A 72,089-nucleotide genomic window follows, 5' to 3' on the forward strand; every position below is an offset into this window, starting at 1 on the left:
TATGGACTTATGTCCTTAATTCCGGTATTGATAGGGCAACTGGGGGGTTCTGATAAAGTAGGTCTGTAGGAAATTATTTTCTTTCTTTCTATCTGTCAGTCATATGTTGCTTCCTTTGCGTGATTGGAACATATCCGACCTGGATTGCAACATATGCAACTCTAATTCTACGCACCTCCTTATCTATGAAATTCTTTCTATCTGTTAGCCATATGCTGTCCTCTCTGCGTGATCGGAAGATCCGACCTGGGACACAACATATGCAACATTCTACCTCTCAATCCCTCTATCTATGTTAGTCATATGTTGTTCCCTCTGTGTGATTGGAAGACATCCGACCTGGGATACAACATATGCACTTCTATATCTGACTTCTTTCTTAATGATTGAATACTCACCTAAAGTAAGGAGTTATTTGGAAGTTCTTGATTAGCGGGGTATATCGGGAAGTGGGGAACACGTTCTAGTGCAACTAAAACTGAACCATTTAATAGGTTGTCTGTAGATCTTGCTGCTTAATTTAAGTGGACAACAATATCCTTGGTCGTCGTCAGCTAAATGTCCATTTAGGAATATATATCACAATGACTTGTCACCTATAATATGTCCAAATTGTCAACATCCTTTGTGTTTAAGTGGACGACAATACCGGTGATTGACCAGATCTAGACATGCAGGCGTGTGCTGATAAACGATATTGGATTGTTTGACAACTTTGATCCCAAATATTTTTGTTTTTGTTAAATTTGTTCATAGTTTTCCTCTATGCACAAATTTATGGGGAGAATTAAAAAAAATCAAAATCAAAAATAGTGTTATATTTTGTTTTATTTCTTGTTCAAGAAAATCAAAAATCCAAAAATATTTTTGTTTCTGTTTTATTTTTTTTCAGAAATATAAAAACCCAAAATATTGTGTGCTAAATTCTCTTTTAGTTTTGTTTTGTCTTGAAAAGTGAATTCAGGTGAAGATGAAACTCATGGAGTTTGTGTCGAAGATTTCTGAGCCAAGGCTTCATCCGTGAGCATCGAAGAATTCTCATTCGAAGGAGCAAGAAATGAAGATTATTCTTTCGACATTCAATCTTTCAACCCCAGAAGCAAGGTGAAGCTGAAATTGAAGATTATGTGACGGATTGCATTGAAGCCTCCTCAATCAGTCTGCTGCTAACTTGAACCTGCTGAAGTGATCCAGAAGATTTGTTCTCTCTGACGTTCTCTCTGAAGATTCTCAAACTGAAAGCGCTATCTTTCAAGAATCAGTATAAGAAGCCTCCTCATCCAATGTGCGTTAAATGTCAAATTCTGAAGAAATGCCCAACTGCTCAAGATGAAGTCATTTATTGAAGATTCATCAAGTTCATCTTGAAGCTGTGAAGTCATCAAAGATAAAAGCTGAAGCCAAGCTCCCAATGAAGATTATCAAGAAAAGCCAGCTACTTTTTAGGGGGAGCTTGTTGGGTCATTTAAGAAAAGAAAAGAAAGCTATAAACCAAGGGGGAGATTGTTGGGTCAAAAATATGGTTTATACTTTGCTTTTCTAGGAAAATGTATTTTTATGTAATATTTTATGAGTTTACGGCCAGGGGGGTGTTTACGGCCGTAAACCCTGTTTACGGCCCAATGGGTGTTTACGGCCGTAAACCCATTTACGACCGTAAACCCATTCACGACCCATGTTCACCAAGCCCATATTCCCTTGTATATATATAGGTGTTAGGGGTGAGGAGTAGCATTTTGATGAACGTGAGAAGAGAGAAACTAGAGAGAAGAAGAGAGCATTTTGTGTGTGTGAATCTATTATAAGGAACTTAATTCTAATCATATCATTCAAGATTCATATTATTCTTCTTCTCCTTCTCTTCTATTTGATCTGACATCATCCAATTGATTGGGATTCCGCACCATCAATTGGATCTGATTGATACACAAGCATATTTGGGGACTTACACCTAAGTTATCTACAACAGACACAGCTTCATACACACCATCACAAGGTAATGCTTTAAAATAAAACACATTATTAAAGAAATCATTTATTCCACCAACTTCATTATCAAAAGAGAAGGTAAACCCTTGTTTGTACAAATCATGAAAGGAAAGAATATTTCTTGCCATTTCAGGCGAGTAACAACATTTATTCAAATCTAAAGTAGACCCACTACTTAGCAACAAAGTATAAACTCCAGTCTTGGTGACAGGTGAAGCTTTCCTATTCCGCATGATCAAGTTTATCTTTCGATGCTCCACATTCTCACTTCTTCTTAGTCCCTGCAAATCAGAACAAATATGAATACCACAGCCGGTATCAAGGACCCAAGAGTTAGAATACGGTGAGTTATTAGATAATATAGTGTAAATACCTGCATGGTTGGGTCAGAAGCATTCAGCCTCTTTCCCATCCTTCAAATCTTGCTGGTACTTTCGGTAGTTCCGCTTCCAGTGCGCCTTTTCATGGTAATAGAAGCATTCAGCCTCTTTTGGATCAGAAGAAGGAGTGACGAAACCTTTCTTGGTTCTGCTTGTAGAGGAGCCATCAAGGGTCTTATCCTTGGTACCCTTCGAAGGGTTGTTCCTCTTTTTCCCTCTATCTTTCCCGATTGCCAGGACAGGTGCGGAGTTTAGAGTAGGAGTAGGAGTGGTAACAACCGACTTACCTTTAAGACCTAATTTTGCGGTCTTTAGGAGTCCTTGAAGTTTGTTGAGGGTAACTTCCTCCTTATTCATGTGGTATGTCATGTGGAATTGATCATAACACGAAGGTAAGGAGTGCAAAATGATATCTATTTCCAACTCCTTAGGGAAGTTCACATTAAGTTTCAGCAAACGGTCCACATACTTTTGCATTTTCTGCATGTGGCCCGTGATGGGTTCACCATCCTTCATCATGGTCGTTATCATGGAGGAGATAATTTCATATCGCTCTTGACGAGCACTCTGATGGTAGCGGTCCATCAAATCCTGGTGCATCTCAAAAGGATAGTAGTCCTCATAGGACTTTTGGAGCTCGGCTGTCATAGTGGCCATCATGATGCGTGCCACTTTGGTAGCATATTTTTCATGTGCCTCATATTCAGCAAGCTCCTGAGGAGTAGCAGTTGGCTCGGGTACCTTAAGCTCCTTATCGAGAACATATTCTTTGTTCTCATACCGAGTGACCATCCTGATGTTCCTTATCCAATCTGTAAAGTTGGATCCATCAAAGATGACTCTCCCACAAAGGTTCATGAGAGAAAAGGAGCCGGTAGGGTTTGAGCCAGAAACAGCATTGTTGGAAGACATCTGAAAAAGAAGAAAAGATAAGTTTAGTTTAGATATAAAGATAGCCCTTAATAAAACACCCAAATGTAATATTAAGGCTAGGATCCAATCACAATATATTATAACTTAGAAGAGGGATGGCGTAATCTAAGCTAAAACAAATTTGAAAGGTAGGTGAATGACGATTCACCAATTTCCACCATGAAAAACAAAATATATAAATTATTAGGTTTTATTTGGTTTTAGAAACTCCTAGATTCTTTTGAGATTCATTGAACTTTTCAATGGCATGTTTCAATCTCGAGTGTGCCCTTCATGTTTTGTGACTGGGAAACCGAGGATCACAAAACAAGGTGTGAAGTAACCATGCAAATTACTTGGTACCCTTAATGTTTTTCACTTAATCGATGTGCCGGTTAACTACACGCGCTCCACCGACCTATGAAAAACCTTAAGTCACCCTTTGCCTACCTTGTTAAGTCCAAGTTAGTGTGCCGACTAATCACACACGCTCCACCAACGAATTAATCAAAGTGCAAAGTGTAATTTCATGGGTTAGCACCTTATTCACATTTTCCTAAAGTAACTAAGATTGGGAATTTATAAAAACATTTAGTTACTTTATAATAATCATTATACTTTTAATGAGAATTTTAAGTCATTGTTCTACCCGTTCGGCTAACGACCCTCCACCAGTCAAGGAAGCGGTGGGTGAGAGTGGACACCCATTAAGCTGCCATTTTATAGGCAACAACCTTATACCCCCCTTATAGACCGGCTTCGTGAATGAGGCCTACTAACGGTAAAACGACTTTGATCTTATACATATATATATATATATATATATATATATATATATATATATATATATATATATATATATATATATATATATATATATATATATATATATATATTATTAACTTATAATATTATAAAGTATAAGGGTTGAATTTTAACTTTTTAAAATTCTAGGGGTTGGAACTAAAGTTTACTAGATGACTTTACATGTTCCAAAACTTGAGGGCAAGTTTTGTAACTTTACAAAACCTTTCAATTCATAACTTATGAGTTATGAAAATAAAGACTCTTCATTTTGTAACTTATGTGTTCTTTTAATGGATTTAACACAAAGTGACTTTTGGTTATCCATAACTTGAGGACAAGTTATGGACTCCATTAAAACACATAAAGATCATGAATTCATCATTAAACAAGTAATTCCTATGATCTATCAAGAACTCATAAGAACATGAATAATCATATCAAAATTTCAAGAACATATGAACACATATAATCATGCAATTTTGATATTAGCCATTGTAAATGGATTAGAACAATCATTACACCATCTAAAACAAGTTTTAAAACACCAAAACAGTTTAGGGTAATGTTTCTAGTCCATTTCCAGCAGCAAAACTCAAAAAACTGCACTCAGGGGCTCCTACTCGTCGAGTGCAAGAACCTACTCGACGAGTAGGATGAGTTTACCCATGGACTCGGCGAGTCCCCCCATGGACTCGGCGAGTTCATGATTTAGAATGCATAAAAATGAGTTTTTTTCACAATTTTGCATCAAGTATCAAACAAACAAACCTAGGCTATGATACCACTGATGGGTTTTGAGCATTCTAACACTCCTAAGTGTACATGCAACCCTAGAAAAACTTTGGATCTATGTTTGTCTAAAATACATGCAAAATACTTTTTCCAAGGTTCATAATCCTATCTAGCATACATGGGGAACTTTAAACATAAAAGATGGCTAGAATTACATACCTTGTAGTTGATTTGATTCCTTGAAAAACCTTGAGAGCCTAGCACCCCAAGTGTGATGCCTCAAATGTTTCACACAACACCAAGTGCTTTGGAATGACTTTGAGAGAATGTAGAACACTTCTAAATTCGGCTTGCCCTCTTGTCTCACTAGTGTAGCCGATTTTGGTTGCTATAGGTATGCTTATATAGTATGTTGCATTAGGGTTACACCATGTAAACTCTAATGTAACATGGCTCTTCATTTCCATGACCCATGAGTTTATAACTCCCATGGAGCATCCTATGGACCTTAGCCCAACTTGATAATCCATGGAGCATCTAGCCCACTATACAAGTATGGATGATTTACACAATCAACCCATATATTTAATTAGTCTCCTTTGATCACTTAATTAATTCTTGATCAATACTAATTAAATAATATTATTAATATATTAGAACTTATAATATATTAATAAACCACAAGTGTTATTTCTCTCATTTAGTCTATCCAAAAGCATGATGCCATGCAACCCAAATGGACCATGTCGGGTCGGGTCAAGTACATACCAGAAATAGTTATGGACTTAGACACCTTATCCAACACGGGATGCGTCGGGTGATTATAAAAAGTTGAAAGAGATTTGGGAGAGATTTTGTTTGTGACTTTTGTTAGTGTTTAGACCCTTAATGCAAGTTTTGTAAACCTCATTATGCCTCGTTATGAGTGTTATACGCTCCCCGTAAGGTGTGTAGTTATGTTTTATGGAGTCGTTACATCAATATTCTGATTAGGACTTAGATTTCCTGAACACATGAAACCTCTAAGCGATACTTTGTAGTAAGATGGTGCGTTTTACAATAGAAAACATATTGTAAACCCTAATATACAAGGGTTAGATGAGTTGACCGGTTTGACTTGTTGACTTTCTTTGACTTTGACTTGACCAGAAAGTGACGGTTGTTACATATGCACCACACTTTTTGAAGATGTGCATTTTTTATTCAACATTTTAGTCAGCACATTCACGAATGTTACCACAAGTCCAGTTCTTCAAGATGTTCCAGTTTTCCTACAACAATAAAAATTCGATCTCGCCACTACTACCCCAGGGTAGTCTGTTCCCCCCCCCCCCCTTATTACTTTTTATTGCATTCGTAGCATACAATGAGGGCACTGTATGAAATAAGTGTGGGGTTGGGGGTCAAAAAAGGATATCAAGCAATAAATAATTAATTAATTATAAAAATGCTAGAAATTTTTAAAAATTAATAGGCTTGCATCAATAGTTTAATAAATCTAGTCGTTTTTAAAAAAATTAATATTGTTGCATATGGGCTAGTTTGCTAGTATTATCTGAGATGATTCGATGAGAACCCTAAGATTTAGTTGAGCAAAATATGTTATAGTGTATTTGTGGCTTCCTAGTCTTAGTAAAATCATGGGACAAAAATGCAGGCTTGCTTAGTTTGAGGTTCATAATATGTTTAGCATCGTGCACCTGAAATGTATCCAGGAGAGCTTATATGGTCATTGCACTTTAGACTAATGTCCCTAACCAATAAAGGTTGAAGTTAAGTTCCCTTGCTTAAGCATATGTTTTTTTAAAGATTTTTAGTTTTGAGTGAAAAAAGAAAAAACAATAGAAAAGAGGGAAAAAAAAAAGAAAATTGCAAAAGTTTGAGTGAATAAGAGTCTACAAAGCTATAACAATCAAGAAATACTATAAAGAAAAGTTCAAAATTTCCAATTAATGAAGACTTAAAGTTGAAGAAGTTCAAGAATAAGACAAAATTGTCAATTTATTTTTATTGTAATTTTTCTCTCTAGGTTATTTTGTCATATGTGTGCTTGGGCTTAACCAAAAATACATTGAGGTTAAGAAAGTTTTTTGGGGATGGATTCAGAAGGATGCATAAAATGAATGTTGTTCAAAATAACTGGGAGCGTTTATGAGTATTGTAAGTGTTTAAAGCTAGGAGGTAGTTAGGATTTAGACACAAATACATGCATTGCAGTAAGGCATAATTAGTGGGTTCAATTTGGGTTGTCTTGTGTGATATTGGTGGGCATGGTTCTATGTGATGTATTAAATATAAAGTTTTGCTTGAGGGCAAGCAAAAGGCATGTATGGGGTATTTTGAAATTACTATATTTATACATATATGTAGGCATTATTTTAATACATTTCAAGCTATATTTCGGTTATTTGCAAAGATATTTCATACTTATTGAGATAAATTACATTTTGCATCCAAAAAGAGCATTCTTGAAGAATAAGGCCCAAAAACAACAAATACTGGAACCTGGAAGGATTGGAGCTGAAGCAGGGAGCTTAATTGAGCTTAAAAAGAAGGAAAATCTCAATGATAAGCACAAAAACTGAGCTCACAGTGTGAGCATTATAATCTCACGTCGTGAGGAGAATTATTCTAGAAGATAACTATGTAGAATGTAGTTTCCTTACCAACACGATTTGCATTGAGCTCACAATGTGAGACCTTAATTCTCACGACGTGAGCTACGATTTTATGAAAACTATAAATACTCCTTTACATATCAACTTTAAGAGGTTGGAATCAATTTTTCAGGAGAGATAGTCAATTTTAGAGGCTAGATATCTACGAAAAACAACCCTTTGGAAGAGAGAACGCTTGGAGATTGAAGATTTGAAGATCACACATCACATTTGGTTTGCATTATATTAACTATGTCGAATTCTTATGTTTTGTGTGCTTAATTTCTGCTATGAGTAGATAATCATTAGACTTTTGTTTAGTGTAGATGAACCCTAATATAATGTATTAGTTTCTTATATTTGGATTTTATGAAGTTGGTTAATGCATGTGTTTGATTATCATTTCCTAGCATGTTAAAGCTTGCATCTTTGTTGCTTTGATTCAAATTAAGTGTAGTTTAATGACCAATATGAACTTGTTTACCTTGTAGTTTATGATCATTAAATTTCTAGAGCTAGGATTAATCATATCTTTTATTAAGTGATAAAGGTAACAACTTTAACTGTGTTGGAAAACATAATTGTGTTTGGTAATTTGTCTTAATCATAGTTAATTATCTTAGATATATCTTACATAGCCCAATTGCCTTTAATAATCACTTATGTGTTTACTTGTGTATGACCATTGCATAGTATTTTCATGAATTAGTGAAATATTAGAAGATCGGATCAAGACTGCTAATTACATCTAAATTGGTAACCAACTAAATAAATCCATACTTAGAAACTACACATAGGAAAATGGGGGGGGGGGGGGGGGGATTCGAAGCTAAACATAAGTGTCTTTCAAATCTTGTTTACAATCGTTTTTAGTTGAGTATTGACTTATAAGTTAATCTGAACTTGCAAAAATAGATAAACCACTTATTTACTTATTGTTTTTAGATTAAGTTTTAGTAATTATTTATTAGCTAAATTTGTTCCCTATGTTCAACACCCGAATTACCTGAACTAGATAGACTGCCTAAGTGCAATTAGTTAGTTAAATAGGTTAGGATTGTAAATTAAAACTAGATAGTATACAAATTGCACACATCAAACTCCGATTAACGAGATCTTCAATTATTGTTTAGATTGTTTCGGCTAAAAATCAACCGATCTAAAATTCGATGATCGATTCGGCTAAAAAGTAATTTATCAAAAATTTTGTGTTAGTTAATCGTGAAACTTCGAAGAAGCATAACTTCTTCATACGAAGTCGGATTTCGGGTTTATTTATATGTATGGAATCCCAGACACATATACAATAACTTTTTTTAAGATTATTTGTCATAAATAATGTTCCATCAAAAAGTCATTTTTAACGCTTATTATCTCTCAATTGACTAGCGCGACTCTGCGGGCGTTACAATATGTAACATTTATTTCTAGGTATTACTCTTAAGACCAAAGCTTTTTAATTTTAAGGGTTTTTATTGAATCTAGGGTTCCATGACATGGTGATGAATTTCACCACGACGTGGTAGCGCTCCATAAAGGAAAGTTAGTTTTCAATGATCACAATGTGGTAATGTAATGGCCACGACGTGGCGGCGACAGAATGAGAAAGCCTGATTTTGGGTCTTGAACCCTATTTAAACAACATTATGGATAGAGTTTGATCTCAGCTCCAGCCTCCACCCCTTTTAGAGAAACCCTAGAGTGTATGTGGGCATGTATTCTTGGTGAAAAAGTGTGTGTTCTTGGCCTTTCAAGGTTCTTTGAAGAATGATAGGGCGATTCAAGCTTGTAATGTAACTTGTTGCCATTGCAGGTTATTTCTACTTCAGTCCTTAAGCTCCAAGAGGTATAAAGTTCATCCATTTCCATTCTATAATTTACTTATGATGTGATTATGTCCCTTTTTGGCTTTTTAAAATGAATCCTTAAAGCTTGAAGCAACTCTAGGACATTGGCTAAGATCTATGCTATGCTTTGGACCTTATGCTCCTATAAAGTTTGTATCTTGATCATTAATCAACCATGCTTGAGCTTTCTAGCTAATTTGGTCCCTTTTTGAGTTAGGGTTTTAGATCTAGGCTTCTAGAGTCTAGAGAAGGGATAAAGTTGGAAACTTTATCCATGCATGGCCTTAATCGATCCAGATCTGAGCTTTGGAGCTCTAAAAATAAGGGTTAAGAGGTTGGACATGATGTAACCACGACGTGGTAAGGTTGATTCTATGACATGGCGACCAGGGTTGGAGCTTCAACATATGATTTGGGGGTCCGAAAATATAATATGTATAAAAAAATAGGTGAGCAGGGGGGCCACCGCCAAAATTTTATATTTTTTGGTCTAATATGTATAAAATTAAAGTATATGGGGCTATTTGTAACACAAAAAATCAGGGGGGCCACAGCCCCCCTTTGCCCTAATAAAGCTCTGCGCATGGTGGCGACGAGGGAGTTTGCGATTGTTTTGGCGTTTAGCTACCACGACATGACAATGGTGTTGGCCACGGCGTGGTGACTCAACTATTGACTTTTGGTCGTTGACTTTTGAACAAGTTTGACTTGAGGTCAAACTTTAGGGTTCAGGTCTTAGATTGAGGATTTATCTTTATTTAGCTAGGTTGGTGTGGACCCGGTTTATCGCGTGTGACGAGTTGTAGGGATTTTTTCTTTCGTCTGTAAGGTGAGTTTTATCACTATACTTTCTACTACATTATATATATATATATATATATATATATATATATATATATATATATATATATATATATATATATCATTTGTGTGTTAGGTTGTTGATATGTTGTGGTGATCTCTTAGACTGGTAGATTTTCTATGATTACCTGTGTTGGCATGTTATTGTATTTGCATATGTCGACATATTGTGGTTGGGTTGAGGCGGTCCTGCTTTGTGATGTAGGCTAAGAGACCCCGGCGGTCCAGTTCATACTGTAGGCGCAAGGGGAGCGACCCAAATTGGATGTTGTAGGTTACAAAATGCGGTCTAGCCTTGTGTTGTAGACCTTGAGTGCATGCATTGTATGTGTATTGTCGTGAGTTGTATTTTTTAAAAATCACTAAGGTTTAGCTTATAGTTGTAGATTTAATTGTTTCAGGTACTTCTGAGGACCGAGGCATGGCGAAGGCATGACTGTACACATCATCCAACGGTTTTTATGAGTTGAGATAAATTATGTTTTGATACTTAAATGTTTATGATATGTTGTGAATCAATGTTTTTGTTGACTCATGTTTATTTGGAAACTACTTTTATTCCTTTAAAAATGAAAAACTTTTAGTATGGTTTTTGGGATGTTACACCATAATTGTTTTAATTGACTAGTAATAAATAACAAGTATCAGATTGTTTCTGTGTTGGGATTTAATTTTGATATAAAGTGAAAATCACATATTTTTACGGTTCCAAGTTTGTGAGAAGTATTGAATATTGTTGTGAATTTTACACTGTTTATAATGCTTCTTTTCTTACTTGATTAACAGATTGTTTAATTAGGTTAGTAAAAAGTTAAGATTAATTAAAGAACTTATTTTGGTTAATTAATCTGGTAGTAGAGAACTTATAAGAGCTTGTTAGTAGTTTTCAGTTCTGCTTAGATTGAACGCATCTTAAATAACCAGATCTGAATTGATTGCATAATTAGGAAAGTCATAATAGAACTGAAACGCTCTTTATTATTGAATTTTATTAAGTTTATTTTCAGATTTAATTCTAAACAAAAGTCCATTTTTATATTTTATGTTATATGACTAGAATATGTCTTGCGCAAAGAGGCATTGACTGTTAGGTCGTGTCCTTGTGGATTCGACTTTGCTTCCCAGTGCTACCCATTAGTGCAAACAAGCAGTGATTTTTATTTTTTTAGATGTTTACCATGCGTTTTAACAATGCACTATGTTCCGAGTCCCTTTAAGTTGTATAAAACATGGCAAGCAATAATTTCTCCTTTTATCCGGTGAATTTTTCGTGACAGATGAATAATGAAATTCCTATTTATTATTTATATGTAAGGTTTCATGAACAATTTATCCATATAATGAAATCCATATTTATAATTTATGTGTAAGGTTTCCTGAATAATGTATCCAGATGGCTGATAGTAATTACCAGAGGTAAGTAAAAATGTCGAATTTCCTGAAACGAATTGATACTAATACCATACCCCATATTTTGGTTCTCATTTTTTGCCCTATTCGATTCGATTTCAGTGCTATCTTGTTCGGTCATGTTTTGGTATCACGCTTACCCCTAAATTCAAACAAAAGCTACTTTTTTGTAACTAAACTTGTACCATATTATATACTTTGGTTCGATACTCAGATAATACTTTTGGCAATATTCAGTTTTGATATTTTCCAGTTCGATCGAGTTTCGATACGTAGCTCACCCCTAGTAATTACTACATCCATCACATATTTATTGTCAACTTTTGACTTTCGAAATATTTATTCGTTAACTTTAATCTTATTTATTTTTCTTTTTGATATATAATACTTCAAAGTATATGAATGGATTGTGTTTTAAATTTTTTTCATTGTTATAAGTTTCATCAAGTAATATATAACACAAATAAAAATATTTAAGGTCAAAGTTGAAGAATAATGACTTCAAAAGTCAAAAGTGAACAATAAATATGGAACGAATGAAGTACTTATTAGGTTGTCTAGTGTACATCTCGTACACCATGCGGGGTTTTGAGGTAATCCAATGGGCTCCGTTGTGAACACTTTTCCCTCACCAGATCATCGTTGTTTTTGATCACCCTTCACAGAGATTCCTTTGCACCACCATGTCTCACTTTTTGAAAATATGATCGTTGAAGGGTAATTTTTATGTATATATTTACATGTTTATTATTTTTTAATTTCATATAAATACAAGCTAAATCTTATATTTTTACCACAAATCATTCCTTCTACATTCATTACTCTACTTCTTAGAACATATATTTTCCACATTCAACGACTTCAACCCAATTCTTCAACACACCAACTGTAAACATTTTCTATTTCGACTCTTCGCCACCTTACATCCTAAATTTTAACAACATTATTCTTTCCCCCACCCAATTTCATTATTATTAGTTGCAACATCACGTGTATACATGCATCAAAAAACCCACTTTATATTTCCTAACCCAACTAAATGCTCATTCACGAACCTAACCTTAATCCAAACCCGAACACACACCCCAACTATAGAGCATATTCACGATGAAATGAGTCATGGCAAATATCGTTTGCACCACCATCAGACTACGAATATATTGACTTGAGCATAAATGTGAAAAAATTCAATGATATGCACAAAATTTTATCTAATCAATATCGAAGCGGTCAAAGTGACAAAACAATATGATTATGATGCTCGATAATTACTGTTTGGAGAATAAAAGGAACGCGTTTAAGTATATAGAGTTTTAGGAGATTGTTCGAAAATGCCCAAAGTGGTTATCAACGCCAGATATGGGTTGTCCTAGTGATGGTTTGAGATGATAAAAAGACGTGACTTCAATTATACATCTTCAGCGTATGCAGGCATTGACCTCAACGATGAGGGTAACGAGCTTCAAATAGCAGAACCTAGTTGCTTGATAAATACGGGTAATGGGAAAAAAAGCTTCATCATCTAGTTTATTGGCTCCAAGACCCATGTAAAATAGATCGATCGGACTGCAAATACATTTGGCTTATTGTATTCAAGTTTTAACGAACATCTATGGTTGGAAAAAACATAAGAAGCAAAAAGCAGGCGATGAAAGACAAAATTCTAATGATTTACAATCATTAGTGACGAGCATTGATCCGGCAACACAATTCAAATAACCTTAGCGTTAAAGGAAAAAATAACAAAGAAGTATAATATTTTCTAATCTTGTTTTAATTATTATTATGTAAGTTTTAATTATTGAATTTAAATTAATGAATTTTTTGTTTTTATTAATCTTTTGTTTTTTTCTATAAAGAAATTATTTTGTATCAATCTTATATATTTATTTAGTAAATTAAAAAATAAAATAAAAAATGAAAGAAAATAAAGCGTGAAAAATGTCAATGTGAAAGAGAAAGTGAGGGGAAGTAGGATGAGAAGTGATGTAAGGCATATAAAAAGAGGGGTATGAAATAGAAAAATGAGAGGCAACGACACTACTTTACCAAAAATTTATTATACCAAATTATATTTTCATATAAAGAAAGATGTTCCAAAAGTTCTGAAAATTATCAAAACTTAATTTCTCTAAAATACCGAAACTAACGCACATACAATTTGAAGTTATAGATTCAAATGGAGCATAATCAAATTTGCAAATGGTCGTGATTTATATATATATATATATATATATATATATATATATATATATATATATATATATATATATATATATATATATATATATATATATATATATATAAAATGAAAAGTTCAATAGAGAATCATAATTATTGGTTCTTCAAGGAACTAAATCTTTTTTTCAATTTCTAGAGCTTATTCTTTATCGAAAAAAAAAATCTAAAAATATCTAAATTCATATATTAACATTGTGAATGTGAAAAATATTTTTCGGATTCACCGTGTGAATCCGGATTCACGTTGTGAATTTTCAAAGATTCACATTGTGAATTTGACGTAAAAAAAAAAAAAAAAAAAAATCTAATTTTATATCATTGGAAAAAGGATAAAAAGTTATGAATTTCTGTATTTTTAGTTTTTTTTTTTGATAAAAAATAAGTTCTAAAAGTTGAAAAAAAGATTGGTTACTTGGTTCATTGGTTAATTATGGTTCTCTATTGAACCTCACCTTTTATATATATATATATATATATATATATATATATATATATATATATATATATATATATATATATTCTAAAACTAACCGAAAGACTTGAACAAGTCAAAGTTGATTATATTTACAACATTTTTAGATTTTGGTTTACGTAGGCGTGTTCGGCACATAGAATTTGAGAGCTTTTGGTTTCTAGCTTATAATAAAACGCTAGTAAAAAAAAGTCTTGTTCGGTGACAGGAGCGTTTATTTTTTAGCCTAAACAAAATGTTCCAAAAGCAAAAGCTGCATGAAGTAGGTTTCAACAAAATGCTCCAAAATCAAACGCTATCCACTACCTGTTACTAGCAACCCGCTAACTGTTAATCGCTACCTTCTACCAGCTAGTTTTGCCGAACACGCCCTTAAACGTTAGTGATAGTCTCCCTTAAAATGTGGACATCCCTTTTGAACAATATAAATTCCGATAAAGCACACCAATGATATAAAGATTGAAGCAATTAAATATTATCAAAATATTCATGCCATCCTAAAATAAGAAAAGTTCAAACATGGTGAGATAAATGTGAGACACAATTTGCATGCTTTAATGAACATAAAACTTTAAAACTTGGCATGAACCATACTTATTAAACTTTACAAATCTTGCATTATACGATGTATATGTATCATGCATATTTTTTACGTAAGAAAAGCAATTCAGAAGTGTTAATCTTTAAATGTACAGCTTATGCTAACTAATTAACATAAAAAAAGGGTCGGATAACAAAAGGCTCCATGATGGCGACCCACTTACAATAATGCGCCACTTCTAGACCCAAACGGCATGCCAAATTAAGATAGTCTTATTATTATTACTAGGTGTGTGACCCGTCTATTACACGGGTTTATTTAAAAAAAATTAAACATTAAATTAAAGTATAAACAGAAAAGATTCTTTAATGTACAACTTTAAAATAAGAAAAGAAGAAACATTTATTGCAATTTAATATCATATATATATATATATATATATATATATATATATATATATATATATATATATATATATATATATATTAATACTTTACATATATATAAGTATATGATTTTAATTTTAAAAAATGAAACAAACAAAAAATTGACAAGTGGATAATATTTATTTAAAAAATACCACAAAATGACAAGTGTCAAAACTAATGAGAGATTGACATGTGACAAAAAAACCTTCATTTATTAAGGAGGATTATTATTATATATATATATATATATATATATATATATATATATATATATATATATATATATATATATTAAAGTTGTGAAGAAAAGTAACAATAAAGATATAGCATATTTGTCTCTTTTGGTCCCTCTATTTGCATTTGTTATTTCTGTCATTCTAAGTCCCTATATTTTGCTGTATTTGTCACTTTATTATTTTTATTTTCTTTCTAGGTCCCTATATTTTGCTGTATTTGTCATTTTATTATTTTTATTTTCTTTCCATTCTTCGTTATTGACTGGTCAATGACCAGGTGTGATCCACCGCTTCATTCAGAAGTGATACGTGTTCTGTACACGTGAGCAGCCACCGCCCCAAAAATCCATTCGTGTCACAGTCTGGTTTTCCAAACTACCCTCTCATCACTTCCTTCCTATGCTCTCTATCTCTCTTCTTCCCTGTTCCACCCACGACAACTCCTAATTGATATTCAATTTCTTCCTTATCAGGTCGATATCCACTACACCCCCCTCCTCTGTCACACTCCCTCTCCGATATTCAACCTTTGCTTGCCTCTATTGATCGGCGGTGGCTAAGTCATCGGGAACTCCACAGTTTTAGACGGGCATTCAAGAAGAATTCCACAATTCAAGGTATCAAGAAGAAGTCCGCAATTCGAGGATTCAAGAAGAAGTCCACAATTCAAGGTATCCAGAGTTAATAACACGTGTCCATGGGAAACGACGGAATACCGCTTCCTTATATTTATTTGTTCTTGATTTCTCCTTCTCACCGACTTCATTTGTATTTGCTTCCGACTCTATTCGATATTGCCACATGTGGGAAGAAGAAGACGGCGGACCATTGTTACGATACCCAATCACCTATATCTCTACCGTTGGTGCCCAACAAAAGCCCTAAAATCGATTTCAATTGCTCGCGCCTCCTCTTTGTTGCATATTGTTTCAGCTTTTCAGGGAAACAACATCGATGATGCAAGTATGTCAATCCCCTTTCGTCACCTCCGCTTCTTATCCTGACACATCTTCTACTTCCCTTCTACTTTCTTCTTTCTTCTTTATCCAATAAATTACTTCTTTTTCAGGCGTATGTAACTTCATGCCGTACAAAACACTGGAGGAAACAGAGTAAAGTTGGTATTCTATTCAGCTTATTCGAGAAGAAGCCCGGAATTCAACAGTACCTTTCAATCTAATTATTAATTCGTTTTAACTATTACATTTGTCAAGACCTTATACCATTTTTTAACAGCTATTATCAACGATATCAAGATGTTCAGCATGAAAAAATTGAGTTATAGAAAGTGTTACTATGTGGAAGGAAAGTGCACATGAGGTGTTTGTGGAAATGCCCAAAAAGAAGGTAATATGTTTCTATTATCTTATATGATCCCTGATATGGGGGTGGTTGGTTTTTTTAGGAATGGAATTTATCATATCTATACAAGTTGGAATCTAAATAACTCAAAATTAACTTTAATTATTTATGCCATTTGGTATATTAATCATATTTTTATCCTTTTTCACTTGATTAAACTTACTGTTTAATATTTTTTTCAACTAACAGCCGTTACTTTATTGGGAGCATTGACTTGGATTTTCATTAGCCAAGAAACCAAAAGTGTACGCCTACAGGTATTTAATAATTCATACAACAAAGTTTTCCTTTTTTAATCCCAAATTATCTACCAATTAATGAGAATATATATATTTTTAATGGGGCAGTTTCTGAGATGCAAAGAGTCATGGTTATGTGGAATTCTTGATGACTTAGATAAGAGAAATGCCTATGAATACCTAAAAGGGATGGTAAACTTTCACAGAATGCATCTGTTTGATATTGTCAACCAATATTGTGCCATATTTGTTGATGACACATCAGAAAGTGAGGAGAATTATGTTCGTGTTGATGTTATGTTTATATATGTTTATCCGTGCTTCTAATTTTTGTTATTTTTCTTATTTTTGAACACATCATCTTTGGAATATTAACATATTGCAAGAAGTAGGCGAATGAGGTGTAGACTCACAGGATAAAAGAGAGGGTTAGGCAAAAGAAAGATTATGCACTCTGTGGGTTTGGGTTTGCTGAAGGTGATAAAGAGGTGGTATGGCTTTACATTTTTTATCGACATCGTTGATCTATGTAGAATGTACATTCATAGATCTATTTCTTTTCTCAGTTTAGATTATTGATACTTGAGGTACGTATTTTAAATATACGAATTTATTACAAATTAATAAAAAAAAATTACATGCAACTGACAAAATCCTAACAGTGTCTATTTTTGCTCTTTTGACAGTCGATTTTTCTTAATGGTACTAACTACATGACGTTTCATTTTGACTTAATCTGGGATAACTGGAATTCATATCTTTATCTGTCTTGATAATTGATATTGAATTTATTTAATATTTATGCAACAAATGTTTTTGATCAGGATTTAAAACCCAAAATATATTCGCGAATGTGTTTGGAAACTCAAGATTTGTGATTTTGGCCTTGCAAGAGTTGCTTTCAAAATTGGTAATTTTGCTGCAAAACACCATGTTTCATAAGTCCTGAGATTGTTGGTAGCTTAATAATGGTCTGCATGATTAGAGAGCAGAATTCTCATATTGCCCTTTTTCATGACTTATGAATAAAATTTATTTTTTTTATCATACTGGAGCCTATTATCTTTTCATGATTTATGAATAAAATTTCAATGGAGTTTTAGGTTTTGTTTGTATTTGTTTAAATCTATAACTAAATTTGGGTTATTTCTCATTTGCAGTTGGTGTGTAAGCAAGCACGGGCATCAACATCGTTTTTTTTTTTTTTTTGTTGATGGTGAGTATTGTTTTTTCTTTCAATCTTTCATGTTTAACTTCAATCTTATTGTTATTTAATCGTTTAAGAAGTTTTTGTTTGAAGTTGTAACGTTTTTTTTTTGTTTTTTTTTAATGATTGGTAGAGTAACACACCGCAAGTGTTCGATGGAATACCTACCTCCAAGAACCTTCAAAATTTCCTAAAAGGGCACTCTAGGTAACTGCATTTTTGTATTAAGGTTAAAATGCAAAACACTTTTCTTTTCAATGTGATTGTTTGCAATATTGTGCTATCAAACTTTTCTGAAAGGGAAAAGTAGAAAGTCACATTACTATAAGTGTGAAATGTATATTTTGTTTATGTATATGTCATACGTCCCTTTATACCGCCTTTTTACATTGTTCTTCAAATACCTATGTACTGTTTTTTGTATCCAGTTTTTTTTCCTGCTTTTTTTTATTCACGAGTTGCATCTTTTTGGCTCTGCCTTAAATTGTGTATACCATATCTCCGAAAAGGCCCCTAAACTGTCCCTATGTTTTCCCATTTGCTTTAGGTGGCATATCTATGTATTCTTTACTGATATATCAAACGTCTAATTACATGTTCCACACGTATTACTTATTGTTTTGTACATTGTTATTAGTTTCAAATATCCCTCCACTGGTTTCTACTTGCATTTTTTTTTCTTCTTGTTTTTTTTACATGGGTTACATTTTTTTTTCGTTCAACTTACCTTTTGTTTTGTTCAATGTTATTAGCAACATTATGGAATGTTGCTTTTAATCTATGCTACCAAAATTCCCAATATGCCCCTGTACTATAGCTTTCCTTTACGATAACTTACCATTTTTTTTCTCTTTTTTTTTTCAAATTTTGGAAAATTATACTGCAGGAATGGGCACACATGTTTTTTGTTGTACTATTACTTTTGGAGTTGGAATCACCATACATGAGATTGATTTAAATATTGTTGATTCCAGTACAATTAGGTTTTCAAATAGATAAAACTAATCCTAATTATGCAATTTTTTGAAATTGTTGTCATTTATGTATTTTTTTAGGGACGGAAACATTTGTTCAAACGTGAAATTTTTTTGAAATAACTGAAAGTTTTCCTAATTATAACATTGTACATCGAAAGTATAATGCTATAAAAGAAAACTGACACCTTCCGTCCCGCGCAACGCGCGAGAAACCATCTAGTTATATATTATACTAAAGTCCTTGGTGAACAGGACTTTCATATGATTGGTTGATTTTTTTTGTTTCTGTGTTCTTTGTCAATTTTTAAACTATTTTTGCTTTTTTATTTTGGTGACAGCCTTTGTTTCTACTACGTGTCCTTCACCGCCGGTGTAAACCAATAGAAAAAAAGTTAGTGTCTCCACCGCTTTCTCATTAGCACACTACCACCGTCTCCAACCCCTTCCAGTCGTTCCCTGTTCTTTCTATTCGTTCCTTCTTTAAGATTTTCGCATCGTCTTGTCTCGCTATCTAAAGCATCGATCTCCGCTTCCTCCCATTACCGTATGAACCACCGCCACACCCTCTCTTTCTCTAAATCTCACCGGTTTCCCAAAAAAAACGTCAGATACACCGATCGATTTCCGTTTACCCCAAAACAACCACTCGGCGATGATGGATTTCGACAATCAAACGCTCATCTGAAATTCTTCTCCAGATAGTTTAATTTCGAACAATTAACCTTCAATTTTTGTAAAGTTCGATACGTATTTTCTTTTTTCTTTTTTTGAATGATGGATTCAAGGACGAAGCTTATGTAGGGTCAGGAGGGGCTGTGGCCCCCCTGTTGTTTTTCATAAATAACCCTTAACTATTAAAATTTTTACATATTAAGCCTAAAACTAGAAATTTTGACTTTGGCCCCCCTATTCCTCAATTTTTATACATATTTTATTTTGGACCCCCAAATCAACTACAAATTTTGACCTTGGCCCCGCCCCTGTTCCTCAATTTTTATACATATTTTATTTTGGACCCGGAAATCAACACTTCAAGCACGTCACTGGATGGATTTGTTTGATTTGGTTAATTCGTTCATCGAGAAAGGCTGTAGCGTTGTTGTTGATGAAGAAATCGGAAGAATCGACGACGATCATAATCCCAATGACGATGAAGATTCTGATGTGGTGGAGAATACGATGAAGGATTCGCTGAAGAGATTATTTGCATTTGAGAACGATGATGAAGCAAGGAGAAAGGCTACAGTAGAAGATCAAAAGACATGGCGGCGCGTGATCGAAACTAACTCATCGCCGTCGTCGCCAGATCTAAAATGGCAGTTGATGACTCAGCTACGTCACCAAGGTTTTGACGCCGGTACAACTTCTCTCCTTATGATAGATTTTGGCCACCATTTTCATTTTTCTCCAAAGTTGAAGCTCTAAATTTACAATATCATATATCTTTTAATCCCTAACCCACAAATCATTACAACAATACTCCGTTAGATTTAGGATTTCAAGCTCTCGAGAACATGATTTTGGATTCAGATTTTCTTTTTTTGGATATTAATGTATTATCGAACTGTAGTCTAACCATGCTAGATTGAAATTTTCAGTTGAAAAATATGTCAAAGATGCTGTAATAAGAGTATTTAAACGAATTAATGGATTTCCAGAGAACGAAGGTGAAAGTACAGCATCGGTACCATTTTGTTCCATCCAATTGTTGGTGCCATCAATGCAAGCCATCAGTTTGATTGGATTTGAAAACTGCTATTTAGCTCAATCCTGTCAAAAATACAATACAAAACAATAAGCTTCTATTCCTAATTTTCTAGGATTTAACTTGAAGAAAATGTTATCATGTTTTATATATATATATATATATATATATATATATATATATATATATATATATATATATAAACACACACACATAAACAAGTTGCTTTTCTGCATAATCATAGTCTTATATATTTGTTTACAAAGACAAAATGCCCCTGGAGGCGTTAAGAAATTGAAAGTACAATTTTGTAGTAGAAGGAAATAGAAATAGGATCCTATAAATAAATAAATAAAAGTACATTTTTATATTCTGCATTAAGCCCTTTTAACCTGTTTTTTTATATCTGTAGTTCCCCAACAGAAGTCAATAATTAATGCAATGACAGTCAATGAGGAAGTGTCTTAGCTACAGGAGGTATGAGTTTCTTCATAATCATTTTTGAAAATAATTCTTAAAATATAAAAAATATATTTTTTTCACTTAATATTGACTGACTATAATAATCTTTTTGATGAAAGGTGACAATGGGAGTTTACGGTTTTGGGATTGGAAAAATGGTCATGGTTTCCAACAATCTCAAACAATTGTTCAACCAGGTACGTGTCTTTTAATGCTTCAAATAGCAAGCTATTTCTAACTTTATAATTTATTAATTTTCACGAAATATTTATTTTTTTTTATAAATTTTATTAGGGTCATTGGATACTGAGGCTGACCGGGGAATCAAAAATCTATGCTTTCTACAACTTCTGCAATCATACATTTTGAAATTTGGTGAACTTAATTAGGAAATTTGGTTAGGATGTCAAGTTTGAATTATTGTCAAGTAAGGAGCTTCAGTTACAAACATCATTTTACTCTGATGAAAGAGAAGATTATAAATTATAGTTATGATTGATTGTGCATCTGTTTTTTCTAATCTAGACATTACAGAAACTGAACTTTGATATAAGTCGCTTAAGTAACTATAACCATGAATATTTGCTTTGTTTCTCTATCATTACAGCTGAGGTTGCAGTAGCATCAGCAACATGGGTTGGTATGTTACAAATTCTTTTAGGGCTAAATACAAGAAGTAGCATCCTACTTTCAATTTTTTTTACAGCATTGTACTTCAATTATTTTTCTTATTAAGACACTGTATGTTGAAAAGCCTATGAGTATATGTAAAACATTGTAAAGCTTATTGCTATTTTATGTTTTCTAATAAGACTATGAAATACCCTCCAACCCTCGCAACTCCAACACCCGCAATGCGGGATTCTTCCCTAGTTAGTAACTAATTACTAATGTACTTCATCACAAACGTGATACACCCTAAATTGTGGCATTTTCATATAGCCTTCGGCCTCCAGGTGTTCTACACGAAAAACTCAATTTTTGGTATTGGAATTAATGATAGAGTAGTTGAAGACATGGGCAACCTTCTAAATTGCAAAGCTTCCCAATTACGAAGTTTATTTCTTATTCCGATTGGAGATCAAATGTCTACAGTTGGAAAACAAATGGTCATTTTTGTTGGATAAATTTTGTAAGAATCTTTCGATGTGGAAAGTCAAAGCTCTTTGGATTGGGAGTCAGCATACTTTATCCAAAGTGGTCCTTCCTTGGAAGTCAAGGGTCTTTATCTTCTCTATGCTCAAAGTCCATAAAGAGATTTTGAATTTCTGTGAGAGAGCAGGTTAAAATTTTATAATGCTGGGAGTGTATGAGATAGAAAAATAAAATGGATTAAATAGAAGAATGTCGCTGCGAAGAAGGAGGGTGGAGGCCTCGGGGTGGGAAGGCTTTTTAGAGCTGGCTCTTCTCTCCAAATGGATTTGGAGATTCCTTCACGAACATAACTCTTATGTGGTGCCGAGTTATTAAAGCAACCCATGGCGAATATTGTCTACTTTTGTTGGATAATGTTATGCATGCACATATCAGTCACCAGAAAATATGATACTTGTATATAATCTCAAAGATTATAATATCGATGTTATCGATTCCATTAGAAGGGAAATTGGAGGCGGTAATGTTACATGGTTCTGGTTACACAAGTGGACATGGAATTAAAGCCTCTTTGCACTTGAAAGACAACAAGGGTGCTCCATTGCAAACATATGAAAAGATGGTAATTCGTAATTAGGCATGGAACTAGATGAGACAAATCGACTTAAGGAGGTCTAATGGCGACATGATGACTCTCCTATCTTCAATTGCAGATCCTTCTCTGTCCAATAGTTTGGATAGTTGATGTCGGGAGTTTATGATGGACAGGAAATTCATTGTTGCCTTTCTTAAAAGAATTATATACAAAACTACTTCGGTGGTTGACAATGATACGGAATAACGGAAAGATGGAACAAGTGGATCTTTGTTCAATCCAATATTCTTACTTAGAGGCTAGGTCAAAGGAGGCTGTCTACTCATCTAAACCTACACAATCAAAGTGGATACGCTTCTTTGTCGTCTTGTATAAAGGGCGTGAGAAGATCACACCCTTGGCAAATATGTGGTGGAGGTGGACATGTGAAAAAAAATTAAGATCTGGTGAGGGACTTCTTTACCTGATTCGTTGGATGTCAAAATGGTGTGTGTTGTTCTAGATTTTCCAACTTCCTATAATTGACGAGAATATATGATTCTGCTCCCATAACCAGAACAATACAAAGGTATAAATACATGCGTACAAGGTCATGGGCCAATTCTATACTACACACGTGGGCTATCAATATGGGCTACAACATATACAATTACAAGTATACTAACATCCCCCCACAGTTTGATCGGGAGGTGAATGGTAAACATTCAAACTGGAACGAAAGTCTGAAAACAAGCTGGTGGGTAGCCCTTTAGTGAAGATATTGGCATACTAAGCAGTAGACGGAACATGAAGAACCCGAATATGGCCGAGGGCTACTTTGTCACGAACAAAGTGAATATCAATTTCTGTGTGCTTTGTCCGTTGATGTTGAACCGGATTAGTTGACATGTAAACCGTGTTGACGTGTCACAATCAACTATGGTCACGTTAGTGGTAGGGAAACGTAGCTCTAATAAAATATTTCGGATCCATGAAGTGTCTGCGAAAGCGTTGCCAACGATGTGGTATTTAGCCTCGGCACTTGATCTGGAAATTGTGCCCTGTCTTTTGGAGGACCAGGAGTTGAGGTTGTCCCCTAAAAAGACACAGTATCCAGAGGTGGAGCGACGCGTAGCTGTACATCCCACACTTAGAGAACTTCGCATATAATCTCTCCCTCCTCATAGTCTCTAATACCTCCCTCAGGTGCTCCTCATGCTGCTCTCGGGTCTTGGAATAGACCAGGATGTCATTAATAAACACAATCACAGACCGGTCCAATATGGGTCTGCATACGCGATTAATGAAATCCTAGAATGCGGCTGGAGCATTGGTGAGCCCGAAAGGCATCACCACGAACTTGTAATGATCATAACGAGTTTGGAAGTTTATCTTTTGCATGTCCTCCTCCGTGACCCTCATCTAGTGATAAACCGAACACAGATCAATCTTGGAGAACCAAGATTTGCCCTGAAGCTGATCAAATTAATCGTCGTTCATCGTAAGTGGGTAACGGTTCTTCACTGTTAGCTTATTCAGCTCCCGGTAGTCAATACACATCTGATGCTTCCCATCCTTTTCCTTCACAAATAAGATCGGCGCTCCCCATGGTGAAATACTTTGCCGAATAAATCCCTTGTCTAGCAACTCCTACAGCTGTGTTGACAACTCTTGCATCTCTAGAGGTGCTAACCGATAAGGTGCTCTGGCTATCGGAGCCGCACCTGGAACCAAATCAATCTGAAACTCCGCCTGCCTCTCCGGAGGCACTCCCGGAAAATCCTCCGGAAACACATCTGGGTATTCCCGAATAATCGGTACATCATCAATGGTCATGTCACCCTTCTCCCGGGTATCCCTCACATAGGCCACAAACCCATAACATCCCTACTGAAGATAACGTCTGGCCCTGGTTGCCGAATAGAGGGTTGGTTCACGTTGAGCACCCTCACTGTGGATCACCAAATCTCCCCCACTTGGGGTCCGAAAACGTACCAACTGAATCCCATAATCAATCATCATCCCATTGGGGCTCAACCAGTCCATCCCCATAATGAACTTACTCTCGCGTAGGGGAATCGGAACCAAATCAATCGGATACGGCTCACTGAATATATCCAAGGTGTATCCCCGGTGAACCCTAGACACTCGCACCGGGCGGTCATCAAGAATCTCAACCTCTAGTGGATAATCCAACTCTCCCGAAACATCATCAAATCTCTTGCTAAGCGCAAGGGATACAAAAGATCGGGTAGCCCTCGAATCGAATAAGATCATCATTGGAATATAATTCACAAGGAACGACCCTAAACAACAATACAACATATAAGCCTTACAAATCATATAAATAAGAAGATAATGAGAAGATAGATACCAATAACCACATCGGGTGCTGTACGAGCCTCCTCGGCAATCAGCTGAAATGCCCAGCTCCGAACAACTGGCGTCTCCGCCTTGCCCTGGCGGCCATCTGTAATCCTCAGAGTTGTCGGAGTAGGTGCTGCTACTGGTCCTCCTGATGCTAAACTAGGGAAGTTGGCCTTCTTATGGCCCCTGTAATTGCAATGGAAGGAAATCAGATTTGATGTTTGGGTGGTGGTGGTAGTAGTAGTGCAATCCCTGCTGAAATGCCCTGTCTTTCCGCACTTGTAGCAGCTGAACCACCCGCTCTGCAAACCCTATCATGTGCCCTAACGCACTTACCACAGTGGCTCTGGCCCTGCTGGCCCTTTGATTTAGAATCAAAGCCCTTGGGTTTCTTCGCCAAAACCCCAGACGTCTATCCATGCTCTACCTTCCTCTTCCTTATATGCTCCAAATTAATTTCCCGCTCCCAGGCCCTGGATATCATGTCGTCCAGAGTCGGGCAAGTGGAAAAACTAACAAACTCCTTGATATCAGGTCTTAGCATGTCATGGTACCAAGTCTTCCTCATCTCCTTATCCACAGCGTACTGGGGTACCAATAAAGCTCTCTCTCGAAATTTGTCGGTGATCTCCGGCACGGACTCAATCGTCTGTCTCATATTCAGAAACTCCCTAGCTAGTTGTTGCACCTCAACAGTTGGTGTAAACTACGCTCAGAACCGGGTCACAAAATACGACCAAGTCATGGCCTCAATGGCTGGAGCTCCCAAGGTATATCCAACCTCCTCCCACCAATCTCGAGCTCGCTCTCTCAGACATCATACAACAAACCTCACCATCGACCCCTCGGGGCAGAAGGTCGTCAACTGGGAACACTCAATATCTGCTAGCCAATGCCTGACGACAATGAGGTCCTTCACCCCAAAGAATTTTAGTGCCCCACATCTCCTGAAATCCTTAAAGGAGAGAGTGCGGACCCTAGACTGGCTAGCGACAAAATCAGCTCTAAAGTCTCACACCCCCAAACCGGAGCGGCGGAAACGTTCGGGGTGGATGACGTCATGTATAATATCACAACCATTGCATTACAGTAATCAAAGTAAACATAACCATTACATTGAATATATATATATGAAAAAGTAATTACATCTATTTAGTTCTTGACTTTATACAATCAAAGTATAATCAAAAGAAAAAGACGTGACTCTAAACACTCCGTCTTCTCAAAAACTCCAGGAGGTACCTGTCTACTGTTTTTCCTGAGAATACAAGTAGTTTTGAAAGAGTATCAGCATAAGGCTGGTGAGTTCATAAGCATGTTTTTGTACTGAAAATCTGTTGATGAATCTGTAAAATGTTCGTATGTTTCCAAGAAAATCCATTATTTTCTAACATATGCATTTTGTTACTGAAACTCATTGAATGTGTTGTGCATCATTTGATTGAATAAGAAATCTCTGTTTGCATGAAAAACCCTGATCATCACTAGTATGTATAGTACGTTTGGAAAGTTCTGAAAACTGTAATATGTATAGTAGTTCTATTACTTTATAATAAAACTAATTGAAGTTGTTACCATTCGTACATTAATCGTATATTCTTAGTACCAAATTTATGAGGTGTTATAACCATACTTGACCTTTGAATTGCCTGAACGACGTTCTTCAGGCGTCGGAATCGAAATGACTTTGTCACCCAGGCATGTCGGCCTAACGGTAGCTAGCAGTTATGGTGCGGGATTGTCAATCCCGTATAGATCTATACACAAACTCACGTTCTCACTCCAGGAGACTCTGGTTATAATCTCAGGGCTTTTATTAGTACTTAGTCAAGTACACGAAGAATTCTCACTCATAAAATGCTATACTAACAATTACATGTAGAATAAAATGAATCCATTGAATTTAGTTCGTTGTCTACATAGTTAATAAACTATAATTTACATAGTTTATAGGTCTAGTTTCATTAGATCTTTGTCTTGTACATTGATATGTTAATTGTTCCATAAGCTATACCTATTATAGTTTATATGTTCATTTTTGCGTTCAATTCATGTTTTACATTGAAAGTTATGTGATTATGATGAAAAACTCCCCTTATGCTCAACATAGTACAAAAAGGGATGAAATATATGTATGTTTTATGAAAGTATAGTAAACTGTATGGTTGTATCAATTGCATCCGTGTTAAGTTTATTGAAATCCTTTTGTATAAGTTTCACAAATCATTTATGTTTGGCTTGTATTCCCCCCTGAAAACGTTAAAAACAGTAAAGACATAGGGGTATGAACTCACCTGAAGTGAGTGGTTTGAATGAAGGATCGATATGGGATGATGAGTGTCAAGTGAAGTCTCAAACACAAACGGATCTTATTTAGCATGTAATAACACATATATGCATCAAATTAGGGTATATCACAACTAGTTATGATAGGAAACCACCCTAGGGGGTTAGGAAACACTTGAAACTAAGTGTCAAAATCATATGTGATTGAATGAGGGAGGTTTACGGCCACACTAAGGTGTGTACGGCCCATGAGTGTACGACCGTACACTCATGAAGAAGTGTGCATTTGAGGTGTTTTCAAGGTCCTAACTAGCATCAAGGAAGTGTTCTAGGTCCCATGCTTAGTTTTAATGCAAGTTTAAGGCCAATAATGAGCATCAAAGAGGGTTTACGGCCCTATGAGGTGTGTACGGCCGTACACCCTTCATGTTCATGCTAAGTTGGTCGATTTCAAGGTGAATATCAAGCATCTCTAGTAGGTAACAAGCATAGGAAGCAGTTACTCACGATTTGGAAGCTTGAAGAGGGTTTATAGCCACCAAGAACTAGTGTGTGCTCTTGTTGTTCTTGGTGAAAGATGAAGATCTAGCCAAATATGAGATTAATGGGATGAAAACATGGATTCACCACTAGATAAAGTAAGGTAGCAACAATTCAAGGTGGGAAACACTTACATCTTTGAAGATCTTGGTAAGAAATGTGATGATAGTTGAGAGAAAACCCGAAATTTTGGCTTGGGAGTGTGTAAAGTGTTGACAAATGGCTAAGTACCACTTATATAGGTGGGAGTGTACATCCATGAGGGGGTGTACGGCCGTACACCCATGTGTACGGCCGTACACTCCTCCTGAAGGAGTGTTTGGCCCGAAATGCTACTTTACGACTTTATTAACTCATCCCTAAACTCAACCTTGATTGCACTTAAGCTTAGAACACTCAAACGGACCCTAAACAATGCTAAAAGATAACAGAAATGAGTCTGACTTTGATTGAATTGAATGGCTTATACAAAAGAGAAATTTCGGGTTGTCACATCATCCCCCCGTTAGAGGGAATTTCGTCCCGAAATTGCAGAATAGAATACAAATCATGGACTTGGAAAAAGATGAGGGTACTTATGTTTCATTGAATCTTCGTGCTCCCAAGTGAATTCAGGTCCCCGCTTAGCATTCCAGCGAACCTTCACTATCGGGATACGACTCTGTTTCGTTAGTTTGACTTCTCGATCCATGATTTCTACAGGTTCTTCCACGAAGTGCAAGCTCTTGTCTAGTTTGATGTCATCGACAGGTATCATAAGTGTCTCATCGGACAGACACTTATTTAGATTTGACACGCGGAAGACAGGATGTACGTTGCTAAGTTCTCGGGGTAGGCGGAGTTTGTATGCTACGGGACCAATCCGAGCGAGGATCTCGAATGGTCCAATGTATCTCGGATTCATCTTTCCACGCTTTCCGAAGTATATCATGCCTTTCCAGGGTGAGACCTTCAACAGAACACGGTCACCAACCTGGAACTCCAAGGGTTTTCGTCTCCTATCAGCGTAGCTCTTTTGTCTATCTCTCGAAGCCTTTAGTTGTCTAAGCCCATAACTATAATTGGTATGTACTTGAATTGATAGTAGCAATGTCCTTTTGGGTTGCCTTCAAACCTGGCAATTGAATAGGATAACTGTTAGAGAGAGAAGAATGATTTATTAATTTATTACTTGGTTAATAAATTAATTTGAAATCAAGATAAATGATTTATTAATGTATTATGGATATAATATATTAATTAGAAATCATATTGTTTAATTAATATTTAATCAGAAATTAATATGGAATTAATTTTGGGATTAAAGGAATTAATTGAAACTGCAGGGACTAAAGGTGACAATGTTCAAAAGTTGAGAATTGAGAATTCTAGAACCTCCCTTAGAGGTGGGGAACGAAATCTAAAGTGTCCTAGGGTTTCCTTGGGCTCTAAGGGTGGCTTGGAAGCGTTAGGGAGGAGGTTAAGGGATTAGGGTTATCTAAGATACACATGCCTTATCCTAAACCTTCCTTATCACCTATATAAACCCCTATAGGGTTGGATTTCGTCCCATGCACTCCAAGAAAGGCTTAGAGCCTAATTTTCCACTTCCCTTCTCTCTCTATAGTAATCCTTGGCTGCTAGGTTTGTTTGTGAGCCATTAGAGGCGCGATACTTGTGGCGCTTGCTACCAAAGTTCAAGATCTTCAAGGATTTGTTTGTTATTACAATATAACAATAAAGGTATGTATCCTAACCCTAATTATATGTTAATTTCAAAAATTACATGTGCCTCCTAGGGTTTCTAGTTTTTGTGTTCAATGCTTGTATGTCTAATAGTGAAAACATAGATCCTCGAATTAGGGTTGCATGCACACATACGATTGTTTGCTATGTATAAAACCCATCACCACATTGGTGCCTTCGATCCACGACTAAAATGAAGGAAACTCACCTTAGACTGAAGATATCAAATCACACCCAGGCTACTGACTCGTGAAATCCTCTCACTAAATCATAAGTAAAGAAATCCTAATTAGAATTTAGGTCAACAATTCAACCCGCAAGTCCAAACCCTAAATCCTGAGTCCAAAGGTAAAAATGCTACTTAATCCTAGCCTTATTGGGCCTAACCCACCAAGCCCCAAATATAATTATCCCCAAAGCCCAGAAGATGGACCATATTCAAAATGGGCCCAAGATCAAGAAGCCTCACCACTGAAAAGCTTGCGGCCCAACAAAAGTCCAAGTCCCTAAGTCCAAAATGGCCTGACGCTAAAAAGCCCAAAATCCTCTCTGGAGAGTACGCTGAGCGTACCAATAGTACACTCGGCGTACTCACGACCCTCGCATAGCCGGGACCTCAGACGCGTACGTGCAGCGTGCGTCTAGGTACGCCCGATGTATGTTGCAGTTGGCCAAATCCTCCTTCTAAGGTCTTAATTAGTTAAGGCCTAACGTCCAATTTAGATCCAAGCTTATTAAATTGTATTAAGCCATAAAGTTTCAAACTTTATGCTTTTTCATGTCTTAATGGGACTCAAACCATGGATTTAGTGTTCCATCGCTCTTAAGTGGTCACCAACCCATGCATGGTTGAGTTCTAACCTCCAAGATACAAACTTTATGACTTCATGCACTCCTAAGAGCCCAAAAGGACAACTCAAATGGTCTGGAGTAGTCCATACTCCATGATACCAAAGTTATGGGACCAAAATATGCTAAGTTCTTCCCCAAACTTAGATCTAGACTTAGAATGAACAAGTTTCAGACTTTATACCTCCAATGAGCTAAAAATGATGAACAACCTCTGGATCTACAAGCTCCTTCTTGTCCAATGCGTCTCCTCAAGCCTTCTTCTTCTTCTTCTTCAAGATCACAAAAGAACACCCAAAAACTCTTAGTAAGCTCAAGAATACTCTCAAGACGGATAGGATTTCGAGATTATCTCAAAAAGGAAATGGAGGCTGATAAGGCGAAGAACTTGAGGGACTTAATGAGCTTAAATACGATGCACACCCTAAAAATTAGGGTTTGCCCCTGGCTTGCGTACGCCCTGCATACACATGGGTATGCCCAACGTACGTAAGGGACATCCCCTTTTTGTGCATGCATAGGAGTATGTCGTGCGTACCTTATGTACGCCCATCGCACTCAAGTCTGGTCTAATGATAAACGAAATAATTAGCAAAAGTTTTTACCTGGAGATTGGGGTGTTACATTATCCTTGTGATTTTGGAAACTTGCATCCACATATCATTTGACGCTTAGCTCTTCTTTACCACCGTACACCAAGAACATATATTTAGTTCTTGTAAGATACTTCAAAATGTTGTTGATTGAGGTCCAATGACTTTCACCAGACTTGATAACAACTCATCGTACTAATGGCGTATGGAACATTTGGCCTTGTACTTATCATAGCATACATGATCGATCCTATAACCGAGGCATATGGGAATCGACTCATTATGTCCAGTTCTTCACTAGTACTTGGACATTGGGTTTTACTGAAAAACGTGCCATGTTGCATAGATACAAATCCCTTCTTAGATTCTTCCATCTTGAATTTCTTCAAGATTTTATCTAAGTATGTATTTTAGAAAAGTCCTATTAGTCACTTAGATCTATCCTTATAGATCTTAATACCAAGTATGTAAGCATTTTATCCTAAATCATTCATAGAAAAATTCTTCCCAAGCCATGATTTTACACTATTCAGTGTTAGGATATCGTTGCCTATTATAAGAATGTCATCGACATATACCAAGAAGAAAAATACCCTCCCACTAGATCTAACATACACACATTGTTCATCTTTATTTCTTAAGAAACCAAACTCCTTCATCTTCTCATCGAAATAGATGTTCCATGACGTGTTATTTTAATGCTCTAGTTTTTTTATTTATAGTTTATAGTCTATTGCATCTAAACCACACATTACAGGCAGTGAACCTGATCGAGTATAATATAGTTTTGATAAGTAAGGGTATCGAACTCAAGGGGAACGGTAGTGAACTAATATTAGAAAATTTGATTATATGTTATACTAAATAAAAGAAAGCAGTAAAAAAGAGGTTTTATTATTAAATATCATGTAATAACTAAACTAACTATATACACTGACTGGAAATGAATCACTTCATGTACTTTGGTTTAGTTTGGATTACTTCTCAAAATCATGGTTAACTTCGTTAATATTGCAATGGATCTATTAGTTGGTTATCGAATTCTAATGTGACTAGTTATCTTGATCGAATTTCCTAGTACTAATAGTTAATGAACAACTAACACAATGATCATGTAATTAGTGTACACATAATTAATTTAATATATTCGGAATATGAAAGATGTGATGTAGTGATTTCTCATCAATAGTCATGACAATCAATCAAATCATATCATGGATATCTAATACTCTCTAACACAGTCAAAGTCACATATTAACATTACCTAACCCAGAATTTGATCAATCTCTAGTCCTAACAGGTTAATGGTCATAAACTAATTAAGATTCAATTTAATGTAATTAGATTGGTCCTCTTAACTACACATAACTCAACAATAGGAAATAAAAATCATAACTTTAACATGATAGGTGATGATCAATCAAACATAATTAATAACAAAACTAATAAAATCCAAAATCATTGAAATCAACACATAAAATCGAGTTTCATCTACTCCAAACGAAAGCAACAGGTTTTAACAGCCAAATTCAAAAAGTAAAAACACAAATAGAAACAATTAGAATGCTAATCATGGTCATAATAGAAAACCCGAATGATTCCTGTCATGAATCAGTTCTCGAATCCTTTACATCTTTTCTCCATATCAGTTTAACGGTCCTCTGGCCGCCTTGTAGACACTCAAAACGGTTTCTCTGAGGTTTATCTTCATAGGAAATGAATTAGGTTTGAAGATATGTCATTACCATTAATTTTTGGCTCTATTTATAGGTTACAACACCACCACGGCGTGAACAAAGGCTTGCCACGCCATGAGAGATGGTTTCTTCTCATCCACGAAATTTCCTGATGTCGCCACGCCATGGGAATGGATTTGCCACGACGTGGGAACTGGGAATTAGAATTTTACATAAACACAAAAGTCGTCCAAAATTTTGTCCGGAACACTTTGAATCTCGTCAATTGGAGTTACGAGTCATGAGATATAGCCAAAACACTAAAGAGTGATGAATCTGCCAGCAACATTCTTTTTGCATCTTTTCAGCTCCATTCTCCTCCTTTAGCATCCTAACTCCGATTTTAAATGTAATTGAACATTTCAAAGCATATTAAGTATCATATATGTTAAAATATAATATTTTTACTCAAATATATTAGGATAATGGCCTAAAATACATAGTTAAATAAGACCATATCAATATACCCCACATTATTCTTTTGTTTATCCCCAAGCAAAACTAGATTTTTATTATAATTTCATTCTAATAACACACATCAAAACCTTGCTCACCAACATCACACAGAATAACCCAAATTGAATTCGCCAATTATGTCTCATCGCTATGCACATATTTGTGTCTAAAAGATTCTAAATACTTCCCAAGTCCTAAATACTCACAATCTCATTGATGTTCCCCACTTATTTTGAACAACATTCATTTCGGCATCTCTCCAAATACGTCCTCAGAAAAATTTCTTAACTTCAAGGTATTTTTGTTAAGTTCCCAAGCATACATACGATAAAATAACCTAGAAATAAAAATTACAAATTTGACTATTAAGCCGTTGGCTTTTGTAATTTGCCTTATTTCTTCACTTCTTCAAGATCTTCATACTTTGATAGCTTTTATTGACTCAACAACTTTTACAACTTTTTTTTCTATTTTTTCTCTATTTTTTCTTTTTCACAACTTTTTTTTTCACTTTTTGTTCTTTTTTTACAATTCACTTTTTTCACTTAAACTAAAAACTTAAAAAACATATGCTTATGCAATGGAACTTAACATCAACCTTTATTGGTTAAATACATTAGTCTAAAGTGCAATGACTACATAAATTTTCCTGGATGCATTTCAAGTATATGATGCAAAACATATTATATCTCTCAAACTATATAGTTTCGTGTATTTGTCTCATGATTTCACTTGAACTGGGAAACCACAAATATATTATAACATATTGGCTCAAGTAAATTTTAGAATTCTCATTAAATTATCCAACATAACACTAGCAAACTTAGTTCCAATGTAATAATATCAAAACATTTTTTAAAAAAAATTACTAGATTTTTTATGTTAGACATTTTTCAAGTCTTTATTTTTCATTTTTTTAATCTAGCATATATATTTTTTTATATAGCAAGCTTGTTGTTCTTTTTCCAATACCCATATCCCACATTTAAATTATATAGTGTCGTCATTATATATAAAAATAATTAAAACATATAAAATAAAAGAGAGAGAATAGGAAAGAACTCGCCTTGGATATGTAGTCACGAGAACATCAACATGTGTGTTGGAATGATGATGCTTCAGATTTTGCCAGAAACTGAAAACTAGAACTGCTTTACTTTTCTGCTCATGTCGGGACTTTGTGTGTGAAATAATTGGCGAAAACATCCTATAATAGTAGGTTTCTTCAGTTTTTCTCAGTTATTTCAAGTAGTTTTTATAATTAAAAGATATTGGCTCTAATTCAGTAGATGGGTTTACTAGGCATCTATGAACTAAATTTAGGCAACAGAAGCAATATAAACCTTAAGTGTACATGCACCCTAGATCTTGGTTATACTGTTATGACAACATGCTTTCAAAACCTATGAATCTAGAGCTACAAGATGAATAGAATTACTGAACTTTTGACAATATCGAATTCGTTACTTGAACACTTAAAGAATTTGAGTTCCTTGTTTCCCTTAGATAGTCTAGCACCCAAAGTTGAAATGTCTCTAATGGATCATACCCAAAAGACTAAAACCCTAGAAATTTTTAAAGATAGAGAAGAGAGGTTGAGAAATCCGAAATTCCAACCTTATGGAGAGTATGATCAGATTTTCTAAGGCCTAGAAAGGTCTTTATATAGTTGTGGTATTTTCCAGATAAACCTAATTTGAATCAATTAAATAATCAGATTTGATCCTAATTCAAATATTTATCCTTGTCAGCTATCTGAAAGATTCTGGAAACCCTCCAAAATCATCCACCTTTATGGACATTCAGAATGTTCATGTTGTTCAACTATTGAACAATTACCATCCAGTCCTTGTACCTTTAAATAAATCCAAATTAATTCCATTTAATTTCAAATTAATCTTAATTAATTTTAACTAGTTTTTAATTAATTTATTAAACTGTAATAAGTTAATAAACTATTTATTTCACTCTCTCAAATTTGTTTCTTGCTATTTTAGCTCTTGAGGACTACCCAAAAAGGGTCGTTATTATTCCTAAAGTTATACCAAGAAGATGAAGGATGTGATTTTTTGGTGTGTTATACGGATCCTATGAGAGTTGTATTTATAATCGTGAAAACCCTAGGAGACTTCAAAAAATCCAAATCTGAGACGTTTCTTTCCATGCAACACAGTTCTGTAGGGTTCTAGAAGTTTATGTGAGCTTATCCATGAAGTCAACGTCAATCAATGCGTTGAGTGGGTCGGTCAAACCGTTTGACCCGAACTCATTAAAAATAAAAGCTCGTCAGCTCCCATTGACCGATGTGTGGTGCAGAGTGTCAAGTGCGTCTAAATCATGCCATTTTGCAAACTCGCATCTACGGCACGTCTAGTCTAGGCATATATGTGTAGGCTTGGCCAATCTCTTATTTTCAGTACATACCACGCGTTACATGCTTAGGATATATTTTTATACCCTCGCTAGATAATAAACATGCGACATAAACATGTGAATTCTAATTTCCCCTGTCGAACATTATTTATCGCCAAAAAAAAGTTGTGAGCTCATCATACCTCACTTTCTCATTTTTATCTCTTTAATTATCACTCGATTACTCTCATCGGGGATCAATAAAAAAACATAAGATGTTGGGTACATGATACTCTTTTCGAATCTCTATCCCTCTCTATATGTTCTCATCCCCACTTCTCAGGCTCACAGGAAAAATGTGTTAACCTCAAAAGCTTATTGTTATCTTTGTCTCTCTTTCCTTATAACCATTTACTAGATTTTTTTTCATTCATTTGTGCCTTTTGGATCGCAAGAAAAAAATTAAAGGGTCCAAGTCCCTTTATCGGCCTACATATAATCTATCTCTACCCATTGTGACATGGTATTCTTGAGAGAGACTATATATGTCATTTTCACACCTTTGAAAACCTATTAAACCTTAAATAAATTAACATAAACAATTTTTGTCCTTTGAACCAACTTACTAAAATACGTTTTATTTAAATACAATTCCATCATCTTCGGTGTTTCTTTCTAACTTGTGAATGCATAGTTCTTTATAACATGGGGATAGAGTACCCGAATGAATGCATAGTTCATTAACACCTATAAAATGTGAATATGTCAATGTTCCACAAGACTGTCTGGAATAGCCAATAGTTGTCATCTATAATCTACTAGGCGATTAGTCCCAGTAGTACACTAGTACAATGTTGGTCACGACCTCACACCACTATTTATTATTTCTCAACCCTTCACTACCCAATAATAATTAAGTACGACAAAATAAAATAGCTCAGTATTTTAATGATATCTGATTTAATCATGTAACGGCTGCAACTTCGGGATAAACAATTAAGGTATAATAAAATGATATTTTGATAGAATATTATTTAGGATAAATAATCTTAACCAAAGTTATATTATATGTGACAAAGATTTCGTGCATATAAAGAACTCTGAAATCTGATTTCGTATGAACAAGTTATGCTTCTTCAAAGTTTCGTAATTAAACCGACACGGATATGCGTGTTGTAAAAAGTGAATTTTGGATAGATTACTTATTATCATATGTAATCTAAATGAAAGTCGTATTCATTGTAAAACCAAGAGCGTGCATATAGAGAACGTCCAAATCTGACTTCGTATGAGGAAGTTATGATTTTTCAAAGTTTCAACGTAACAGTACGGAAATCGAATTTTAGATCGGTTGATTGTTAGCCAAAAGAATATAAACAATAGTCGAAGATATCTTTAATAAGAGTCTACTGATATAAAAACAGTTGAGAACGGATGTTGTATGCGAGAGTTATGATTTTTATACGGACTTTAATAGTCTAAGCCTGTTAAAAATATAAATTAAAAAATAAAGCAAAAATTAGCCGACAGAGTCTAAAATAAAGTTAAAGATCTCATCGATATATACGCGTTGATATAAAGAATGTCAAAAACGGAGTTTGTATGAAGAATATATGAATTTTTTAAGTTTCCAATAATGCGCAGCACGCAAAAAGGTGCGGCGCGCAAGCTTCTAAAAGCTGCCTACGTAGCTCTAGCATTATTTCGACAAGTGTCGCAAGCAAGAGGGCCAACCAGGTATGGGTGTGGCGCGCCTCCCAGAAATTTGCCTTATAAATAGCTTTGAATCTCCTTCACTTCATTTCCACACCCGCAGAGCAATTCCTCTGGATTTCTTCAACGAAACTCGAATTTTCTTAGCAATTAGGTTATTCTAGCGAGGCTCTGGAGTCCTTAAGAGCCCTAAAAGTGAAAGATCTCGAGTCGGGGTTCTTCCCGTGCAAATTTTGGACTTTTGTCAGGATAATCTCTATAAGTTAAGCTACACTTATATCGGTTTAAGTGTAATTTATTATATATATATATATATATATATATATATATATATATATATATACATAGTCGTTATTATGAATTTATAAATAAGAGTTGCCAGTGACTCCAAGTCATATTATTGATTGATCTACTTATGGGGTTGATACCTAGGATAGATTTAGTTAGGTGTTTAAAGTGCAATTTCCAAATAGTATACTTTGTATACCAAACTGACCCTACATCCGATATGATCGTACCTGGTTGCTCCTTATTTAATAGATCTTGATGTAGACATTACGATTATTGAGGAATCTAAACTATCATTAGCCACCCAGAATATAAGACTAAGAATAGTAATATAAACCTAGGTCACGTCAAAGGAAAAACTAAGTGCTGAAGCGAAGCGCTGCCCAAATTTCTAGTAATCGACTTTTTAAGAAGTGGGTGCATAGTTACTTTCATATTACACATGGATATGAAGTATTTAGATAATTAAATTCTATATGTGCTTAGTATCGAACAAAATGTTATGTGTTATATGAAATATTATAAGAAGAATTCTATATGATTTACCATATATGTATTTTCATACCGATTATATATTGGGTAGTGATGGGTAATGAGCGATGAATACAATAATGAGGGAGATGGATGATGAGAGATGGAAACAATGATAATAGGCCTTAACTTACTAGTACTATTGTACTAAGCATGTAGTCATCTAACAGGGTATAGATGATGACCATATACTCTTATAAACAGTCTAATGGAACATAGGCATACTCATAACCTATAAGTGATGGACTATGTGTCCGTTTGATGTACTCTACCCTACTGACATGTAATGTAGAGAAATCCCTAAAATAGTACTATCAGCAAAGATGATTTTGATGATCCTTAGGAATGATTTAGAACGAAATCTACTGATATGTACTGCGGAGAAATCCTTGAAACGGTATTGTCAGCAACGATGATTATGATGAACCTTAGAGTAGGTCCTTAATGATAAAAAAAGAAAAACAATGGAGATAGATAATTGGTATTAACTACTTGATAATTAAATATATTAACTATATTATTGTGGGTTGAAAACTCTATGTACTCACCAGATTTCCCAACCAGACCCACTCAGTTTCTTTGTATCACAGGAAGCAGTACACAGATAATGACGTTTGGATCCGATGAGAGATTCGGGGAAACATTCCATAGTATAAAAGATGATGTAAGGCCTTAAATAACTACGTTTATGCTTATATTTCTTGTATTTGTTATGACATCCTAAATTTTTAATAATCGATGAAAAACATTTCATTGGAAATACTTTTAGGGGACAAATTTCGCAATTATAAATAAACTTTGTTTTAAAATTAGCATGAATAAAAAAAAGTATTTTCTAACTGTGAAAAATGGGGATGACATAGTTGGTATCATAACATTAGTTTAAGCCAACTAGGAATATTTGAGGATTTCTAGACTTAAACTTAGAATGCTAAGCGATGATCGTGAGGTTGTATCCATATTATTTTAGGTAGTATACCTTAATTGACACAAGCACTAGTTTACTTTAGGATAAGATACCTAATTTGTTTTTATGTGCTAGATGATTTGTAGCATACTTTAGGTTGCCTAAATTGCTACTACTTGATTAGATTTAAGGTTTATTTCCAACCATGACTTAGACAAGGAAATTTTATGTGTTCTGGTTTCTAAATGTTTAATTACTGTATTAGAACTGACATATAAATTTTCAAGAAGATAAGGTGACTTCAATAGTGAATGATACATATCGAAGGATTTCATAAGAACACCTATAGAGTGGTATCTTGCCTTTAGAATACGTCTGATAAAATAATAGTACATCTAGAGGAGTACGGTACGTCTAAAGTACACTTTCAGTTGGCGGGATGATAGAACTTTTGGTGTAATCCCTGAAGTCATTCCATCATCCGACGTTTTTACCGCCAACCAGGTTGAAGCAATCATTGCTTACAAATTCGAAAGGACTGAAGAGGGTGATAAAAATTCCAAGCGGTGTCGAAGCTAAAGTTGCATAAGGTGTGGTATGTTATTCAGGGGAATTTAGTAAAGGCAAAGAGGTTAAGGCTGACTGAGTTTCCAGACTTAATAGGCCGAGATTTTTTCTAATAATGCAAAGTAGTATGTCGTTCAAGTAGTTGGAGAGCATTTTGTTTCCACACCACCTGGACAAATTCTAGTATACAGTGCCTTGAAGACAGGACATTACACGAGAAATAAGTTATACCAAAGAATTGGGGAATAGAATTGTCATTAAAGATATGCAAGGAAGAAATCCTAGTAGAGTCTAGGTAAATTTGTAGTATGTGCTTATTTGGACACATTCATATGTGTTAAGTTGCTATGTGATTTTTAGAGTGACTTGGAAAACTACAGGACAATTCTTAGAATAGGTATGATGAGGTGTGAAAGGTAGTATAGGTCTATACTACCAAAAGCACAAGACTCGCACTTGGATCAGGAATAGTCACAAGGTTACCAAGGCACTAGTAGTTAAATTTGATGGGTTTTGAGCATATCTACATTCCTATGTGATCATGCAACCCTAATTGCTTTGGATCTAAGTTTTTCTCTATTGAACATACAAACATGAACACCAAAGCAATAACCCTAGATCTAGTATATACAATTTCGAAATTCATATAAATATTAGGGTTAGATGATTACCTCACTTGTTATATTGTAATAACAAGACAATCCTTGCTTGATCTTGACTTCTAAAAGCCTAGTGCCCCAAGTGTTGCACCTCTAATGGAGTTACAAACACTCAATGCAAAGAATGAGTAGGAGAGACAAGGATTTTCGGCTAGGGTTTCAATCTAGAAGCATATGGCCGAAAATTCAATTATGTGGAAGGTTCCTTATATAGTTGTGGGCTGTTAGGGTTTCTGGAGGAAACCCTAATTCCTGCTTAAGTCTTAAACAGCCCATGGACTCCTCCTTATGAGGCCTTAGACGAAATCTATAGGGCCTCCTTATATGATTTCGTCCACTCCGAATTAAGGAGTCCATCGGCCCAGTTTTGCAACTATCAATGATTTGCAAAACAGCCCCTCCATTATTAATCAGTTCCTTTAATCCCAAAATTAATATCAAATTAATTTCTGATTAATTACTAATTAATAATATGATTTCCAAATAATATATTAATCTTATAATATATTAATAAAATCATTTTGAGTACCAATTTATTATTTCATATAATAAATTCTACTCTCTCTCCACTTGTCATCCTGTCAACTTGCATGAGTGAAGGCAACCCAAAAGGACCATGCTACATATCAAATCAAGTACATACCAATTATAGTTATGGGCTTAGACACCTAATCCAACAAAATTTGTTTTGTTCATTTTCAGCATTACCTTTGTTTCAGTAATGACTGTGAATATGATTGTTCATTCTGACCCTAGTGGTCATTACCAATCAAGTCCGATAAAGATAAGTTTGTGAAGTAAGTTAACCGTTTCAAAGAACCATACTCGATGTAGTATCCAATTTTAGTTAAAAGATTTAAGAAAAGGATAATCGGAGCGATCAACAAAAGTATCATAGTCGTCGTTAGGATTAAGCAACCAATAGCTAGAAATGCTACCTGCTATGATGTGGCCGTACCACATTAGAACCTGAAGGAAGGTATCTTCCGTGCTAGATTCTGACTCAAAAGACTTGAGTCTAGATATAGCGTTATGGAAAGGAAGGTCATTAGGATATGACCAATCGGTCAGTACGATAGTTGAAGTAAAGATCTTATCTTGGATTAAGTAAGTTCTAGAAGGAGTAGGAATCTCTGATAAGGATCAAGTTTGTAACTCGAAGGTTAGGACTGAAAGTCCAACATAGAATGAATGAAGAGCCAGTGCAAGGTTGATCATCGCCAACAGTCAAGAAGTCCAAGTGTTTGATAGTCGTTTGGAAAGACATAGGAGTTACAACTATTACCTAGGATGGAAAGGTAATGTGTGGAATCATTATACAAGCCATGTTTTGATGATGATTTCGGGACGTAATCATCCTAAAGGGGAGATAATTGTAATGCCCGCAACTTCGGGGTAGACAATTAAGGTATAATAAAATAACATTTTGATAGAAGCTTATTTAGGATAAATAATCTTAACCAAAGTTATAGTACATGTGACAAGGATTACGTACATATAAAGAACTCTAAAATTCGACTTCATATGAAGAAGTTATGCTTCTTCAGATTTTCGAGATTAAACAGACGCGACTATGCGTGTCGTAAAAAGTGAATTTTAGATGGATTGATTATTATCCTAGGTAATCTAAACAAAATCCATGGTCATTATAAAACCAAGAGCGTGCATATAAAGAACGTCCAAATCTGACTTTGTATGAGCACGATATGATTTTTCTAAGTATCATTGTAACAATGTTAGTACGGAAATCGACTTTTAGATCGTTTGATTGTTAGCCAAAACAATATAAACGAGAGTCAAAGCTCGCGTTAATAAGATTTTTTCGATATAAAGACAGTCGGGAACGGATGATGTATGCGAGAGTTATGGTTTTTATAAAAACTTTAACAAACTTAAGTCTTTTTTAAATATAACTTTAAAAATAACGCGAGAATTAGCCGACGGATTCTAAACGAAAGTTGTAGATCTTGTCAAAATCTATGTGTGGATATACAGAACATCAAAAACGGAGTTCATATGAAGACGTTATGAATTTTTTAAGTTTCCCGGAATGTGCAGCGCGGAAAAAAGGCGCGACGTGTCATAAGCAGGAGGACTGGCCAAGCTAGGGCACGGTGTGCACCAGATCTGGGCTCGGCGCGCCTCCCAGAAATTTTCCCTATAAATAGCTTTAAATCCCCTTCACTTCATTTCCACACCACCAGAGCAATTCCTCTGGATTTCTTCTACGAAACTTGAATTTCCTTAGCAATTAGGTTATTTTAGCGAGGCTTTGGAGTCCCTAAGAGCCCAACAAGCGGAAGCTCTCGATTGAGGGTTCTGCCAGTGCAAATTTCGGAATTTTGTTAGGATAATCTCTATAAGTTAAGCTACACTTATATCGCTTTAAGTGTAATTTTTTTTTATATTCATAGTCATTATTATGAATTTAAAATAAGATTTGTCAGTGATTCCAAGTCATATTACTGATTGATGTACTTACGTGGGTGATTCCTAGGCAAGATTTACTAAGGTGTTTTAAGTGGGATTTCCAAACAGCATACTCTGTTTACCAACAGGACCCTATGTAACATCCCCCTATGGCACGTATCACAATATTGTCCGTTTTAGGCTCCCGACATGAAAACTTCTCAGGGGTCACCCATCCCTGGATTGCTCTCGCCCGGGCACACTTAACTACAGAGTTCTTATGGTATATGCTGCCCTCACGGCTTTAAAAACGCGTTGTGATAGAAAAGGTATCCACATCCTTTTAAGGAATACTTAGTTCTCCTTTTTGGTGTTTTGAAGGAAGAGGATCATCTTGAAGCTTTATTGGAAGAGTGGGAGCTTGTAGATCCGGATTATCTGCTCCATTTCTAGCTTGTTTGAGCTCGGGAAGTCGGCAGGGCAGCAGCTAGGGATTTCTTTTAGTGAGATTCAGCATTTGAGGTGAATTTCCTCATTGGGTTTATTGGGTCTAAGACACCAATGTTGGCCCTTCTTGATTATGCTAGGATGCTAGGAGTCTGCGTGACCCTTGCATGTATTGTGTGTTGCTATGTATGTCGGGCGGGGCTCGATGTCGGGCGAGGCCTGATGACTGGAACATATGTTAGTTTTTATGATCATTATATGTGTTAGCATGACTATGTGATATATATTGTATATGTGTAGCGGGTGAGGCTCAGTGATAGGCGACGCCTGAGAATAACAGATCTGTAAACTGAGCAGGGCTCAATGCCAAGCGGAGCCCGATGCCGGGGGAGACCCGATGTCGGGCGGGGGCCCACTATGTGATTTATTATGTATGGTATGGGGTAGTTTGGGGAAATCACTAAGCTTTGTGCTTATGGTTTTCAGTTTATGTTTCAGGTACTTCCAGTTCCAAGGGGAAGAGTTCGGGTTAACTGCATTGCACACACCACATGGATTCTGCATTTGATATTTCACTCTGATTTTATGATATTTGATACACTTGTTTTATTTGGGATGTATGGATGATTTTTGGAATACTATTTTACTTAAATTAAAAATGAAATTTTTTCATCTTGTTTTTGGGATGTTACAAATGGTATCAGAGCTGGGGCACGGGTCGATGTGTTCGACAGGGACGTCGAACCCTATAAAGGGGGGATGGTGAAGGTGGTTTGCACCTGATCCCACATCGACTGGGAAGGAGAACTAAGCCTTCCTTATAAGGGGTGTGGATACCTTCCCTATCACAATGCATTTTAAAGTCGTGAGGGCAGTAGATCCCATAAGAACTCTCTAGTTAAGCGTGCTCGGGAGAGAACAATCCACGGATAGGTGACCCCCTGGGAAGTTTTCGTGTCGGGATCCAAAAGCGGACAATATTGTGATACGTGCCATAAGGGGATATTACAAATGGTATCAGAGCTGGGGCACGAGTCGATGTGTTCGATAGGGACGTCAAACCATATAATAGGGGGGTGAAGGTGGGTGGCACCGGATCTCACATCGGCTAGGAAGGAGAACGAAACATTTCCTTATAAGGGGTGTGGATACCTTCCCTATCACAATGCATTTTAAAGCCGTGAGGGCAGCAGATACCGTAAGAACTCTGTAGTTAAGCGTTCCTGGGCGAGAGTAATTCAAGGATGGGTGACCCCCTGGGATGTTTTCGTGTCGGGAGCCCAAAGCGGACAATATTGTGATACGTGCCAGAGGGGGTGTGAACCCTATAACGAGGGGTAAAGGTGGGTTGCACCTGATCCCACATCGGCTCGGAAGGAATCTAAACTATCATTAGCCACCAGGAATATAAGACTAAGACTTAGTAATATGAACCTAGGTCACATTTAGATAATTAAATGGTATATGTGCTTATTATCGATCAAAATGTTTTGTGTTATATGAAATAATATAAGATGATTTTTATATGATTTACCATATGTGTATTTTTCATACCTCTTATATATTGGGTAGTGATGGGTAATGAGGGATGAATAGAATAATGAGGGAGATGGATGATGAGAGATGAAAACAATGATAATAGGCCTTGACTTACGTGTACTATTGTATTAAGCAATATAGTCATCTAACAGAGTATAGATGACAACCACAGACTCTTCCTATAACGGGGGGTAAAGGTGGGTTGCACCTGATCCCACATCAGCTGGGAAGGAATCTAAACTATCATTAGCCACCAGGAATATAAGAGTAAGACTTAGTAATATGAACCTAGGTCATATTTACATAATTAAATGGTATATGTGCTTATTATCGATCAAAATGTTTTGTGTTATATGAAATAATATAAGATGATTTTTATATGATTTACCATATGTGTATTTTCATACCTCTTATATATTGGGTAGTGATGGGTAATGAGGGATGAATAGAATAATGAGGGAGATGGATGATGAGAGATGAAAACAATGATAATAGGCCTTGACTTACGTGTACTATTGTATTAAGCAATATAGTCATCTAACAGAGTATAGATGACGACCACAGACTCTTCTAGACAGTCCAGTAGAACGCATGTAGGTTCATAACATGTAAGTTATGGACTATGTTTCCATTTGATGTACTCTACCCTACTGACATGTATTGTGTAGAAATCCTTGAAACAGTATTGTCAGCAACGATGATTTTGATGATCCTTAGGATAGATCCTTAGGAATGAATTTAGAAGGAAACCTACTGATATGTATTGCGGAGAAATCCCAGAAATAGTACTGTCAGCAACGATGATTATAATGAACCTTAGAGTAGGTCCTTAAGGATAAAAATAGAAGAAAATAGGGATGGGTAATCGGGATTAACTACTTGATAATTAAATATATTAACTACATCATTGTGGGTTGAAAACTCTATGTACTCACCAGGTTTCCCCACCTGACCCACTCAGTTTTTTTGTGTCACATGAAGCAGTACAAAGATAATGATGTTTGGATCCGATGAGATATTTGAGGAAATATAAGTCATTGTATAAAAGAGACAAAACTACAAAAATGGTTCCTGTGGTATGCATTTTTTTCGGGTTTTAGTCTAAACCTTGACTTTTTAGTCTTTGTGGTCCCTTTGAGCAACTTTGGTTGTGATTTTGATCCATCGGTAAACTAAAATGACTGCAATACCCTTGATATATTTATTTTTCATTTTTTTCTTTTATTTTTTTTAAATTTCATACTTATTGAACTATTTTATTAATTAAAAAATTAGAGATGACCCACCTCTCTCTCTCTCTCTATCTCTCTCATCGTATTCTTCCTAAATACACACACATACACACACATACAAATTACTTCTTCACCCCCACCTTTATGAGTCTTCTTTCATGCAGGTAAAATATTGATGATCAAAGACACTCGATTCCTCTATCTGTGTGCATGTGTTTGTGTTTACATTGGAGTGGTTATATCGATTTCTCCTCTCTGTTGTATATATCTTGAAATGGGTGGTTTTACCCAACTCGTGAGCTAATGGGTTTGATGTTTTCTTAGTTGAAGGATGAACTCATTTCGGATTCCTTCACTTTTCTTTCAGGTGTTTCATCCAGCACCTGGAGTGCATTGGTATCCTCCTTCCTTTTCTGATTTATTTATTTGGATTTATCACCATTGGAAGCATAAAAATCCAATTTAGCACAATCACAACATGTTGTATCAAACAAAGGGTCAGATCTTGGTTGGATGGTTAGCACAATCGATTCACAACTCATCTCCTGTAATTTTAACAAACCTCAATCAATACACAGTTAGCACAATTACCCGACTCATTTTTCCCTCATTTTTGGTCTATCAAATCTTAAAAATCGAACTCCATGGATCTTGGTTTGAACTTTGTGCAATTAATGAAGCAGGGGAATCAGTGTACCGATTTAGAAATCTCGCTGCTCCCAGATTCAAGAATAAGCACAAATGGTGAAGCGCAGGAACATGAAGTGAAGTCTCAAAGAAAACTAACCCACCCACATCGATTCAGTCTCCGCTGGTTCCATAAATGGTCAGTTCTCCGACCTCGTCTCCTCAAGCTCCATGGATTGCTCCTCCGGCTCCAATGATTCCATTCTTGTGAAGGCCTCTCTAGATAACGACATCATCTGGATCTGGAATCATGAATTTGATTGACATGACTCCGATGGAATCGACATACATAATGGACTTCTTTGTGGGTGTCGTTCTTAATTTTCATAAGTTTTCTATGGTTTGCTTTTAGTAGAAGAAAGTGTGTTGATAAATGGCAGTTTTAACCTTTACGAACTCCATTTATACGTTGCCCTAACCGACCTTGAACTCACCTTATTCAACTCGTTATTCAGCTTTTTAGGAAGAAAATTACTGGGTCAGAAATGATGATCACTAAAATATTCAACTCAGTGTGGGTATGTGTGTGTTTTTAGGACGAACACGATGAGAGAGAGAGAGAGAGAAAAAATAGATAAATAAGTACTAAAATAAAAATAAAATGAACGAAAAATGAAAAATAAATATATAAAGGGTATTACAATCATTTCAGTTTACCGAGGGACCAAAATCACAACCAAAGTTGCTTGAAAGGACCATGAAGCCAAAAAAAGCTAGGGTTTGGACAAAAACCCATAAAAAAATGCATACCACATGGACCATTTTTGCAATTTTGTCTATAAAAGATGATGTAAGGCCGGTAATGACTATGTTTATCCTTATGTTTCTTGTATCAGTTATAACATCGCGAGTTTTTAATAATCAATGAAAAACATTTCATCAGAAATACTTTTAGCGGACAAATATCGCAATTATAAAAAAAACTCTGTTTTAAAATAAGCATGAATAAAAAAAGTCTTTTCTGACCGTAAAAAATAGGGATGTCACAAATCATGTATAATCATGTCATATTATTTTATCTAACACAAGTATCTTAAATACAGATAATAAGTACATATAACATTTAAGCATTTAAATACTTGATATGTGCATATTTAGTCATATATTTTGTGTTAAGTCTTTAATACTGTTTGGCTATTTTATTGCAAATTATGAACAAAAGATACTTAATTATGTTTAAAATGTATTTACAGCCTAAAAGATGAGCTCGGAAGCAAAAGGAAGCGGAATTGGCGATTGGAAGCTTGGATCTTGGATTTTGAAGAAAGAAGGATGTTGCTGGACAGCTTGACCCCTCGTCGGTGTTTTGGACATATCTCATGAATCGTAATTCCGATTGACGATATTCAAAATGTTCTGAAAACTAGACACAATTTCGGACGACTTTCATGTTTTGAGAAAATGTTGATTCCAAACGGAATCGACGGGTTGGGCCTCAACTCGACGAGTGAGGTCGAACTTTCGCGATTCTGGACGCTGACTTGCCGCACACAGGTTTTAAGTGATGGACTCGTCGAGTAGGTCACTGGACTCGCCGAGTCGCCCCTGTTTTCAGAAAATATATATAGAAACGCTTCTCATTCGAACCCTAACGAATGGGGGAACCCTTGGGGGTTAATTTGCGACTGGAGGTGCAACTAGAAGCCCTTTAACTCGTGGAACAACCCTAGCTTTCAATTTTGAGAAGATAAAAGGCAATTTAGGTTTACTCTTTACTTAATCTTTTATTTTAACTATGTGTAAACTATTAGATTTCGTTTTTGATAAACTTTCTGCTGTAATCATGAGCTAAAACTAATATCTTCTATTTAGGGTAGATGAATTTATGACTATGTGTTGATTTTTGTGGTTGGATTAATTGAAATTGGTGAGTTTGTTTTGTTAAGCTTGTTAAAGATCCTCATGTGTTAACAACAACTATTTTCTGTTAATTAGCTAAGTAATTAAGCTGCATGAACATCTCTTAACTGCTTATCTCATGTGATTTATGTGAACACATTGTTATGTGCCTAGGAATAATGAATGTGAAACTAGGGTTAACTAGAAAATAGGTAAATTAATGTGTGAGCCTTGTGTGACGAACCATCAACAAGAGGTTAATTGAATTAGTAATTTGATTAGCTAATTACACGTCTTACTTAACCCGAATCAATAGTCTAGGAAACTCATTAGTTTAACCAATTGGCCAATGTTTGAATTAATTTGTTTTCTAAGGATTAGTAATAGCGAACGTGAATCTAATCACACTAATCGGTAGCCAATAACGAATAATCCATTGCACTTACCATAAAATCAACCATAAGAGTAAATGAGTCGAACCTAAACAGAAGTCTTCTCCATTATTGAATTTAGTGATTGTTTATTTGCTTTAGCTGTTAGTTGCTTAGTTTGAGTTTTATTTCATTGTTAAGTTTCTAGTCTTGCAAAACTAGAGAAACCCCCCCTTTCTATTACTTGTTTTATTTAGATAATATTAGCATTTATTTTAATTGTTTACCGTTCCCTGTGTTCGATACCCTACTTGCTTGAACTATATTACTAATCGATAGGTACACTGCCTTTCGTGTGTTTATTTTGTGTCTGAGTTAGTAGGATTAAAACTAGTTCGTTTCACACACATGAAGTTTTTGATGTGTGTTTATTTTGATATGGGCATATTTAGTCATATAGTTCATGCATTATCTTAATACTTTATGTTGTTTTTGTCTCATTTAATGAACAAAAGGTGCTTAATTAGTTTAGAATTTCATTTTTCAGCAACAATGACATGCTCGGATGGAAAAGGAAGCAGAATTGGCGATTGGAAGCTTGGATCTTGGATTTTGAAGAAAGAAGGATGTTATTGGACAGCTTGACCCCTTTGTCAGTGTTTTGGCCATATCTCATGAACCGTAAATCCGATTGACGAGATTCAAAATGTTCTGGAGACTAGACACAATTTCGGACGACTTTCGTGTTTTGAGAAAGTGCTGATTCCAAACGGAATCGACGAGTTGGGCCTCAACTCGACGAGTCACGTCAAACTTTCGCGATTCTGGACGCTGACTTGTCGTGCACGGGTTTTAAGCGACGGACTCGCCGAGTCGGTCACTGGACTCAACGAGTCACCTCTGTTTTGTGAAAATCTATATAAAGGGCATTCCTGGCCGATACCCTAGCATATAGATGAACCCTTGGAGGCCAATTGTCGACTAAAGGTGCTGCTGGAGCGTGGGAAGCTAAGGAATCAACCCTACATTCAATTTTAAGGAGAATCAAGGCAAAATCAAGTTTACTCTTTACCAAATCTATGACAACCGTCAAATTCTAGTCAGGTCAAAGTCAAATAAAGTCAACAAGTCAAACCGGCCAACTCAACTAACCCTTGTATTCTAGGGTTTACTTTATGTAATTACTGTACAACTCACTATTTTAATAAGAAATCATCACTTGGAAAGTTCGTATTTTTAGATTTCTTGAACCCTAATCGGGGTAAGTGAGGTAGAAAAAGGATAAAACATTATTGCATACCCTTCGGGGGTGTGTAAGAACCTTAAACATGGCTTAACGGGGTTTACGGACCTTGCGTTACAAAGCCAAACACTCAAAAAGGTCACAAAAGAAGTCTCTCCCAATCTCTTTCACTCTATCTCTCTCTATTAAAAATCTCTCCCAAATCTCTCTCAAAACTTCCTTTAATTTTTTATAATCATTCGGGTCACCCCGACCCTAAACCGGGTCAAAAACCGGTCGAAACGGGAAGAATTCTTGGAAAATAGCCTTAAAGAACTGAAACCTTCCCTTAAGGAGCGAAGCCTCTCGGACCGAAACCATAAAGGACCGAACCGAACTGCTGGACCGAACTCTACTGAGCCGCACCCGAACCCTGCTGAACCGAACCCGAAATTCGCCTTCGCTTCTGACCTTCGCCTTCGGCCCATCTCACTTTTGGTCTGTTTCGCCTTCGGGTCCATAGCAGAAGGGACCGAACCTCCGACCCACATCCGAGAAGCTTCGCTGAAAGGCCAAATTCACCCGGTTTTCGATCACGATTTCGTTTTAGGCCCATTTTTCATGATTTTAACACGGGATTTTCACCCAAACTTATATTTTGACATATAAGACCCCATATTTCCATAATCTAATCACATTTTGAGGGTAATCGTTATCTAAGATTAAAAATATAGTGGGTAAGATATGGAGTGGAGTGTTGACTTATCCTTTGGGCAAGGACACAAGTTACCTCCCATACCCACTCCAAGACCATCCCCAGTTACTATTCCACCATATCTGGTCATTTCATGGTCCTTTTTCCCACTCTTTCCAGCTAAGTACCTTGACACAAGGATAGAAAAACCCTTATCTCTCCTCCCATTCACTCACACTTCACCAAGAAGCAAAAACTCATTCTCTCTCACTATCTGTGACATCCCCAAATTCACGGCCAGAAAAGACCGGTTTAATTTATGCTTTTAAAATAATTTCAGAGTAATCATTTGATTAAAAGTGTTGCGGAATTTGTTCCCAGAAAAACATGATAAATATGTTATCAAATCATTTCCGAAGAAATGTATTTTATTCATTTAAACCATTGGGATGTCATTGTCAATACAAAAACATAAGCATAAACAAAACTTACATTCGTTTACACTAGTGATCTACTTCTCTTTTAATCTCTCAGTGTAAAGCAACTTCGTATCGATACCTGTGATACAAATAAACTGAGTGGGTCAGGCTTGGGAGCCTGGTGAGCATATAGGGTTTCCAACCCACAATAAATAAATTTATTATGCTTAAACATCAAACAATCAACCCAATTACCCAATCCCCATTATCGTATTTATTTCTTAAGGATTTACCCTAAGAATCAAATCTCACTCATTCCTATGGATTTATCCTAATGAATAGGCACCAAGTCCATCGCTGCCCAAGGTTTATACTACAAGCACTAACAAACGTCGATCCCCACATATTGATCCTATAAAGTGATCTTACTAGATCTAGCCTAAAGGATCGATATGAACAACCAACTAACGAAACTGCTTCGGAAATCCACTAGCAGCAAACAAGGATCGATAAAGACATCAAATGAATGGAATAAGTTTAACCACAAACCTTTGTTCGTAAAAGAAAGAACCACAAGACAATTAAGTCAGGGGTAGTAATCAATGCCTAGGCTGTGGTCCGAATATCGTGAGGTATGTAACCCCCAGATGCACCCTATCCAGCATCGAACTTTGCCTAGGCTGTGATCTGAATATCGTGAGGTATATAACCCCCAGACGTACCCTATCCGGCAATGGAAATGCTGACTCATGCCTAGGCTGTGGTCTGAATATCGTGAGGTATATAACCCCCAGACGTACCCTATCCGGCAATGGAAATGCTGACTAATGCCTAGGCTGTGGTCTGAATATCGTGAGGTATGTAACCCCCAGACTCACCCCTATCCGGCATCGAGAATGGAAACACTGACTCATGAAGCTCATCCGATCACTTCATAAAAGAAACAAAGACTCCAAATCTCTTCAAAATAAAAGTATAGGGAAAATACTAATAAAGTACTCTCGTACGCTCCTGTACCCCGACACGTAATAGTGTCAGAAAGAAGAACTAACGGATGAACACATAGTTCAAAAACACCTAATGAACATATAGTTCGAGAACACCTTTTGAACATATAGTTCAAACATACCTACCGATTACAAGTCTGCTAACGTTCCACTGGACTATCTAAAATAGTCTGTGACCGTTGTCTATACTCTGATAGATGACTAGATCATCTTAAACATCGATACCTCTCATCACTTTTATTTCATCACACATCATCTAATTCATCTACCCATGTTTTACCCAACATATTTGTAGATAAAAATACATATACAGTTTAAAACTTGTATAAAACATCTATTCAACAGTCACCTTAATTAAACAATTAATATAATTACACATAGCACGTATTTTAAAGAAAATACTTCATATATATGTGTAAGGTGAAAGTGACTATACACTCACTTGATTTAACGATAACCGGGCAGCACTTCGTTGCCTATAACGATCGTTTCTAATAAAACCGGGAGTTTTATTGAGAAACCGGGCTCTGCGAAGGTCGGGCTTCGAAACCAAAAAAAATAAATTTCCAGGGCTTCTCGGGCACTCCGGGACGTGTTCCGGGCGTTGGAAATGATCTCGGGGCTTCGGGGGAAGTCAAAATAACAAAAGTATTGAAAAATGGGTGAAAAATGACAAACTTTGAATTCTACCCGGGAGATCTCGCAGGTCTCCTACTTATAGGGGTGAGGTCCGAAGTCGGCCGAGAGAAGGGAGTCAGCAGCGAGGCAGGTGGCAGCCACGGAGCGAAGGCACGTGGTCGGATCCGGAGGAAGACACACGTAGGACACGGGGCGCCCTCGGATTGGACCAACGAGGCTCGGATGATGAGTCAGAAGGGAGGCGCGTCGGACACGCATTGGACCGCTGTTCGGATGAATCAGAAGGCGATGCGTCATCAGTTGGGTCTTCGGCTCGGACACGTGGCTCGGATGACTCACCGAAATCAACCTTATCCTTGCGAGGTTTCTCGGAAATTGTGCCCTGAACTTCTAAAATCCGTAACTTTTGCATACGGGCTCCGTTTTTGACGTTCTTTATATGAACGCGTAGGTAAAATTATGCTCTACAACTTTCGTTTGGACTTCGTCGGCTAATTTTGAATTTACTTTTTATATTATTTATTTTAACAGACCGGGACACGAAATCCGTTAAAAATTCATAACTTCTTCATCCGACGTCCGTTTTCGTCTGTCTTTTTACTGTTGTGCTACTATTTACGAGAACTTAGATTCTCGTTTAGGTCGTGTCGGCTAAAAATCACTCGATCTAAAATTCGAGTTTTTAGCTGTCTACTACTAAGCTGAAACTTCGAAAAATCATAACTTCCTCATACGAAGTCGGATTTGGACGTTCTTTTTGTACATACTCTTGGTTTAACGAACACTACGACTTTTGTTTAGATCACTAAGGCTAAAAAGTAGTTTATCAAAAACTCACTTTTTACGACATTCGGCACCGTGCCGGTTTGTCGCGAAACTTCGACAGGTCATAACTTCTTCGTTATAACTCGGATTTTGGTATTCTTTATATATATGTAATCCTTGTCACGACCACTACAACTTTCTTAATAGATATCGGCTTTATCTAATATTTATTTTCGACGCTCATTTTTATTTTTAATTAATTAAACCCTAATAATTAAGCATAAAACACATAATTTTCACATAATTCCTTTTAATTTCTTCTAAATGAGTCACAAAGGTTAACCTAGACCATTATGTCAATATTAATGCCTAGCCTAGAAGCACGGGCGTTACAACTCTCTCCCCCTTAGAATGATTCTGTCCCCGGAATCACACATCAGCAAACAAATACGGGTAGCGACTCATCACGTCACTCTCCGTTTCCCAGGTGAGATTTGGCACATTCATATGTTTCCAATGCACAAGCACTAAATCGACCATTTTGTGTCACAACTTCTTAGTCTTACGGTCAACGATTGCCTCAGGTTCTTCAATCAACCTCTTGTTTTCATCTAATCCTTAATTCAGAAATGGGAATTATATCTGGCACATCTCCCGTGAACTTCCTCAAATAACACACATGAAAGGTATTATGAATACCCTCTAGTTCTTCCGGTAATTCTAGCTTGTAAGCTTGATTCCCAATCATCTAAAGAACTTTAAATGGTCCAATAAACCTTGGACTCAATTTTCCCCTTTTACCAAATCTTATAAGTCGCTTCCACGGCGAGACTTTAAGTAAAACTGAATCTCCAACTTCGAATGATATCGGTTGTCTTTTCTTGTCAGCATAGCTCTTTTGTCGATCTTGAGCAGCTAACATCCTTTCCCTTTATCACTTTCAACTTTTCAGCAGTCTGATGGACTATTTCAGGTCCCATAAACTGCTTTTCCATAGCTTCCAGTCAACAGGATGGCGTTCGACACTTTTCCCCATACAAAGCATGATAAGGTACCATCTTGATGCTTGAGTGGAAACTATTATTATAGGAAAATTATACTAGAGGTAAGTGTTCATCCCAGTTACCTTGGAATTCCAGGGTACATGCTCTCAGCATATCCTCCAACGTTTGAATTGTTCGTTCGCTCTGACCATTGGTTTGTGGATGGTAAGTTGTATTCAAACACAACTTGGTACCCAATTCCGCTTATAGACTCCTCCAAAACATTGAGGTAAAACGGCTGTCATGATCGGATACAATCGTTAACGAAACACCATGAAGCCTCACAATTTCCTTCACGTAAGAATTCGCATGTTTATCCATAAACCATTTCTCGTTGGCTGCTATGAAATGCGCACTCTTAGTGAAGCGATCAACAACCACCCAAATCATGTCGTGACCGTTCCTTATTCTGGGCAGTTTAGTTACAAAATCCATGTGATATCTTCCCATTTACCCATGGGTACAGGAAAAGGTTCTAAACTCCCATACGGTTTCTGATGTTGTGCCTTAACCCTAGCACAAGTTACACACTCGGCCATATACTTAGCAACATCGAACTTCATCGTCGGCTATATACGGTCTCTTACTCCTCCCATCTTAGGTACCCAAATCCCACCTTTGAATACCTTCAGTCCTTGACCGTTTGTATCAAACACCAACGCTTTATCCCAAACGTTCTTCCTTTTGGTCATTTTTCTCTAAAGCTTCCTCTTGATCTTTCTTTATACCTTGCACAATTGTCGAGACAACTTCAATTCTCAACGCTCTTGGCCTTTTCTTTTCAAGATTTACCTTCCGACTGAGAGCATCAGCAACAACATTTGCTTTACCAGGGTGGTAAAGTATCTCACAGTCGTAGTACTTGAGTAACTCTAGCCAGTGTCGTTGCCTCATGTTCAATTCCTTCTGATTAAAGAGATATTGAAGACTCTTATGATCAGTGAAAAGTTTGCATTTAGTACCATAAAGATAGTGCCTCCCTATCTTTAAGGCGAATACTACCACTGCCAATTCCAGATCATGAGTGGGGTAGTTCTTTTCATGCTCCTTCAATTGCCTCAATGCATATGCTATCACTTTATCCCTTTGGGTCAGAACACAACCTAACCCAACTTCTTTAACAACGAACGCGATACTTCTATTGATCGCTTTGATCATCCTTTACTTCAATTCGGCTTAAGTCAACTGCTACATCAAACTTGGTTCTCTGAACCATGTAACAAGCTCATCGTAGTCGAACTCAATTTGATATGACCACTAGGGTCGGAATAACAATCATCTTCTTAATCATTACCGAAACGATGGTAACGACAAACTAGAATAATACGAAATCAATTACTAGTTCCTTGGTAACCTTGTGGCTTTCCCTGATCCAAGTGTGATTCCTGTGCTTCCAGTAGTATAGATCTCTACTACTATTCACACCTACTCATACTCGTCCCAAGTCCTGTCTCGCAGTCCCCAAGTCCTAAAATCACAAAACAATTTAACACATATGAATGTGTCCAATTAATCATAAATTTTTCCTAGACTCTACTAGGACTTCTTCCATGCGTATCTTCAATCGTCAATTCTACTTCAACTTGGTGGTGATGGAAATTCTAGACGATGGGACAACTTCAAAAATTACACCAATCATTCCATCATCCTGCCAATCGAAGGTGTACTTCAGACGTACTGTACCCCTCTAAACGTTTTTTTATTTTATTAGACATATTCTAAAGGCAAGATACCACTCTTACGATATCTTCTGATAGGTATCATTCACTATCATAAGCTTTTCATTTCCTCCATCTACTCAATTCTCTACGAGTCTTCACCATAACGTTTTGTACACCCAAGCAGACGTTCGGTGTACTGGGCGAGAACTTAAGATAGGAAAGCTTTATTTACGATAGACGTATAAACCTCCTTATCACTTCGAAATGTTTACATGTTAGTTCTAATCTCGTAATCATACGCTTAGAATCCTACACACATAAGGTTTTCAGATCCGGTCGGCAACAGACCATAGATCCGAACAAATAATAGCATATAAGGCATCCTTATAGCTATAACATAAAATATTTAACACATAAAACATTTTAGGCATCTTTCCTAAAATAAACTTGTGCTCGTGTCTAAAATATAGCAGACACTCATATCACAATCATCGCTTAGCATTCTAAGTTTAAGTCTAGAAATCCTACAAATTTCTAGTTCGCTTAAACTAATGCTCTGATACCAACTGTGACATCCCAAAATTCACGGCCAGAAAAGACCGGTTTAATTTATGCTTTTAAAATAATTTCAGAGTAATCATTTGATTAAAAGTGTTGCGGAATTTGTTCCCAGAAAAACATGATAAATATGTTATCAAATCATTTCCGAAGAAATGTATTTTATTCATTTAAACCATTGGGATGTCATTGTCAATACAAAAACATAAGCATAAACAAAACTTACATTCGTTTACACTAGTGATCTACTTCTCTTTTAATCTCTCAGTGTAAAGCAACTTCGTATCGATACCTGTGATACAAATAAACTGAGTGGGTCAGGCTTGGGAGCCTGGTGAGCATATAGGGTTTCCAACCCACAATAAATAAATTTATTATGCTTAAACATCAAACAATCAACCCAATTACCCAATCCCCACTATCTTATTTATTTCTTAAGGAATTACCCTAAGAATCAAATCTCACTCATTCCTAAGGATTTATCCTAAGGAATAGGCACAAAGTCCATCGCTGCCTAAGGTTTATACTACAAGCACTAACAAACGTCGATCCCCACATATTGATCCTATACAGTGATCTTACTAGATCTAGCCTAAAGGATCGATATGAACAACCAACTAACGAAACTGCTTCGGAAATCCCCTAGCAGCAAACAAGGATCGATAAAGACATCAAATGAATGGAATAAGTTTAACCACGAACCTTTGTTCGTAAAAGAAAGAACCACAAGACAATTAAGTCAGGGGTAGTTATCAATGCCTAGGCTGTGGTCTGAATATCGTGAGGTATGTAACCCCCAGACGCACCCTATCCAGCATCGAACTTTGTCTAGGCTGTGGTCTGAATATCGTGAGGTATATTTTAACACCCCGATTCCCAGGTATTGTTTAAATAAGAATTTAATTGGTTTCAAGGCCTACTCGACGAGTTGGTTGCCCTACTCGTCGAGTAAAAACGGGTTTGATACGCGTGTTTAGTGACCTACTCGCCGAGTCCATGAAGGGACTCGACGAGTAGGATCTGGCAGAGGAAACCCTAAATCCCGGGGTTTTGCACCCTATTTAAAGGAGCCTCAGCCTCCTTTGGCCTCTTTACAGTCTTTGAGAGCTCAGTGAAACCCTAATTCGTGTGGTACTCTTCTTGGTGTGATTTAAGCCTTGGAAAGAAGGTTGGCTAGGAGGGAAAACTTGAAGAGCAAAGGAGTTGAAGCAAGGAAGGTGTGGGAAGCAGAACTTACCTCAGCTAGCATCTTCTGGAGGTATCAAATTGCAATCCTTGCTTCCCTTTCCTTCTAGATCTCTTTTCTTTTGGTTGAGTTTTAGGGTTTTATGGATTTTGAGTTAATATGGTGAGCTATGGGCTAGATCTGAAGTTGTAACTTCAGATCTGGACCCTTCCTAAGTCCTAGAGTCATAAAGTTGCGGGTTTGGGGGTGATTGAGGTCCTCCTTGTGCATGAAACCCCATTAAGAGCTTAGAATTGCCATTAAGAGCCTTTTTAGTCATGCATACACGTAAAGTTTGCAACTTTACGTGAAAAGCATGCTCTAGAAGCTTGGATCTGTAATTTGGAGCCATTGCATGGCTTAAATGAGTCTGTATGGCTTAAGGACTGAAGGAACTCGGCGAGTCGCAAGGTTGACTCGGCGAGTCGTATGAAGATGGCCTTGAACTCGACGAGTTGGATGAGCAACTCGGCGAGTCCGATGAAGATTGACATAGACTCGACGGGTTGTATGAACAACTCGGCGAGTCGGATGAGTTTTCCCCAAGTTATGAATGCGTGAGTATCCGTCGTGTTGCAAGTAGGAAACTCGACGGGTGGTTGTAGGGTTCGATCGAAAATCGTAGGAGCTCGACGAGTCACCCCGGTGACTCGGCGAGTAGGAAAGAACTTCAAGGAGCTCGGCGAGTAGCTGAGGGTACTCGGCGAGTTAAGGTCAACATGGACTGTTTACCTTGACTGAGGACTTTGACTTTGACCAGGGGTTGTCTAGTTGGCTCATGGAGCACTTTATAAGGTTGAGGACTTTCGAGTATGATTCGTTCTATGGTAATAGGTGGTGGAGTCTTTGGCAAGTGATTCGAGAGTTGGGATTTATCTACCGAGTCGACATCTGTGAGGTGAGTTATCCTCACTATATCGATAGGGTCTAAGGCACCAAGGTCGGCCCTTTTAGTTGTTATCGTTATGGTATGCTACATGTGGATATGATCTGTTAGATCGGAATCAGGATAGACAGTATGTTATGCTTTTATGATCCGTAGGGATTGATATGTTAGTGACCTGTTAGGTCAGTGCTATAGTTATGTGAAATTGATATGTTTGGTAATCCGTGAGATAGATATGTTCGTTGTTTGTATATGCCAGTAGATGTTAGTTATGCGCACATGGTTATTTGTTTGTTGCTTGGGTTGAGGCAGTCCTGCTTTGTGCTGAAGGCCAACACACCCTATGAGCGGTCCGGGGAGACTGTAGGCCCACATGGCGGTCCAGTCATGCCGAAGGCTCGGTATAGATTCAGTTGAACTGAAGGCCCTGTAGGGCGCTCCAGTCAGGCCGATGGCCCAGTATGCATGATGATTGATTGATTTTTATGGATATGGTATTATCAGTGTGGTATTGGTATTTTGGGGGTAGCTCACTAAGCCCTCGGGTTTACAGTTTTCATTTTATTGTTTCAGGTACTTCAGGAGTTCATGGCAAGGCGAAGGCGTGACCGTACCGCTCCTCATCCTTATGATCTGGCTTTTGGGACACTCTGATTGAATAATGAATTGAAAACACTTTTGTAAACAATTACTAATTGGTTTTATTATGCTTGAAAAGTTTAAATTTGGCGTAAAATTTATGGATGTTACAAGTTGGTATCAGAGCCTTGGTTTGAGTGAATTGGGGGGAAAAACACGTGTGAACCCAGTGTCAAATCAAGGAAATTTTCGGAATAAATTCTAAAATGTTTTTCAAAATAAAGGATGGAGGATGCAGAGGGTACGATCAGCCGGAGCCTGTAAGTAAACCCCAAAATACCATATAGTTATTATGATATGTTAGAACAACATGTTAGTGCTAGGCTAGGGATCTTCAGGAATCGCATGATAGACTTGCCTGATTATATGATGCCCACTAGCCTAGGGTTTCCTTATATGAGATTGACATCATTACTGTAGTTACTTGTGTGCATCACGACTGTATATAATTAAGATCTTATAGCCTGAGAATGTTTGATTTGGCCTTATGTTCTATTCTTATTGATTAGGGCTTAGGATAGGATCGAATATTCAAAAGTCTATGGGGTCCAGCGTTATGTATGACTAGCATACACTAGTGCTGCAGGGTTGGTGGAAGTTTCATGGATGGGTGGGTTGTGTGAGGCCGGGAGGCCAGTTATGAGATATTTAGCATCCCTTTAGGAGTGAGGATTGAGCGCTCGCTATGTTTATGTATATTGTTAGGGCGTTGTGATGATACTTGAGACAAATATGGGTAGGTGTGGAAGGTAGTATGGGCCCGTACTACTGAAAGCACAGGACCCATACGCGTAGCAAGGAAGTCACAACCCCTAGGGTTTGGTTGGGAATTGGCTCTTTGTCATTATATGGGTTATCCGAGACCTTTCTGGTGTGTTACCAGAATGGTGGTTACGAGACGTCTTGAGAGCGGATTCGAGTTAGGATTGGGAGCTGGCAGCCAGGATAGGCCAGCATTGTCAGTGGATCGTGTCGGTGAGATCATCCGGGAGGAGGTGATCGAGATTTTTCTGGGGTCAGATTCCGGAGATGTTTGGGTCTATCAAGACCGCCATGGTTGAATACCTTGATGAGCGCTATGTAGCCATTGTTGAGACGGCTGCCGCGACAGCTTCAACAGCTGTAACGACAGCAGGGGGAGGAGCTGGTCGAGCTTTCCAGTACCGGGACTTCGATAACACGAAGCCCCCGACATTTGATGGGACTCAGGATGCGATTAGGGCTATGAGGTGGTTATCTGACGTGGAGGGATGTTTCTTCACGTGTTCATGTCCCGCTGACCAGTAGGTCAGGTGTGCCCTGAACCTGCTGAGGCTTGGGGCAAAGGACTGGTGGAGATTGACGATAGGGTCGTACACTGATGATCAGCGAGCTGCTGTTACTTGGGAGCAGTTCCGAGATATGTTCCGCACCCGCTACGTTCCACGTGTTGAGCGGGAGCGGCTTGCTCAAGAGTTTTTGACTTTGAGACAGGATGGAGAGTCAGTGATGGAGATCACTCGTATGTTCACGGAGAGGGCTATGTTCTGCCCGGAGTTTGCTTCAGAGCAGTCTCATATGACTCGTTATCTGAGCATGCTCAAGATTGATATTCGACAGTTCGTTGCTACGCAACGTTGTGAGACTCTTTTGGATCTTCAGGAAGCCGTGAGGCGGCGCGAGTTGGAGATAGAGCTGCAGTTGAAGGAGCAGCGTCAGCTTCCGGCACAGTCTCAGCCGGCACCTAAGCGGTCCAAGACTGCTGATACTCGGACCGGGGGTCAGCAGAGCCGCACGTGTGGAAAGTGTGGCAGGGGTCATTCTGGGATTTGTCGAGCAGGAGGAGGTTGCCACAAATGTGGCAAGGAGGGGCATAATGTCAGGGACTTTCGCCAGTCCGCCCCTCCAGCAGATATGAGGATTTGTTACCAGTGTCATCAGGTTGGTCACGTGAAGACCAACTGCCCGCAGCTCGCCGCCAAGCCGGCGCAGGGATCCGCACCAACTACTTTGAGGATTGGGGATGGGAGGCCAGTCAAGGTGGAGCCTCCGAAGGCTCAGGGGCGCGCCTTCCAGCTCACGGCCGAGGAGGCCAAGGCAGCACCGGATGTGGTTGCTGGTATGTTTCTATTTTCTGTTTCAGTTATTGTATCTATGTTGTGCTTATCGTTGGTACCTGTGTTTAGGTACGTTTTTAGTAAACTCTTTGCCTGCATTGGTTTTATTTGACTCGGGGGCGAGTCGTTCGTTTGTATCTCAGACTTTCAGTAGAGAGTTCAGTGTGTCAGTAGATGAGCTTGAGTGTCCGTTGCGAGTTTCGATCGCCAACGAGCACGGGATTTCTGCTTCTTCAGTTTACCGGGGATGCAAGCTGGAGATTTTCGGGGTATCATTCCCGATAGATTTGATTCCTGTTCCCATGGGGGAAGTATGTGTGATCGTAGGGATGGATTGGCTCAACCGGTTTGGCGTCATGATCGACTGTGAGGGGCAGCGAGTAGTAGTTCGAACCCCAAGTGGGGGAGAACCGGTGGTATATGGTGAGGGCACCAGAGTAGGATCAGGGTTTTGTTCGGCCGCCAGGGCTCGGCAGTATATTCAGAACGGATGTGCATGGTATTTAGCATGTGTGGTGGACACGCGGGTCAGGGATCAGACTTCGGTTTCAGAGGTCCCGGTGGTTAGAGAGTTTGCTGACGTGTTTCCAGAGGAGTTACCTGGAGTGCCTCCGGAGAGGCAGGTGGAGTTCAGGATTGATCTGGTGCCGGGTGCGGCCCCTATCGCTAAGGCGCCGTATCGACTAGCACCGCCAAAGATGCAGGAGTTGTCATCTCAGTTGCAGGAGCTGCTAGGTAAGCAGTTTATTCGTCCGAGTAGTTCCCCATAGGGAGCACGGATCCTCTTCGTCAGGAAGAAGGACGGTTCACACCGGATGTGCATCGACTACATGGAGTTGAACAAGCTAACGGTGAAGAACCGTTATCCACTCCCAAGGATAGATGACCTTTTCGATCAGTTGCAGGGTGCATCTTGATTTTCCAAGATCGACTTGAGATCAGGGTATCACCAGGTCAGGGTGAGGGAGGAAGACGTGGAGAAGACCGCGTTTCGGACTCGTTATGGTCATTACGAGTTCGTGGTGATGTCGTTTGGGCTCACCAACGAGCCAACAATATTCATGGATCTGATGAATCGAGTCTGCAGGACGATGCTCGATCGCTCGGTCATTGTGTTCATAGATGATATCTTGGTGTATTCCAAGACCCGAGAGCAGCACGAGGAGCACCTTAGGGAGCTGCTGGAGGTTCTGCGATGAGAACGGTTGTATGCCAAGTTCTCGAAGTGTGAGTTTTGGTTACGAGTGGTCCAGTTCCTCGGACATCTCGTTAACCAGGAGGGGATTTTGGTCGACCCGGCCAAAGTCGAGGCCGTTATGCAGTGGGAGATTCCGAAATCTCCCTCCGACATCAGGAGTTTCTTGGGATTAGCAGGGTACTATCGGAGAGTTATTCGAGATTTTTCCAAGGTTTCAGTACCCCTCACTCGCCTAACGAGGAAGGGGGTGGATTTCCGGTGGGGCCCTGAGCAGCAGAGGGCGTTTGAGACCCTCCAACGATGTTTGTGTGAGGCGCCAGTGTTGACGCTCCCCGAGGGAGTCGAGGATTTCGTAGTATTTTGTGATGCATCCATCACAGGTCTGGGGGCGGTCCTCATGCAGAGGGGACGGGTGATAGCCTATGCATCGCCGCAGCTGAAGCCGCATGAGACGAGATACCCTACGCACAATCTTGAGTTGGGAGCGGTGGTTTTCGCTCTCAAGATTTGGAGGCATTATCTGTACGGGGTCCGATGTACTATTTACACAGATCACAAGAGTTTGAGGCACATCATGGATCAGCCGAACCTGAATATGAGGCAGCGCAGGTGGCTGGATGTAGTCAAGGACTATGATTGTGAGATCCTTTACCATCCTGGTAAAGCGAATGTGGTTGCGGACGCTTTGAGCCGCAAGTCAGCTGGGTCTTCTACCCCGACAAGGTGTATGAGGATAGCGGTGGATTCCCCGCTTGTGAGCTTGATTAGGGATGCCCAGGTTGAGGGCATGAGACTAGAGAACTGGAAGATGGAGCCAATTAAGGGCGAGAACGCCCGGTTTGCTCAGGATAGCCGCAGATTATTGATCCGACACGGTCGGGTTTGGGTTCCGATGACCGGAGGGATCCGGCAGACAGTGATGGAGGAGGCTCATAAGTCTCACTTTTCTATACACCCGGGGGCCACCAAGATGTACCGAGATTTGAGTTTGAGCTACTGGTGGCCGTGCATGAAGCGAGAAATCGCTTGGTACGTCGAGAGGTGCTTGACTTGTAGGATGGTCAAGGCCGAGCATCAGAGGCCGCATGGTAAACTGAAGCTCCTGGAGATCCCCATGTGGAAACGGGAACAGATCACGATGGACTTTATTACCAAGTTGCCGAGAACGGCGAAGGGGCTTGATGTTATATGGGTCATCGTGGATCGATTGACCAAGAGTGCCCATTTCTTGGCCATACGGGAGAGTTCGTCGGCCGAGAAATTGGCCGATATGTACGTCAGCGAGATTGTCTCTCGCCATGGGGTTCCAGTCTCCATTGTCTCTGATCGGGATGTCAGGTTTACTTCCCGTTTTTGGCAGAAGTTCCACAAGGAACTGGGTACGCGACTGCACTTTAGTACGGCTTTCCATCCGCAGACCGACGGTCAGAGCGAGCTGACCATTCAGACCCTCGAGGATATGTTGAGGGCGTGTGTTATTGATTTCGGTGGGAGCTGGGATTCTCACCTACCGCTGGCAGAGTTCGCCTACAACAACAGCTATCATTCCAGTATTGGCGTCGCGCCTTTTGAGCTGTTGTATGGTCGGAGATGTAGAACCCCGGTCTGTTGGGGTGAAGTTGGACACAGAGTGATGGGTCGAACAGAGGTAGTCTTGTAGACTACCGAAAAGATCCAGCAAATCAGACAGCGGCTGCAGACCGCTCAGAGTCAGCAAAAGAGTTACGCTGATAGACGCTGATCGGATTTAGAGTTTCAGGTTGGTGACATGGTACTTCTGAAGGTCTCGCCTTGGAAAGGTGTGATCCGCTTCAGGAAGAGGGGAAAATTGGGTCCCCGTTATATTGGGCCATTCAGGATTATTGCCAGGGTTGGCAAGGTGGCTTATAGGCTTGAGCTACCGAAGGAGCTCAGCCGAATTCATAGCACATTCCATGTTTCGCAATTGCGGAAGTGTATTATGGACCAGGAGGCAGTAGTATCGATGGATGATATTCAGTTCGATGAGCGCCTGAATTACGTGGAGAGGCCTGTAGCCATCTTGGAAAGGAAGAAGAAGATTTTGCGGAATAAAGAGATACCTTTGGTAAAAGTGCAGTGGGAGCATCAGAGAGGATCCGAGTGGATGTGGGAGCCGGAGGAGTAAATGCGGGAGCATTACCCGGCATTGTTTAGTCCAGCGAACTTCGAGGGCGAAGTCTAGTTCAAGTGGGGGAGAATTGTAACGCCCCGATTCCCAGGTATTGTTTAAATAAGAATTTAATTGGTTTCAAGGCCTACTCGACGAGTTGGTTGCCCTACTCGTCGAGTAGCAACGGGTTTGATACGCGTGTTGAGTGACCTACTCGCCGAGTCCATGAAGGGACTTGATGAGTAGGATCTGGCAGAGGAAACCCTAAATCCCGGGGTTTTGCACCCTATTTAAAGGAGCCTCAGCCTCCTTTGGCCTCTTTACAGTCTTTGAGAGCTCAGTGAAACCCTAATTCGTGTGGTACTCTTCTTGGTGTGATTTAAGCCTTGGAAAGAAGGTTGGCTAGGAGGGAAAAGCTTGAAGAGCAAAGGAGTTGAAGAAAGGAAGGTGTGGGAAGCAGAACTTACCTCACCTAGCATCTTCTGGAGGTATCAAGTTGCAATCTTTGCTTCCCTTTCCTTCTAAATCTCTTTTCTTTTGGTTGAGTTTTAGGGTTTTATGGATTTTGAGTTGATATGGTGAGCTATGGGCTAGATCTGAAGTTGTAACTTCAGATCTGGACCCTTCCTAAGTCCTAGAGTCATAAAGTTGCGGGTTTGGTGGTGATTGAGGCCCTCCTTGTGCATGAAACCCCATTAAGAGCTTAGAATTGCCATTAAGAGCCTTTTTAGTCATGCATACACGTAAATTTTGCAACTTTACGTGAAAAACATGCTCTAGAAGCTTGGATCTATAATTTGGAGCCATTGCATGGCTTAAATGAGTATGTATGGCTTAAGGACTGAAGGAACTCGGCGAGTCGCAAGGTTGACTCGGCGAGTCGTATGAAGATGGCCTTGAACTCGACGAGTTGGATGAGCAACTCGGCGAGTCCGATGAAGATTGCCATAGACTCGACGGGTTGTATGAACAACTCGGCGAGTCGGATGAGTTTTCCCCAAGTTATGAATGCGTGAGTATCCGTCGTGTTGCAAGTAGGAAACTCGACGGGTGGTTGTAGGGTTTGATCGAAAACTGTAGGAGCTCGACGAGTCACCCCGGTGACTCGGCGAGTGGGAAAGAACTTCAAGGAGCTCGGCGAGTAACTGAGGGTACTCGGCGAGTTAAGGTCAACATGGACTATTGACCTTGACTGAGGACTTTGACTTTGACCAGGGGTTGTCTAGTTGGCTCATGGAGCACTTTATAAGGTTGAGGACTTTCGAGTATGATTCATTCTATGGTAATAGGTAGTGGAGTCTTTGGCAAGTGATTCGAGAGTTGGGATTTATCTACCGAGTCGACATCTGCGAGGTAAGTTATCCTCACTATATCGATAGGGTCTAAGGCACCAAGGCCGGCCCTTTTAGTTGTTATCATTATGGTATGCTACATGTGGATATGATCTGTTAGATCGGAATCAGGATAGACAGTATGTTACGCTTTTATGATCCGTAGGGATTGATATGTTAGTGACCTGTTAGGTCAGTGCTCTAGTTATGTGAAATTGATATGTTTGGTAATCTGTTAGATAGATATGTTCGTTGTTTGTATATGCCAGTAGATGTTAGTTATGCGCACATGGTTATTTGTTTGTTGCTTGGGTTGAGGCGGTCCTGCTTTGTGCTGAAGGCCAACACACCCTATGAGCGGTCCGGGGAGACTGTAGGCCCACGTGGCGGTCCAGTCATGCCGAAGGCTCGGTATAGATTCAGTTGAACTGAAGGCCCTGTAGGGCGCTCCAGTCAGGCCGATGGCCCAGTATGCATGATGATTGATTGATATTTATGGATATGGTATTATCAGTGTGGTATTGGTATTTTGGGGGTAGCTCACTAAGCCCTCGGGCTTACAGTTTTCAGTTTATTGTTTCAGGTACTTCAGGAGTTCATGGCAAGGCGAAGGCGTGACCGTACCGCTCCTCATCCTTATGATCTGGCTTTTGGGACACTCTGATTGAATAATGAATTGAAAACACTTTTGTAAACAATTACTAATTGGTTTTATTATGCTTGAAAAGTTTAAATTTGGCGTAAAATTTATGGATGTTACATATATAACCCCCAGACGCACCCTATCCGGCAATGGAAACGCTGACTCATGCCTAGGTTGTGGTCTGAATATCGTGAGGTATATAACCCCCAGACGCACCCTATCCGGCAATGGAAACGCTGACTAATGCCTAGGCTGTGGTCTGAATATCGTGAGGTATGTAACCCCCAGACTCACCCCTATCCGGCATCGAGAATGGAAACACTGACTCATGAAGCTCGTCCGATCACTTCATAAAAGAAACAAAGACTCCAAAGCTCTTCAAAATAAAAGTATAAGGAAAATACTAATAAAGTACTCTCGTACGCTCCCGTACCCCGGCATGTAGTAGTGTCAAAAAGAAGAACTAACGGATGAACACATAGTTCAAAAACACCTAATGAACATATAGTTTGAGAACACCTTATGAACATATAGTTCAAACATACCTTCCGATTACAAGTCTGCTAACGTTCCACTAGACTATCTAAAATAGTCTGTGGCCGTTGTCTATACTCTACTAGATGACTAGATCATCTTAAACATCGATACCTCTCATCACTTTTATTTCATCACACATCATCTAATTCATCTACCCATGTTTTACCCAACATATTTGTAGATAAAAATACATATACAGTTTAAAACTTGTATAAAACATCTATTCAACAGTCACCTTAATTAAAAAATTAATATAATTACACATAGCATGTATTTTAAAGAAAATATTTCATATATATGTGTAAGGTGAAAGTGACTATACACTCACTTGATTTAACGATAACCGGGCAGCACTTCGTTGCCTAAAACGATCGTTTCTAATAAAACCGGGAGTTTTATTGAGAAACCGGGCTCTACGAGGGTCGGGCTTCGAAACTGAAAAAAATAAATTTCCCTAGCTTCTCGGGCACTCCGGGACATGTTCCGGGCGTTGGAAATGATCTCAGGGCTTCGGGGGAAGTCAAAATAACAAAAGTATTGAAAAATGGGTGAAAAATGACAAACTTTGAATTCTACCCGGGAGATCTCGCAGGTCTCCTATTTATAGGGGTGAGGTCCGAAGTCGGCCGAGAGAAGGGAGTCAGAAGCGAGGCAGGTGGCAGCCACGGAGCGAAGGCACGTGGTCGGATCCGGAGGAAGACACGCGTTGGACACGGGGCGCCCTCGGATTGGACCAGCGAGGCTCGGATGATGAGTCAGAAGCGAGGCGCATCGGACGCGCATTGGACCGCTGTTCGGACGAATCAGAAGGCGACGCGTCATCAGCTGGGTCTTCGGCTCGGACACGTGGCTCACATGACTCACCGAAATCAGCCTTATCCTTTTGAGGTTTCTCGGAAATTGTTCCCCGAACTTCTAAAATCCGTAACTTTTGCATACGGGCTCCGTTTTTGACGTTGTTTATATGCATGCGTAGGTAAAATTATGCTCTACAACTTTTGTTTAGACTTCGTTGGCTAATTTTGACTTTAATTTTTATATTATTATTTTTAACAGACCGGGACAGGAAATCCGTTAAAAATTCATAACTTCTTCATCCGACGTCCGTTTTCGTCTGTCTTTTTACCGTTGTGCTACTATTTACGAGAACTTAGATTCTCGTTTAGGTCGTGTTGGCTAAAAATCACTCGATCTAAAATTCGAGTTTTTAGCTGTCTACTACTAAGCTGAAACTTCGAAAAATCATAACTTCCTCATACGAAGTCAGATTTAGACATTCTTTTTATACATACTCTCGGTTTAACGAACACTACGACTTTCGTTTAGATCACTAAGGCTAAAAAATAGTTTATCAAAAACTCACTTTTTACGACATTCGGCCCCGTGCCGGTTTGTCGCGAAACTTTGACAGGTCATAACTTCTTCGTTATAACTCGGATTTTGGTATTCTTTATATATATGTAATCCTTGTCACGACCACTACAACTTTCTTAATAGATATCGGCTTTATCAAATATTTATTTTCGACGCTCATTTTTATTTTTAATTAATTAAACCCTAATAATTAAGCATAAAACACATAATTTTCACATAATTCCTTTTCATTTCTTCTAAATGAGTCACAAAGGTTAACCTAGACCATTATGTGAATATTAATGTCTAGCCTAGAAACACGGGCGTTACACTATCCCTCTCTAATCTCGAAAATTCAAGGTTGATCACAAGTTCTTCATCTACTCCTAGTAAGTAATATCACTCCTCACATGATTATTCCTCCTTATTTCTACTTAAATCATGGATATCTTACACAAACATCATCATAGGTGTGTTAGATCTTCGAATCTTCAAAGCACCTTCTAAGTGTTCTTGAGTTGAACACCTCCTTTATTCATCATCCATCCACTGAAATCACACAAGGTGAGTTCATACCCCTATCTTTTCACGTTTTTCTCAAGTTTTAAAGGGGGGAATACAAGTTAAAACACCAAGAACTTAACTAAACTCAAACAACAGCTTTCATCAGAAAAGTTTAACTCCATTCACGGACTGTTTTGGTCAACTTAAACATTTTAGTTTTCAAAAATGGATTAGATGAAAATAGTTCAGGTTCATACCTTTAAAATGATTACTTGCACATCTCTATACGATTTTTCTACAAATTATGGTGATTTTTACAAAACTGTCTATCATTTCAAGAACAAATCTGGACCAGTCTGTGAATATGAACTTTTTCACACAAGTGGCAGGTCACTAAAAATCATAATAAAATTTATGAACAAACTAGACACATTTTCCAAACCCTCAGAATTTACAGATTATGATTGGGACCTTTGATGATTTTTCTATAAATCTTCTAAGAACAGGAATAGAAATGTTAACACTAGAACAATGTTATCAATTTCATTTACACCTTGTAACTTGTTGAGCAAGGTGTGTATCATCATGTGCATATATGTGTTATATTATATGTCATTTTGTCTTGGTAAATAGACACACATCAGAAAACAAATGTATTTTTACCTCCACAAGTATGGTAATTAATTATAATAAACAAAGTTTATATCCATTGCATACAAACATTTTGATAAACTATTGTAAGTATAGTTTATGTTCACTACTACCATTATTTGATAAACTATAATAGGTATAGTTTATGATGCACTTACACAACAAGTTCATTACCAGAGGTTTCATTTACACAAAAAGGGTTTTCATTCACTACACGTAAATCAGTTAATGACTAAATTGTGAGACATTCGCTTCATGTTACTTTTCAAGTAATGCACTATAAGTCTTGTATTGTAATGAGAGTCTCCTGTAGGGAGAGCGTGATAGTTGTGTATAGATCTATATTGGGATTGACACCTCACACCTTGCTGTTAGCTGCAGTAGGACCTCGAGGTCTACGGGTGACAAATGTCATAAGATTTCTGACGCCTGAAGAACGTCGTTTCAGGCCATCTAGGTCATAGCATGGTTATAATAACTCACATAAAGTATTAACAACTCATAGGATTTACGGGGATTTCATTAAATCAAACGAGTTCATGGCAATTTAAACTTGCATTGTTTTACTATAAGTATGGAAATTACTTGTACATTTTGGTCTTTGTATTTAAGGCTGCAATTCACACTTTGAGGAAAATATTGGATTTTTCTGGAACAAACATTACTTATAAAAAGGAAAGGTTTTCATCACTACATTCAAAAGCTTATGAACTCACCAACTTAATTGTTGACACTCTTTCAAAACTACTTGTATTCTCAGGAAATCAATAAACAGGTAAACGAGTGCTTTTGAGGATGGGCCGTTAAGGCGTCAACATTTCATTTTTGTCAACATAATGTAATTGATTTGGAAACATGTAAACTTATACTATGGTGTAACTTTTTCAATTATATTTATGTTGGTTGTGTTTACTTTGATCACTATTGCAATTGTTGTTATGATACTATACATGAAGTCCTCCACCCCCGGACGTTTCCGCCATCCTTGGTTTGGGGGTGTGACATAATCTCTTGTTTGAACTATGTTTTTACCAATTGATTTCGTTTTTTTATCTTAGTTTTACTGTAATCATGAGCTAAGACTAATATCTTCTGTTTAGGGTATATGATTTTGTGAATATGGATTGATTTTATGGTTAGGATTAATTCTTAATTGGTGATATTGTTTTGTTAAGCTTGTTAAAGAGCCTCATATATTAATAACAACTATCTTCTATTAATAAATTAGTAATTAAGTTGTATGAATATCTTTTAGTTATTAATTTCATATGATTTATGTGACCACATAGTTATATGTCTAGGAATAACGAATGTGAAACTAGAATTAACCAGAAGATAGGTAAGTTAATATGTGAGTTTGTGTGACGAACCATCAGCAAGAGGTTAATTGAATGACCAATTTAGTTAACCACTACAAGTCTTACTTAACCCGAATAAATAAACTAGGAAATTCATTAATTTAAACAATTGGCCACTGCTTAGATTAATTTTTTTTCTAAGGATTAGTAATAGCGAACGTGAACCTAATCACCTTAATCGGTAGCCAAAGAAGAATTAATCCATTGCACTTTTCATAAAATCAACCATAGGATCAAATGAGTCAAACCTAAACAGAAGTCTCCTTTACCATTGAATTTAGTTGATTTTTACTCTCTAGCTG

The 72,089-nt window shown here is 37.6% G+C and overlaps 1 protein-coding gene across 1 annotated transcript; it reads left to right on the forward strand.

Annotated features, from left to right (window-relative positions):
- The first annotated feature begins 20,321 nt into the window (after positions 1-20,321).
- LOC145125815 (uncharacterized) lies at positions 20,322-22,296 on the forward strand. The gene is made up of 4 exons (XM_079061226.1): positions 20,322-20,655; positions 21,416-21,480; positions 21,585-21,662; positions 21,760-22,296. The coding sequence occupies exons 1-2, from the start codon at positions 20,346-20,348 to the stop codon at positions 21,469-21,471; spliced, it is 366 nt and encodes a 121-aa protein (XP_078917352.1). The 5' UTR covers positions 20,322-20,345; the 3' UTR covers positions 21,472-21,480; positions 21,585-21,662; positions 21,760-22,296.
- The last annotated feature ends 49,793 nt before the right edge of the window (positions 22,297-72,089 follow it).

The sequence above is a fragment of the Lactuca virosa genome, chromosome 7 (genome assembly GCF_052849685.1).
Source record: "Lactuca virosa cultivar CGN04683 chromosome 7, Lactuca_virosa_CGN04683_v6, whole genome shotgun sequence".
In the NCBI taxonomy this organism is placed as follows: domain Eukaryota; kingdom Viridiplantae; phylum Streptophyta; class Magnoliopsida; order Asterales; family Asteraceae; genus Lactuca; species Lactuca virosa.

Coding starts and splice junctions, on each gene's coding strand:
- LOC145125815 (XM_079061226.1), top strand. CDS start 20,346: ATGGATTTGTTTGATTTGGTTAATTCGTTCATCGAGAAAGGCTGTAGC. Junction 20,656..21,415: donor TCACCAAGGTTTTGACGCCG/GTACAACTTCTC, acceptor TTATATCTGTAG/TTCCCCAACAGAAGTCAATA.